This window comes from Etheostoma spectabile, chromosome 11 (assembly GCF_008692095.1).
Source record: "Etheostoma spectabile isolate EspeVRDwgs_2016 chromosome 11, UIUC_Espe_1.0, whole genome shotgun sequence".
In the NCBI taxonomy this organism is placed as follows: Eukaryota; Metazoa; Chordata; class Actinopteri; order Perciformes; family Percidae; genus Etheostoma; species Etheostoma spectabile.
Window position 1 is genome coordinate 6941300 of NC_045743.1, and position 50873 is coordinate 6992172.

The 50873-nt window shown below is 41.1% G+C and overlaps 1 protein-coding gene across 1 annotated transcript; it reads right to left on the reverse strand.

Annotated features, from left to right (window-relative positions):
- Positions 1 to 11495: 11495 nt before the first annotated feature.
- On the reverse strand, positions 11496 to 50626 carry anos1 (anosmin 1). The gene is made up of 14 exons (XM_032529572.1): positions 50351 to 50626; positions 44780 to 44827; positions 30951 to 31013; positions 30439 to 30661; positions 26342 to 26526; positions 25849 to 25978; positions 23341 to 23546; positions 21498 to 21642; positions 20271 to 20417; positions 17672 to 17760; positions 16366 to 16537; positions 14770 to 14989; positions 13955 to 14096; positions 11496 to 12704 (listed from the first exon to the last, which is right to left on the reverse strand). Exons 1-13 carry the CDS (start codon positions 50540 to 50542, stop codon positions 14027 to 14029), a joined length of 1890 nt encoding a protein of 629 aa, XP_032385463.1. The 5' UTR covers positions 50543 to 50626; the 3' UTR covers positions 11496 to 12704; positions 13955 to 14026.
- Positions 50627 to 50873: the final 247 nt, after the last annotated feature.

Genomic DNA, 50873 nt, shown 5'->3' on the forward strand with positions numbered 1-50873 from the left:
CCTTAGCATCAACATCAGGGAGGAATGTCCTGGCTTCATACTACAGAACTCATAAATTAAAACATGTAGACAAATTACACACAATGGCAAAAAAAATAGATGACAGAAATGTGAGCTGTGTGTTTAGCAGCATGCTGTTTGACTCTCTGGCTATATAACACAGCTTTTATTATTCTGCCTCTTCCCGGTACTCCTCAAACAAACCCTCACACTCGCTTAATTAAATCCTCGATTGAAAATGTGTTTGTGGAAAGAAAGGAGATATTCCGTGCTGAATATACTTTTGCAGACAATTCACAGCCCTTTGTTTTCCCAAAGAGGGCTGCACTCACTCCAACCCAGATTGTGTCTGTGTTTGTTGGCGTACAAGTGGGTGAATTTATTTCCAAAAGGCTTTTTTCCCTTGTCAGTGTCTTGCAAGTCCATGTTGAATTTTAAACCTGCTGTAAGCCGACAGTCAAACAGAGACTTAGCAATTAAAATACTCAAGGCATTCAGGATATTATACCTGGCAATGTGGTTGGATTCTATAGTACTAATGAGACATCTTTCTTACTCCGGTCAGGAGGTGTTCCCTTAAAAAAGTTTGCGTTTTGGGTTTGTTGGCAGCTCTCATCACCTCTAATGATGGTGTCTTTGAGAGCTAAGATGAAGCTTGTAATGATAGCTCTGTTCCAAAGCTAGCTTGATAGGGTGTTATTTCATGAACCACCTTGAACTAGCACCTTATTTTGCAGGACACCATAAATATCTAATCTCTTTCAAAACTAGCTATCTCTTCTTTCTAGCATGTTACTTCATCTCTCTTAGTTTACGTTTAGCTTTCAAGCGTCAGTCAGTTGTTTGAAGAAATAATTGTTTAAAGCCACTTTATATGAAGCTTAAAGGCATTCATACAGTGTTAGCATGCTGATCCAAAAGCAAAAAGCCACATAAAGCTGTTTTCTTGCACATGTTTCATGAGGCTGGGATCCTTTGGCACAGCAGACTGGGTCACCCACGGCAGTCTGTCATAATGATGTCATAGTGACAATCCTGTTGGGATTGACACATTTCAAGTGGGATCTAGTGGGATTGAAAGACCATGAGTGTGGCAAATGCAACACCTGTAATATGAGTTGCATGTTTCAAACAAAGTAGCATTACAGTCACTTTTGATGTAAGAAAATGAAGCATAGCGGGCAGATAAATCCAAAGATTTACAAACCTACTAATGCTTTCATATCCCGTGACACTCTGTCATTCATGTTTCTGGTCTTTTTCTTTTACAAAAACAGTGAGATAATGGGACATTTGTGTTTTCATTCCATGCATTTAGGTTTTTCTTCAGATGCCAAATACCCTCAGTTAGGCAGAGTCCTGTGGAGCGGAGAGAAGGAATGCAGCAGGGATGGTAGCGCTGAGAGTGTATTTACTGTAATGGGAAGCAGACTGGAAGAACTCTGAGCTGCTATTGTTGTCCACAGGTTTGCCTTGGATTCCTGTCTCACCCCTGCAGGCTACAGCCCCATGAATATTTAATTAGGAAAGGGACTTCTTCCAAACATCAATCAAAACCTTATCTATTCAATTATTGGCCTCAGATCTGAGATGTTCAACCAAGAGCAGCTTTTGATGACAAAAAATTCTGCCTGTAGCAATGCCCCTGAATACACCAATGATGTGGACAATGGGTCAATTAAAAACAGCCCCTTCTAACAACTGGCAGAACTTCACTAGGGGTAAGTCACTAGATATATATTCAATGACACTGCTCTTGGAAGAAATTCATAATAACTTTTAGTCAATTCAAAGAGGATCAGAATACAGAAGAAGAAAAATTGCAGTAAAGAAAAATGATCCCCTTTTCTTGTAAAAAACAAAAGAAAAAAAGGGTAAAATAAATGCACCCTGTATGAACGTTTAACTCAATTTGATATTTTCTCAAGTCAACTATTTTGAATAGGCTCAAAGGCTTACTCTCTGAAAACATTTCATCCTTGATAAATCCCAGGCCAACACTATTTCTTTTGTATGAAAAGATGAAGAAAAAAAAAAAGGCAATAGAAAGCCAGTGTGTGGGTGTGTGTGAGAGAGCGGGAGGGGTGGACCGAGATGGGATCAGAAACCCAAACAGTGATAAAAAATATATACTGTATATGAAAAAATAGCGATGAGAAAGAAAAACAACAACTTTGGACACCTGTTCAAAGACTCAAAGTCTGTTGTGTGGAACTTTTGCCATGAGAAAAAGATGACTCACACTGGCAGCGGATCAGTTGATTGGAAGTGTGTCATTTAGCAGCCCCGACATCTTTGTCAGTGAGCGATTGCACACAACAGTCCCATGATCGAAGCTGTGCTTGACACAAACCTATCCTTCAGCCAGAGTGCTATTCTTGGCAGTTAGCGGTGGTTGAATATGAAAGACAGATCTCGCAGCAAGGCCAGAGGACTACTAGAGGGGTATTAAAGCAACCACTACAGTGGCTGGTTAACATAATGTTTGCTTTTTGTATTATCTTTACATATTGTGGCTTCCTTTTCTTGATTGGTTGTACTAATTAAGTTAATCAAGGATCAAAATGTTGTGCCCTGCAGCAAATGGTTGATTTACTATTATGAAGAAAACTAAAGAGAAATGTATAAACACAGCAAGTGGATGAATGACCAGTGAGAGGGCTGAAATACTGTGCTTTGATTAAAGGAATAGTTTCACATTTTTGGGAACAACCATCACTTTCTTGCCAAGAGGTAGATGAGAGGATCAATATCCCTCTTATATATGTACGGTAAACATGAAGCTACAGCCAGGAGGATGTTAGCTTAGCTCAGCATAAAGACTAAAAATAAAGGGGTAACAGCTAGCCTGACTCTTTCCAAAGGTAGCAAAACTCTAAAGCTCACAAATTAACAAAACATCTTGTTTGTTTATACCTTGCAAAAAAAGTGTAAAACTGTCAAGATATTGTTTCACAGGGGGTTGTGTGACATCTAGTTTAGCATAAATGTATTATTTCTTTTAAGCAATAGTCCTGCTTCTATTCTTCATGCTAAGCTAATCAGCTTCTGGCAGTAGCCTCAAATGTAGCATGCAGACACAAGAGTGGTATCCAGGCTCTCATCTAATTCACGGCACTCTTGGTGACTCTTCCTTTACTTTGTAAATGTTATTAGTCTGTCTTTGCTAAGGTGGTCACTGGAATTTTTACAGTTCACTGGTGAGTGTTGTTGTGTAAAACCAAGAAATATACTTATTAGGTTGTAAAATGCATTCAAAGTTTTATATTTTGGTGTGTTTAATTGCCTGGACAATGGTATTAAATATATAATGTATTAGCGTAATCAAAGCTTAATCTATCGACACTATTACTTGAAATTCTGCAGTGTCTTTATCAATTAGTATTACAATTATTATGTGGGTATGAGCCATTCATTATCAAACGTTAGGTTGATTTTGTTTGAAACAAAGTTCAAGATTAATTGAAACACATTCCAGAAAGCCTCTATTAAGATGACGGTAAACTATAGAGTTGAAAAGAATCTGCAACGCATTAAACGCCTTGCTTGGAGGAGCAGATGAAAGGCACTGCCTACATTATTAAAAGAACTGCTGGGGAGGTGAAGGATTCTCCTCAGGAGAAATCTGAAACACTCTTCTCCCACTGGCACACTCACAGTAACTCACCAGGCTGTCAATCCGTTTTAATCAAATTACTGTGATCTTTCAAACATTCCATTTGAAAAACTGGAAAGACAGAAGTCTGTTTGAGAGATTGCTACTTTCACATTATGAAGACTGTTTTCAATCAGATCTGCACATATATCATTGCCTTGGAGCTTTGCTTGAAAGGACTGTGAGTATGAGAAGAGATGAGCGCAGAGTTGAGTTGAGTTGAGGGGGATCTTTAGCAACATCATATATCCACAGACGTGGCACATCATACAAGGCAGTAAATTGTTTTCTGAATTGAAAAGAGAAACATGTTTGTTTAGCACATGTGAATCTAAAAGAAACTATGTAGCTTTTCAGGAATCATCTCTTTTGAGGTGCTCTGCTTCGACCAAAGCTAATGTTTCATAAGAGAGAGCCTTTTGCGTTGAGTAATTACCTAACAACAATAATTTTGGGGCAGTGGTGGTCTAAAGGTTAGAGAAGCTTCTGACCGGGAGGTTGTCGGTTCAATCCACAGAGTGACAGGGTAAAGAATCGGGTGTGGAAGGTGAAAAGAGCAGCGCTTATCCCTCCCTCATTACCACTACTGATGTGCCCTTGAGCCAGGTCCTTAACCCCAATGCTCAATTGCCAGCAGATCAGACTGTGGTTGTCTTCCAGGTATAAACGTGTGAATGTGATCAGGGCGTTCCTGTAAAAGAGAGGCTGCCTCTCAGTGGACCTACCCTGAATAAATAAAGGTTTAAAAAAAACAAATATATCTCTGCAGTCATCAGATGTCAGTATGAAGGATTGTAGAGGGAACTGAGCCTGGAAAAATTGCTTTGTTTCTGTCACAAGTGATGAAAAGAAGATTGTCCTCAGATAAGTAGCTGATAATGTCATTTATCCCAAAGGTGGGACGTGGTTAACAGCGACTTACCATCAAAGCATGGAAAAAGAGAGATCATCCCTCGGCTAGCCATGCTGTGCAAACCTTCCTAACATGTAAACCATATGTTTTGTTCTTCTCTTGAGTGTCATAAACGTGTTACAGGCCGTGCGGGCACAGTGGCCTGTCTTGACACTGAATCACAGGATTCCCTCAGCTCACCTAAATCTCAAGACCACTCAGCACCTCAACACAAACGGAACTGTTTATGTTGCAAACAGGCTTGAAAAAGCACACTTGCATTTAGACAAGGGATTTATGAACAAGGTGTTACTGTTTTATTTTTTATTGCTGATCCACTTTTGACACTTTTTCAAGATATCAACACCTGTTATACCCACTGCAGATATCCTTATCGTCCCTTCAATGATCTGTAATGTTTTTTTGAAATAAGACACTGACAAATGCTTTAGTGGTCTGACTGAGATATATCCCATCATACTCTGCTCAACGTGTTGTCCTCACCCTCTGAGACAAACAAGACCAGGTTGTGCTTTCAAGCATGTTGAGCCCAAGGAAATGTTCAGCCATCACCAAGGTCATAAATTGAAGTCCTGAAAGTATTAGTAGTTGCTTATGCTGTGTGTTTTGGGTGATGACAATGCATACTTTTGTAATGGTTTTATGGCTGTGTTCATGGTTTCTAATTTGTTTATTCATTTTGCTTTAATACCATATTCATAAGAATAACATTGAGAGGTCGAAGACTTATCAGAAAGTTTGTAAAAGCTGTCAACCTATATTCTTCATTAATGTCATAGTAATGTAACTGTAGACTTAACAGGTTTTGGTTATGAACTAAGTACTGAAGGGTTATTCCATTATAACAGTCCTGTTTTGGGGCCTTTCAATGCCACCTTTGGATAGATGACAGCAGAAACAGGACAGGAAACAAAGTCCCCAGCTGGATGCGGACCGGGGCATTCCAGTTCGTGGTTGGTACGGTAATCTCTAGGTGACCAGAGGCTTCATGGTCTTGTTGATGAATTAAAAAACTAGTTAAAGAAAAAATAAATTAGGCTGTAGGATGATATACATTAGCCAATGGGTTGTTCCCACAATTTGTTTTTACAAGTGGTTACTCACTCGTCTATGAAGAATTGATTAGTGGGTTGTATGTATATACTGTATGCATAAATATATGGTTCTTCATGACACTTCTGTTTTTTGTATTTTACTTCATTTTTGTTGGCTGTGTTGTTCTTGGTTTTATTTGATGTTTTTCTGGAAAACACTGTGCTAAAAGTGCCATAGAAATAAAGTTTATCATTATATTAATGATAAAAAAGACACAAAAGCATAAATAAATTATGCAATGCTCTAAATGTGTAAATTATTTATTTCACACCTAAAGCCATCATTTACAGTTGTAATTGTATTCTTTGTAGGACATTACTGACCAAAGCCAAAGTATCAAGTCCACCAGCACAGCTGGCGTGCGCCGAGAGACGCCAACGACCAGAGAGGGAGAGCGGTTGACTTTCACCAGCCAGACCCTCTGTTTGACATCATGTTTTGTTAATGAGAGCCAGCTGCCTGCAACATCAGTATTCAACTTCATACCAGCATAAAATACATGAAAGTTAGTGCTTTAAACATGTCCAGATCCCTTTGTACGCCACGGGCAAAACTTGCCTGCTCGTCAGCATTACAATCAATGGTGCCTGTGATCATCAAGGGTGGAAATAAGCTCTTAGCCTTTGAGCACACACACACACACACACACACACACACACAAACACACAAACACACAAACACACACTCTCATAGAGTGCCAGAACAAAATACTCCATATTCATTATATAAACATGCGGTTTGCTGAGCCATGTGCCAGCTTTGTTTTAATGTATTTAGATCAACATCTTCGTACAAAATAAAAACAAAGAATCACATAATCCTGGTGCTAATTTATTTGTGGAGTCTGTTGCTGACTCATGTTTTCGGGGGCCTGTAAAAGCTTTTGTGATTGCACATATAAGCCGTTCCTTTACAGTGTAATCAATTTTATGCTCCCTTTTCAGCTCACGCCCCATTTTGATTTTCTTAGGACAACAAATGGCTTTGACAAAAACTTTTTAAAATTTCCCAGTTTATTGTGAACAGTACTGTAATGACTTCTGATGCCATATTTCTAAATGTAAACGAACAGCAACATTCATAATTTGGGGCATGAACTAGATGTTGATCTATAGCAGTCTTTCCACGTGAAGAGAGAACACAGCAGACAACTGGATTGACTGTTTGAAATACAGTTTTTGTAAGTCTGAAGCAATTAAGATGGAGACAGAGCAGATTTTCCTCAGACAAATCTTGAATGAAAATGTGCAACTGTGTTTGAGCTAAAGCTAGAATCTGATTTTTTTGGTTGATTCTAGAGTGCATTGATTTTAATCTCTAAACAGCCCTCAGAACACATTTTCCACGGCTCCTTTTCCTGTCACGCAAGTTTATTTCAACATTCTGAGGAAGCAGAGGTGCTCAAGCAAAGTGTTTACACATCAAATCATGTCTTTCATAGTTTCCTTGTCTACTGTAAATGCCACTTTGGATGGCAAATGCATCATCTTATTAACACCTTTGAATTAGTGCTTGGAGCTGCAGATGTGTTTACAATCTCTGAAGTTGTGCCTGCCCTGTGGGGTTTTTAGCGGCAGACCAGCAGGAAAAGAGGAGGAAGCTTTGTTTTCCCCTGACAATATTTATTTCAACATCCTCTGTGTGGATTCCATCTGAACTCAACCTTTGACCCTTTCCCTTGTCCCTGAGCCTGGTTCCTGCCCTCACGCAGCCATCCGTCCTCCAGGGTACACGCCGACCTGTGAACTTTGCCTCGCCTCTGAGGCCCGGCTGCCAACCCTGCACACTGACTTCACAGGAGAAAAGAACACAAGACGGAGAGTTGCCCCTCACTGCTAGTCACGCCTGGGGGGGGGGGGGGAGGTGTATTGTATTGTGAAAAAGCTGACACCAGCCAGCGATCCCAATTTAAAAGTGTCAGCTGTTGTATTTAAGGTTATTACATACCGATATACATTGTATCATTAAGAACTACAATACAAGCTAATGCAACACTATCAACCACAGTTAATAGATAATAGCACACCAACCTTCATTTATTAAGAGCGGGTCACTTGGGTCAACATGTGGTTATTCTCAGGAAGGAGCATTAAATGGATTAACACTAATCAGAGGGTATTATAAATAGCTATTACCCAGCTGGATGGCACTTTCCTGCCTGATCTCTCCTCTTTGTTTGCCTGTGGAGAAGGATGTTTGGTTTTGAAAGAGGGATCTTGATAACGACTCCTCTGGTGACATTTTCTTTGTAAACACAAACATACTGGACCTCTAGCTTACCTCTGACCCAAACTCCAAAGGACGGCAAGTCCTTTGAACAAAGTGTGTTTCAGTTTAGGATGAAGAGAAAATGTATGTCAAATGTTTCATACTGGAGGTTAATTGACTGGAAGCATCATCAGAAGACTTGAAGGAAGTATGAACATTTACTCACTGTGATAAAGCACAGTTTTGAGGTACTTGTACTTTACCCTAATATTTAATTCATTTGCCACTTCATGTTTCTACTCCACTACATTTCATTGGGAAGGATTGCGTTTTTTACATTCATCTGACAACTTACAATTACTATTTACTTTGCAAATTGAAATTTGAAATGCAAAACATTTGATCTGTTTTCAAAATACAATGGGCCATGCAACAAAAGACTTTTGCATTTGCAGCTTTTCCAGCTCAACCAACTTCTTCTGCTAATACCATAAAAAATAACACTATGAAATGGCTCTGTCTTCCTTGTTAGTACTTTTACTTCTCATATTTTAAGTACATTTTGCAATTCATGATTCTGCACTTTTTACTTCATTACTAATAACCATTTTAAATGCATGACTTTTAAGGGAGAATTTTCACATTGTGGTATTGATGCTTTTGCTTTAAATAATGACAGTACATCTTCAACCACAGATCATACTGAGGTGTTTAAATATACCTTTATATTCACTACATTTGGCACAAAAAATTTGAATCAAGTGTCAACAAAAATGATTTGGAGAGCTACTAAACTGCCTTTGATTGCACAGGTGTGCATAATAAGCTGGTAACTTTGTTTATCCATAATCATTTTCTCATGGTATTATTGAACCATTGTACCATTGTTATTGTCGCTGACTTACACAACCCAAGAAAGCTTTTCCAGGCACAGAGACCAGGGAATAACGTTGACACAGTGGAGACATAAAGGAAATTTTTAGCAAGAAACACATTATCTGTCTGTCGTTGGATGAGGAGGTGTTTTAACTTCAATGTCCTGGTAGGCTAGTTCTACTTTTTCATTATGGCACACACATACTCATCAAGCTTCTCACGTTGTCAGCCTTGATAAGAAGGAGAGGAATACTGAGCTTTTCAACAGTGTTGTAGCTCTAGTGCTTGTGCAATGTGTAGCATGTTCTCAGGTCTGTCCATGTGATCTGGTCTTCATTAGACTTAGACTGAACATCTTTTGCAGCCTGACAGAAAGATCCTTTCATGTGTCCCCTGACTGGTCCCACTCACCAGGGCTTAACCAGAAACATGCCACTGCCCGGGGCAAGGTCAGATTTCTCACCATACCACAGCATTAAAGCAACATTGCCTTTCCTAATGGAGGGGGGAAAACACTCTGGTTATTTTTCATCAATCTCACAGACAATATATTCCATCTCATCATATTGAAGGAGTACCAGCGCAAATGGATGTAGTCCATGTGGTAGTAATCTGGTGTGCATGCCTGGCCCTCCTCAATAATCTCACTGACCTGAAACTCACATAAGAGCAATGTATGCTCTCAAATCGTTCAGGTTGTGATCAGTGTCATCTGCAAAAAGGAAAGTAAAGTCCATCCATTTTATTTTTTGCATCATATTTCAAAGTAATGCTCGGATCGTACCTATCATCAAAACCTAAATTCCACCCAACCTTCAAGGGGTAATGTTACAGTTGCTCCATCAAACTTGTAGAATGACCCATAAAAGTGGCTTAGATTTGATAAATAGTAATGCATGGCTCATTGCAATGTTAATCTGCAGAATGGGTGCAAAGGGGTGAGAGGTCATGTGTGAGAGAAACACCCTATCTTTGTTGTCTGAATGCACTCACTGTGGTATTCTCAGTTCTAATTAAAAGAGGGCTATTGCCAACCAGGAGACGGGTAAATATTTAATTGACCGGGATTATTCGTTAAGCCAAATGAATAATATTGTTTTCATAAATACGTGTTCAAATTTGAAAGCAATATCCACTTCCTGACTTTCACAATAGGGATGTAATGTCATGCGAAGTGAAAAAGCCCTCGCTGGCCTTGTTCCATAAAGAAACAAAGCTTTTGTACTGACGACTGGCCTATTATTTAGTGGTTGCATTTTTTTTTAACTTTCTTTTGTCCTCGGAGACTTGGACGTCTTGCAACATGTCTCAAAAGAGGCTAGAGGCCCTTTTGTTTTGAGGTTTTCACACTTGAGGGCCATGGTATTTGGTGTGTGTAGAGAGGGATTGTGACAGCCTGAAAAGGAGAGGGCCTGGGCTGGCTCGCACAGAAAGGAGCCTTGGCTAAACACTGGCCTGGCTCCTAGAAAAGAGAGAGAGATTAGCGTGCACAGACCAAGAGGAACTAATCTCCTGTGACATAATAGAACTGTACATAAACAACATCCCTGAGAAGTGAGCGGCGGAGTATTGACTGACTGAAAAGGCTGAGTGTGTGAAAACAAGGGCTCAGAATAATTTGTCGCTTGCTGTGGGAAATGGTGACAAGAACAGACTTCAAACCTAAACATCTGGACAGTAACGTCCCTTCACAAACACACACTTAGAAAAGGAAGCACACCCACACAATTATGCAAACACAGAAACGACACAAGGATTTCTAGTATGTCTTTTAACCTGGAATATTTGCAATACTGAATTGAAACGGATTAATCTCCAACAGCAGAATAGGAAACTGTGCCTTTGCTAGCAACACACTGGAATTAATTTTGTCTCTTTGGTGACACTCATTTTCCTTAAGTGTGTCAAAGGCAAATTAGAATTACACATGGCTCAGGCTCAAAAATCCAAAATCATTTTCAAACTTGAAAGCCTTCTGCTAGGAACAATAACTAAAAATGTCTTTGTTTTTCCTTTCCGTCTGTCCCATCACAAACATTTCTGTTGACTGAAGTATTTTTACAGTTACCTTTCTGGTAACGCCATGGTAACGGAAATGCCATCAAGTATCTAATTGATCTGAAATGTAAAGACAACGACCACATATACAGTATATATGTGGCGTAAATAAACTTCTATCTTATTAACAACAATGTAATGTCAACTTGTCTGGATATACGTAACAAAAAACATATAAACAGTATGCACCATTAAACACTATTCTGCATGCGCTCCTTTCAGTTTTGGATGTGTCCTAAAAAAGGCTTTTATCCAACACATACAAATAACTCAGCTTGCGGTTTTGAATACAAAAATCATGCACTCTATACATATAGGATTAACTATCACCATGTCACTTTTAGCTAGTTTCTTGTAAACATTTCCTCTTCTCATTTCACAAGGGCAAAGGCTGCTGAGCAGAGGAGCGATTTAATGCTTTTCAAGTGCTCCGAGAAGCAGAGCATTATGTTAAGGGGTGCCTGACCTCAGCGATGGTAAATTTGCTTGGGCTGTTAAGCTAGATGACCTGTTTATTTGGACTTGCAGAGCGCATGTCTCAGGCTCCTGGACCGATCAGTGGATATGCTGTACAGAGTTGGCCATGACTGCTTTTACAGCCAAAATAAGCAACATAAACTGCCAAGTTGTTGAGCACTGGGAGGAGAAGCATGTCTATTTACTGCTTCAATTAAACAAACAGCAATGGGAATTGGTTAAGGATTATTTTATTACTTAGCATTTTGTACAGTTTCTACCATGGAAAAATAACATGTAACATAAGACTGTATTTACAATTCCATTTTTACAAAATGTCTTTACAAGATTTTCTTGCCGGTTCAAAAACTTGAGACTAGAACGCACAAAACAATCACATTCACACACATCCAAACCAAACTTTGTAATACACACATAAATAAATATAGACATTCACTGACTGTTCCACGACAAATATTTCTACAGCCAAGAACATGTACAATTCATCATTTCCACACAAGTTATATTTTCATTAATAAACATTACATATGACTCCCAATATAATTCTTTGTTAATCTGTTAATGAAATATTACCTAACTGAAAAGAGGTAACACAGACAATTATTTCATGCCAACAGAATGCTAACGGTTGTCATGCAAAACCATTACAAGCTTTCAATTTGAAGCAAGTAATTCATTTACAGTTCAAAAAATTTAAATGTACTACATGCAACAAACTATGTGAAATATTCTGGGTTAGAAAACAATGACTTTAGTTACACTATCCATCAGTAATTACTTATTCCTAAGCGCCTCTTTAATGGGTAACACAAAATAAATAGATGAATTTCTACTTTTCTTTCTTCATGAATAAACTTCTTTTTTTTTTTTTTTTACAGTTCTGGCATTTCCTACCAACCATGTTCAGCCATCTTCAATCAAGTACTTGTTTGTCTTTAAACCATGACCTAATTGCCGGTCTTTCATCAACTGATTGAAATTTTGCAAATATCATGTGGCAATGACGGCTGGATCTATTTTCGGGGGCTTTAACTTTTAACTGGAATTTCATAACTTCTTGATTTGGGGGATGTGTTTGGGGAGCTGCGTACTAACCAACGCTGAATGTGAGACCTTGCGGTATAAATTTCACTGTACAGACCAACCCGTCCGCTGACATATCTCAGTCAAGGAGAGGGGTTGAAAGGAATAGCTGATGTGTTGTGGAGCCTGGAGAAGATGGACCCATATTTCACTAGCTGGGGGGGTCGGTTCATGGTCTGGTGCGCTGTGTTTCTGTTTGGTTCCACACATTCCTTCCCTGATAGACAGGAGCAGAGAGCCACTGGTGCTTCTCCCTATTGGGTTTGCCTCGACTTGCAGCTCAATGCCTCTCTACTGATGGCTTCTGGTGGTGAGAATGATGCTGCCGGAGTCTGGGTCCTAGAAAGACACATGTTATTTACACATTACTTGGCAGTGTTTAAAGGTAAAGGTACTTTGTTGTCATATACATAGATGTAGCAAAATTCATTCTCCGCATTTAACCCAGTTATAGGGTAGCTATTTACAGGGCCTGGGAACCAACTCCAGATCTAAGTCAGTGCACTGACTGGAGTACCTAGTACATGTTTTTTGATGGTAGGGGAAACCAGAGCAACCCACAGAAACAGAGGGAGGTCCGAAACAACCTGGATTTGAACCCAGAACCTTCTTGCTGTGAGGCCACAGTGCTAACCTTTGGGCCACCATGCTGCATGTTATCATAAATATAATATATACGTATATCATAAATATGTTTTACATTCACTCCTTTTGCTGAGCCAAACAACCAGCATAAATATGTCTTTTTTTTGCAAAAGAATGTGCTGCCTAACCCAAAACCATGTGGAGGAAGCACAGCATCCTTTCTTAAAACTGCTGATCTTTTGGCAGCTTGGGGGCAGCGGAAACAAGCTGTAAACATTGACATATTATCCCCTTAAAAAGCTGATATGGCAAACTTGTTAGAGTCGAGTATTTTAGAAACCTGATGAATGCAAGATCAATATCCAATTTTCTTTTAGCTCTGTTTCACTCTCTACTAATTCATGAGGGAAATATCAGACTCATCAGCTGTTAAATGCTCCACTTGGGTTCTCTGGCTAGGTGTTTGTGATGGGCAGGTAGCGTATAGTAGATTTTTAGAGATTTTTTGCTGAAAACAGGTGGCTGTTGTGCCTGGAAAAACAATGTGGGCCACAAAACCAAAAAGGTGGGCTAAAAAATGCCAAAACACTCTGTGGAGCAGAGGGGAAATATTATTATTCTTTGTGGGTTCAGCACTTCAAGCAACTCCTTTAACATATAGGTGGACATAGGACAGAGCCAGGACAGCTGTTTCCTCCTTTTTTCCAGGAGTCTTTGTGCCAAACTAACAGGCTGCTAGCTGTAGCCTTATATTTGTTGTACAGACGTGAGGGTGGTATCTCCTCATCTAACTCTCACAAGAAAGCAAAACAACAAAACTAAAAATGTCTATAATTATTGCTTTTAGGAAGAAGATTTTTAGAATTTTAGGATTAAATATATAATGCACGCTGTTAGAACCACTGAATGAAACCCAGCACAAACTTTAACAGATAGTCAAGAAAAAAATCACATGGTAACACGATGTGTAGCACCAAAGACAGTGACAGTGACTTAGTACTTACGGTGTTGAATGACTGGTAATATGTTTGGCGTCTGGAAGGTCTTGACAGTGGCAGGACCTTCCCCTCCAGTTGTTATGACCTGCACCTCCAGTCTGTAGTAGGTGGATGGCCGCAGGTTGGACACGACAAGCAAGTTATGATCCTGCCAAGTGAGGGTGGAGAGCAGCAGAAGACATGTAATCAGTTAAAATACAGCAGAATTTGAATTTGACACGACTTGAATTGGAATGGGAAACCAGGGGAGTATCAGCTGCATAGCTGTCTTTACACAAGCCACAGACAAAAACAAAGACTTCATAAGGCTTGCTGTATCTCCTTTTTTTTGCTGCCAGCTTGATAAAGTTTGCGGTGGGTGCTTTTATTTATAGAAGAGTTCCAGAGGCTGGGAGGTGCAGATAGGCAGAACATGTTGTTGATGGAGCAGATTATGTCACAGAGCGGCTTTTTCTGAGCTCTCACAGAGGATGAAAGAGGAAGACGTAAAGGCAGAGGAAAATGTAAAGGAGGATAACTTCCACCAGGACACAAAACTTTCTCAGATCTTTCTGTGCCTGTCTACACACCACCGCTTATCACAAGATTCATGCAAAGAAGCCACAACAGTGCTATCCTCAAATCACCCTCACCTCTGATAGATGAAATGAAATGAAAAGCTGAAAATAGAACATACCGTTCTAATACAAGGGGCAATTTGCTGACTATATATGAGAGCATGGTTTCTGTGGGATATGGAAACATATTCAATCTGCATTTGAAAAAAGAGTTTACTCTATTACTATTATTGGCAAATACTGTTTTAATGAAAACAGACTTACTGGTGCAGGATCTGAGACTGGGAGATGATGCTGTTGGGCAGGCTGTTTTGCCGGCTTTCAGTGGTGATCTCGGCCCAGGTGACTTGGAAGCCTGTGATTTGCTGATGGGGAGCCACCTTGGACACACGCCACAGAAAATTCCCGGTGATGTTTCCCTCAATGATGGAGAAAGAGGCTGTCAGGTTCTCTGGCTTAGCCAAAACCTTTGGAAGCCCTGGAGCTGTTAGAAGAAAGGTGGTCTCATTTAGAGAAACACATGTACCGGTATTTGCTTTCTTGTTGAAAGATAGATGAGAAGATTGATACCACTGTCTTCCTTTATGTGTGTACATATTTTCTCATTAGGGTTCAAACTGCGAAGCAGTAGAACCCTCCTATGTTTGTCTGTTTTAATTATTATTATTATTATTATTATTATTATTATTATTATTATTATTATTATTATTATTTGTTGTCTGCTGCGCCGGCTCAAATTCCTGTGAGCTGGAATGAGCTAGAAACATTCAAAATGCAAACTTTGAAAGGCCACGCCCCTCACACTGTATGTCCGATTGATTTGAATTTTCTCACACAGGTGCAGCTTAATGTGCTCTACAGAAAAGCCTCAAGAAAATGTAGAAAATGTTTACGCCATTTTGAATCTTTTGAAAAACACATTTTTGAGATCTCCTCCTCGTAGCTCTGATTGCCACCACATTTTCAGTGAATCATCAATGGATCGAGAGTATTACAACTTGTCTAAAGCATGTCCACATCTCAATTAATTTATAAGTTGACCAATGAACTTTGAAAGGGGCGTGGCTCTGGACATAAATGAACACAAATCAGCAACCGTTAGGCCAATCATCACAAAACTCACAGGGTATGTTCAAATAAGTGCCGCAGAAATACCCAGACAGTGTTATATGCATACACCACTAGGAGGTGCTACAAGTGCAAGATAGGTGAGCAGCATTACAATCATCACAAATATCTCAGGATATGTCCTCATTAGTATCTGAACCACGCCCTGAAAGTTTCACTCAAATTGAACACCAGGGAGTTCTATAAATGCAAACAAACTGCAGATTATATAGTGCAAATCAGGCTATAAATGACTAAATGTTTGTCCAATCAACACAAAACATCTAGGAAATGTCTACATAATGACCTCACACATACACTGCAAGGCTCATTCAAATTGACCACTAGGGGGTGCGTTAAATGCACAATAACTGGATGTGGAATGACGCAAATCAAGGTTTAAGCTTGGAATCGCAGCTTGCGTCTTTATTAGCAATTGTTTTTGTGTTGGCCATCTGCTTTTCTCAAATTGCCGTAAACTGGACTGAGCTACATATCACACTGAATTGAAAATGTGTTTTGACAAATCAGTTGAAGGCATTTTTTTTAAAAGTGCTGTGTTTGCAGCTTGCAGGATTTGTTTTATAACGACGTTGGACCACATGTGTGAAATTACTTTGAAGTCGCTATTGAGAAATAAGCCGCTTGCAGCTATATTCATTATTTTAGTATGCTACGGTGTCTGATTACTGTGTAATACAATTTCAATCAATTTCAATATGTCCTTTACGCGTCAAACCGCTGAATACTCACCTCCCTCCCCTGGGCAGGGGATGTGTTTGTGAGTCTTGCTACGGATGGTTGCACAGGATGGGGTAAGGAAGGTGGTGCTCTCGTCCTTGGAACGTCTCTTGGACTTCAGCATGTGAACAGTGACTTTGTACTTGCAGGAGAACAGCAGGCCTGGGAGGTTGATGTAGTTATCCTGAGCCAAGAAACAAATTATTCAGCCCTGATGACTTTGACATGTCACCCAGGTCAGGTCCCATGGAGCTTCAGAGATAATTAAATACACAGTGCCGGGGCAGATCACATTCCCACTCAAACCTCAGGAGCATGCCCCACATTACAGGACCACTTTGAACACTCACATGGTAGGGGTTAGACCACTATCCTTCTATTCAACTTTCAATATAAATTATTTTTACAGCTTCCACATGTCGCCTAAACGTGACTTAATTAATAATAAAAAAACGTGAATTAAGAAGCAGCAACCAAAGTAAATTTATGTTTAATTTTTCAAAAGAGAATGGCCTGTAAATCCTGTTAATGAATTATGTGCTGCAGTCTCACGCTTTACACGTATTTCAAACTTTAATCATCTATTGATCTTAACAAAAAAAAAAAAAAACATTTTCATCTCTTTCCAAGAAAAAAAAAATCCCGCTGACTAGTGGATTTAGATCTTGCATTTACACTAAAGAGGTTCTACATTAATAGGCAGTCCCTTGACAGAGGGTGTGTGTGTATATTCTCTCTGATATGAAACAGCTTTGATTAAAAGTGAATGAGGCGCTGTGCTCACATTTAAAGCACAAGCCCTGGAATCCTTCCCAGCGATCTATAGAAAATGGATGTATATTTCCTAGCAACGAGAGCGCTGGTCCCCAAAGAATGTGTTGATTGCCAGGCCTCTGCCATCCTGTATCAGCCAGAGCCCAAGATTCTCCCAACCCCTACACAGACCCTACAAGGAAGCCCCGTGCAAAAATGCATGGCTGGGGCCATTGGAGGTGAATGAGCCCCCATTCCGGGAAACATTGTTTAAGTAAATGCATTTTATTGGCCAACACACCACATGCCTGACCACACGACTGACTCATAATATTCAAAACAACAGCCAATGATTTGCCCAGTGCAAATCCAATGCAAAAAGAGCTTCAGGTTCACTCAGTGAAGTTGTTTTCTTTAGCTGAGCAGTCCTTTCTAAGCATCAGACAAAAGGTTAGCACGTGCTTTGCATATCACAGAGCTGCTAATCAAGTTGTAGCTCTGCGCTTTGCACTCTGTGATTAGACCTGCAGTTGGAAGGTGTGTGAAAATGCTGCTGGAGACTAACCTGCGTGACAGATTTCTCCGGTCCTCGAGTCTCGTTGTGGCTGCAGTACTCCGGCATCCACTGGACATGATAGCGACTCACAGTGGGGTCTGAAACAAAGGCAGGATGAAAAGAGAGAATGTCACATCACATGACAAAGACCCAACTCAGTGATCAGATCTTTAGCTGAGTAATAAAGAGCAATCAATGAATTGATGAGCAAAATGTCTAAACAGAAAATGCATTGACAACTATTTTTTATATCCAATAAACATTCATTTGATTCATTCAATGTAATGATCTGCTGTTTTTCTCTTTATATCTGCAAAAATTGTGTTTTGTAATGACTGGCAAAAACAAGCCATCTCTAAGGGCATTTTTGACTTTGTTCTTACTTTTTAACAGATTAAACTACCAATCTAGTAATTGATAATCAAAACAATCCTAATCAAGACACTTAAGTCCAAACTGCTCTTAACGTGCATGAAACTTGCTTTGGACATACAGTAGGCATCAAATGAATATATCCCGGTCAAATAAAGGTAGTTGAGTAAAAAGCACTTCATAACACTTCTGCCCCTCTAAATATGGAGAACCCTTAGATATCTTAAAGTGCACCTTTATACAGTACTTGAGTAAATGTACTTAGTTATGTAACACCACTGCACATGAATTGGATATGCAAAGACGATCCGACTGGCTAAAATGATTAACTGATGGGTCTCTCGCAAATTACAATGGTCCCTATCTGAGATCTGATATCACTATTTCCATAATTGATGATCCTGATAACTAATGTCTCTGGGGAAAAAAGAACCATGAAAGCGCTTTTTTTTATCCTTGTATTAGTTAGTTTCCTGTTTCCTAACCCTTTCCTTTTGTTCGCTGAAGGCTCAATTCCAAAGCCAAACTTTTCTACTTAAACTTTCAGAATTTGCATTCTCATCAGTGGTGTAGCAGCCTTCATCACAGTATAATAGCTCCTCCTGAGCTCATCAGTGGCGTTTATCTGCCCATCACCCTCATCATTTGTTGCTAGATTTATTATTCATTCAACTCTGTCGCATGAATATGTGAAATACTTCTCCGATTAATAATTGAGTTATGCTATGTTCGCCCCTCGGCGGGGGCCTGGGTTGTGGTGGGGAGATAAAAGGGGTCCTTTGAAGGCTTAGACACAGATCTGGCACTTGGTGCCCCTGAGCTCATTGGAAGCAGAAAAGAGGAATTACAGGGAACCGGGGAAAAATAAACAAGATATGCTTAGCTGGGACTGACAGAGAGGGGAAGTGGTATGTAAAACAAGAAATGGGAAATGTAAATCAGGTAGAGAACAGAACCTCAACAGTGCTGGATAAATCGTGGCTGGAAGCGAGCCTCAGAAGTGCCGCCACCGCCGGACTGCTGTCTGTTGTCTGTGTATTGGGCAGACAGCGATATATTATCTAAGCTGGTATACAGTTAGACTCTCTATCGTCTGCTGGAGCTAACCCAGAAGCTGCTCTGGATCACAGAGACAATGAGTGAGAGTTTAATCACGGTTCAGTTAACCTGTCCCTTCTCCCTGTCACACAAACCAGATGTCCAGAGACTACAACTCTCCAGACCATCTGTATGTCTGTATGTTTACAGTAGTGTGGAACCCAGGTTGTCAGAGTCAAAGCAAGGGTCATCCCTCAGACTAATGAGTGGCAGTGGCACACACACACACACACACACACACACACACACACACACACACCACAGACACACACACACACACACACACACACACACACACACACACAACACAGAAAGAGAAGCTGGACCAGGATTAACTCTGCACTGCAACACTGTGATTCCCAAGCCACGCTTGATCCCCGTCAGCATCACTCAGCTCTCTGAGTCCAGGCCAACCTCACTCACAGCTCTGGGCCAACTCTCTCTTCCCCTCTCTCTCTCACTCTGATTCAGCAGTTGGTGTCTCACCAGCCCTTTCCTTCAGCCAGGGCTTGCATTCTTGACTCTAAGATGTAGAGTTTGGCTTAGGTGATGACATATATTAGTAACATAACATAGACCAGTGAATGGGACTTGACAGGTTACCCTGAGAGCATGGCTTTCAAGGTTTCCATATTTCCACTCTGGTCTTAACAGAAGGTTTGGGGAATGGACGCTGCTGGGACAGGCATTCCTATAGGCTTTAGCCCCTTGCTGTGCCACAGCCCACAACAGTTTCTGTTCCCCATGACATCAGGTCTTGTAAAACAAAATGGACCACTTCAACATTAATGCAAGGGCGAGGATCTATTAAATACAGCTGTCAATAAATCCCATTGCACGGCTCAGGCTCTGTGTGTTTATTATTCTTTACTGAACGGTGGCTCTGCTCTACATGCAGGTTTACACAAATTTGCCCAGCGCTCACATTACTCAGCTTTCACAATGACACATTGTCTCATTTATTTCATTTACACCATCTGATGTCACATTATAAAAAAGAATCTTCCTTTGCTTGAGTAACTGAGGATCAGTCATATCACATTTATTATGGTATACATGAGTCATAGTGATTGATGTGCATAACTGGGTGCAAATTAGATTCTAACAAAGCTGTAAATCAATACAGTGGAGTGCATACCTCCCCGGTTCTTCCAGTAGACACGGACCTGCAGCTGGCCATCCTGGTAGAAGGGCGTGCCTACCTCCAGTGGGCCGGAGGGGCGTTTGGCCAAGGTTGAACCAAGAGGGGACATCTCCTCCTTCTTTGACTTGAGCACTGATCTTACTGGGAAGAGAGAGGAGAAATGTTTGTTGCCGTAGCTAAGACAGTGACTGTCTTGTGGCAAACTCTTCAGCATTGTATCAGAAACACACAATTATATCTTCTATCGTAATATATTGTATTGTAATGTCGTATTATCACAGCAGTTACAACATGTTCTTTGTGCATAAGTGTGGTGTGACTTGATGGGTATGCACAGTACTGCGTAATACAGCCAAGATTAGGGGTTCACTTCCAGATGTGCTGTCAGCGCACCTTAGCCATTGCTTTTTTTTGCAATTCTACTGCTGATGGTTTGCCCGAAAACTCTCAATAATTTAAGAGAATTCTATTCTCAAAGAAAACAATCTGGAAAATTGGATTCTGATTGTTCAGCCAACCCCATAGGTATCCGCAATCACAAAACTGCATCTCCATCCAGATTTGTTTTCTTCTTTTTTTATTTCAGGAAGTCCATGACTCTGCATGTGACTCGTAATTGCACCCACCTATGATTTTGCTGCAGTGGACTGTTAACCAAAACTAAGGTGTTTTGGGTAAAAGTATTCAAAAGAATCTCAAATATATAGTAAAACAAGACCAAACGTCTACAGCGATGCTAATGTTTACCATGTTCACCATCTTAGTTTAGTGTGTTAGCATTTGCAAATAACCACTAAACACAAAACACAGCTAAGAATGATGGCAATGTCATTAGTTTGGCAGGGATATGGTCATAAAGTGGACAAAGTAAAATGTCGACCTGATGATGGTGCAAGAATGAAAAGCCAGTGATTACCGAAGTGATCACAATTCATCTTGAGAGGGATTCGAATGTTTGAACTTCATTTCTATCTATTTCAACAATCCATCCAGTAACTGTCCCTTAAAAGCCACATATGTCAACCTGAAAAAGTCACAAGTATTGGACTGTGAATGTCTACACTAAATTAAATTGCTATCATCAATACAATAGTTGACGTGATATTTCAGTCTTGACCAAAGTGGTGGACTGACCACCTGACAATGCCATCCTTAGCAACTAAAAACACATAAAAAGTCTAACAACCGGATGAGCGAAGGTAAGTTAGCACCAATTTTTACCTGACTCATTATTTTGGGTAGTGTAGAAGTGGAGAGAAGCCTTGGAGCTCTTCAGCCGCACCTGTCCCCAGTATGTGACGGCCTGCAGTTCCACAGTGTAACTGCTGTTTTGTTGCAGTCCCTCCAGATCAACCCAGCTCTGAGCCTGCAATCAGAAAAAACACTTGCATGTTGGAATTTGTATATACTGTAACTACAGTGTCACTTGAGGCTTCTTTTAAAGCCCTTTCATTGTCCCAGTCATAGTTCCAGTTCTGCTTAGCTGGGGCCAACACTGGCTTGTGGGAAAGCCCTGCTTATAAAGAACACATGTGGAGCTGGGGAAGGTATCGTGGCGAGAAGATAGCCTTCAGGGTCTTGTGAGGGAGCCGTATTATCAGAGCCTCCCAGGGCTTCCTCACTGTGTTTGACTAGCAGCATTCCACCATCAGCATGAGCTGGATGAATTCTTGTTATTGACTGTGCGTGTTTTGACATTCTTCTACCAGCAGGTTGCTTTCAAAGCCCCGAGGTGCCAAAGTGGAAACCAGTAGTACTTGTGTCTATGAGTGTCTGGTGTCTCCCACCTCTATCTCCTCTGTGCCACATCTGCTATGCATTTCACACACTAATTCAGGAGAAGACTCTGTAGAGGTGTCTGTGAACAATACAATCTATGTATTTGCTCAAGTAATGAAAAGCTCTTCACAGATACTGAGCCACAGGTATTGTATGTGCCATCAGGTCACATGTTGCTGGATGTATCGTGCAAATGGATCATAAAACGTTTGAATAGCAAATGTATTCAGATATGCGCAGGAGAGTATGTTATTTATGAGGCTAGTTAAGGATTTATCTATAAGGTCATTGATATGCTTTTAGACCCATTACTTCAATCAGTGACTATCAATGCTTTCATACACACTTGTGTAATTTCTATGTAGAAGCAAAAAACAAAACACATTTTGAATACTATCAAAATATTATTCTGTGGCTTTTGAAACCTTTGTAAAAGCTTTTATATCCAAATAGTATTAATCTATTCTTTGTGATCGCAAGTGGGGCGTCTATGATGTGACATCCCAGACAAACTCTTTTTTCTGACTGGACCAAATAGTTGAGAATGTTCCAGTATGAAAACTAAACTATTCCAAGGCATTACCAGCTGGAATCAATGGTATGTTTCCTTTGAAAGAGATATTTATGTCATTATTAGAGAATGTTTTTAGCTGTTCTTTTTACTGAGTCTCCCCTTAGTTTAAATATACTGTAGGCATTAATGTAGAAGATAATAATAGGAAAGGAATTGGTATTAGGAAAGTATAGTTATATAACCACTTGACTTTGAAACTGCTTGAAAAATAGGACAAATAAAAACTCATGTAACCACTTCAGAAACAGCTGCTTGAACTGCTCATACAAAAACCAAGTAGGAGAAAATGAAAGCTCCAAAATACAAACTGCAAAAAACAACAATAATACAAAATTGAGATATTTAAGAAACACAGCTCTTAAAATCACAATGTATAACTATAAATAAGACTATTTACCACTCTTAATGTGTTTTCTTTCAAAGCTTAACAGCGCGTTTAAGGGTTCTTTCATAAGGAATTAAAACAATGAAGACCACATTGTATCAATCTGTGTGTGATTGATTTAGTGCCTTGCGAGTATATACAAGTCCTATTCCATGTTTATCCTTTCTTCCACTGCAGGCCTGCATGGGTAATATTAACAGGGATGTGTGAAGGCCAGAGAGGAGAAGATGCTGGGATAATCCTGGACAAGAGCCTGGCGTCTTAGAAAAAGGAAAAGGGAGAGAAAGAAAAAAAAAAACATCACCGAGACAGGGTGAGAAGATTACCCCGTTGGTGGTCTTTCTCCTTTTCTTCTTGGATGGTACCATTGACTTGGTAGGTACAGTCCAGCTCCAGAACACTTTGTAGTGATGAATGGGGATATCAGGCTCCTCTGGCAGGGTCCAGTTGAGACGGGCTGTCACCAGGCCTTCGTCACCCAGCGTCACGTTGCTGACACGCAAACTGGTTGGTCTGGGAGGGGCGGATGGATCTGAAGACATAGCAACAACAAGACACAACAGAGTCAGCTCAGCGGTAACAGTTTTCAGTACATCTGTAGGCATTTAGGGCCTCTAGGTCTTGTATGTGACAAATTTTGAGCCAAGGCTTTTTTTTTCGCAAGTACAATTTCAGGTTGAATGCATTACAGGCCAAGACACCTTTCACCACTTGCGGGTAAGCATTGCAGTTAAGGAGGGGGACCAGTATGACACTGTGTTAAGTAATTAGTCCTCCACTGACAATCTGCCATGAGATGTTATGACAGGTGTCATGTCACGTCTATGATGGCGTTCGGCAGGACCAAGAGCACAGGTCAGGGGTTAACAAACACATGCTGCTCACTTTGGCTCCACACTCAACATTCCTATATTCTAAGTAATGTGTGTGTGTGTGTGTGTGTGTGTGTGTGTGTGTGTGTGTGTGTGTGTGTGTTTGTGTGTGTAAAGCTGGTTCTGAACCCATCCGTATGAGCTGTGACCCATCTGATGTCAGCCTGGTGCAGGAGGAGGGGCAGGGCCACATGCCAGACGGCAAACCAGAGGGAATAGCCCCCTTAATGAGAAAATGATTCACGCCAGAGCCATGTTGGCTCTCTTCTTCTAATTAATCTCTCCCACCTGAAACACATTTATTCTAATCCAACAACACAACTGGACACATTGGTTCTCCATACCAGCTGATGTTGGCTGTGCAAGATAAATAAGCAGTCAGTTTGTACAAATTGCCCTAACAAAGTATGGTAGTGCAAAATTGCAATCAGATGATATGGCTGTACTATATATAACAATGGCATGACAGAATGGCCAGGAGTTCATCAAATCCATGACAGCTCCCATCAATCTATCAACGTTCTGGCACTGATTGGCCTGACTGGAGATTGGTTTCCATCCCTACAGCAGAATCCTTTTCCCACCTGGTGCTTGGCTCTATCTGACAGCCATCCAAAATGCTCTGGGGAGTAAATGTATGACGAAGGGTTGACAGGGCAAGTCAATACGCAAACACATACACCATCAAACATGCTAATACTTTTTACATTTGGCACAAGTTTTCAGTATTTGGCAGAACATGGAAGTAATTAGGATGGACTTTATATATAATAAAGAATAAATAACACAAGCTTGGTAAAGTATGTTGATGTGCACTGTGCATCACATAGATGAAAAAAATGTAAGTGATCCACACAATGCAGACACTATTTTACATGATATACATTTACAGACTCTGGGCTGCATTAGGCTGAACTGGCGGGCACATGTCTCTACCTCTACATGTCAAACACACACTGTATCTGATCTGGATCAGATTCAATCTCTACACATTATATTCACAAAACTGCAGTCCCTGGGAACCACACAACAATTGGCCGTTGCTTTAACAAATCCCATCTGCAGCACAACACTGTGATTTAGTGTCATTCAACACTAAAAGTGCAGGTTACAGGAGCAAAGCAGCAACACTGAATGCCATCAGACCTTGTTCACTAATCTGTGGCAAAGATCTGAAGCGCGTCTAGGTTACATCACTCCCTCTGGAGGCAAGACAACACTTGCATTCATTTGAAACCTGCAATATCCTGACTAATATAGACATATTACATTGTATATGACTATAAAGAGGGGGGAACCCCTCCTTTGAAGAGATAAAGGAAGATCTGGTTGCAACACAGAAAAAAAAATGTTCAGCACACCCAGTCCCTCCTCATTACTCGCATTTTACATAGCATGGGCATGAATTACCCTTTCCACTTAGCTCACTGGGTAAATGTGTGGAAGCTGTGGAGGGGAAGCACTTATTTACAATTCAGGTTAACATTGTTAAGAAAAGAATCCAAAGGTTTAAGACCTGAATACAGTTTTAAATTAACACACTGAAGCAGTGTGAATGTCATCAGTAAATAGTAATAAATGTATGTTTGGCTTTACCAATCCTATTTCAGTCATAATCCATTTTCTGCTGCTGTATGAGTCATGGGGTTGAACAGCTCAGCACTTAAGTTCTCACTAAAAATACTGTTTAGTCCTCAAAAGAGTTGCAAGGTGCAAAGCCAGGGTGAATAATAAGTGATTATTTAGTTTAAACAACAAGCAAAATACATCCTTTCTTTGAGTCATGATGAAGAAAGCTTCACCACATTCACTTGGTTTGTAAGGTCAGATAAAAAGTCAAATCAGGTTTTGCAACCCTTTCCTCCAGCTGTTCCAAGGTCTTAACCAGAACAAATGGAGGGAAGTGGGTGTCAAACAGGAACTTAAGGCCACACACATGCATATGTACATACACACACAGACCTCTGGAGGAGCGGAAGTGTTTGCTGGGTGCAGTGAAGCCGCGGGTCCCATGAACATTGACTGCAGCAACTCTGAACTGGTACCATCTGCTGGCTCTGATGTCAGCCAGTTGGATGCGCTCCTCTGCAGTCTGAGGGACAGATGGGGAGAGAGAAAACCACAGGGGTCAGGGTTCACGCAGGGTCACAGCCTCATGTGAGTTTGCTGCCACATCAGTCATCTGTGTGTTTCTCTTTGCCAGACTTTCAAAGACACTGTGACTGTGAGGAATGTGCAACCGTGTGCAACAGTCTGTCAGCGCACTGCAGCACTTTCACAGCTGTAGCATGTGGCAAGCTGGGACATGTAAAGCTGACATTTGTTAGTAACACAAATCCAAAATGTCTGATCAACGGAATCACTCACATTACATCATTTGATGGGATCTAAAAGAGAAAAACTTTTCATCTTACTGACATAAATCAGTATTTTTGCACATTTGGTGCATTCCTACCTGTGCCACAGTCTGCCACTCAGAGGCATCATCTTCGCTGGGATGGATGCCATAATTCCAGCGGCGCTGCACCACATAGAGGACAGGCTCCACAGAAATGTTGAACTTGGAGGACCAGCGGATCTCCAGCTGACCCGACGGCTGCTCCAAAAACACCAGCTCTTTCCTTGGCTTCAGAGGGACTCCTAAAAGTACAAGCAAGATAGACGATACCGTGACAGGAGTTAATATCACCACTGTGTGGAACATTGTAGGTGAACTTTAACATTAAATTGTAGTTTTCCAATCTTGGGTGGAAAGATAAATGACACCATCAGAGTTGGACAGATACAGATTTGAAAATGAGACATGACCTCACCGCAATAGATTTAATACATGCTGAGGGTCAACAGCATCATCTTTCTACTGTGAAGGATTGTGATATTTCCTGGCCAGAGTGATGTGTTTTAGTAGCTGCGATTCTTAGTAATGACACACACAGTTTGCATATAGGTATGTGAGATGGTGCATGCAAGGTCTCCATCTATTGCAGACATGAGATACCCCAGTGCAAACATACACACATGCATGTAAAGTGTTTTGCATCATTGCACTTCACATTCAGCCTTTCAGAAGAAGTCAATGTGGCCATGTGCAATAAATTAGAGCTTTATTAAGTTTGGGACTGGGCCAAATGCTTGGCCAAGTCAGACTCTCTCAAGTAAATTTATTACACTGGATACATAGTGAGTTGTTGATTGAGCGTTGGGCACAGTGATAATGAGATGGAGATTGGAAAAGCAAGTTTGAAAGTACAGGAGAAGGCTGAATACATCTCACAGTTCTCAATAAATCACCTAGTACTTCAGACCATTATGTTGGACCTCTGTTGCTGCTGAGCGGCCCACCCCTGCTTGGCAGTTATAAACAGCATCAACACACGCTGAAGGCTACTGCGCACCATGTCGGTAAACAACATAATCAAGACTGTGTTTTGTATGCAGAGTGCTTGATCTACTTATATCTCTATTCAGTCTTCATACAGGGCTTGTTAAGTGATTGATTGGTGCATATAAAATCCTGGACGATGGAGGAGGGTCTTTGAGCCACATGCATATGGAGTCAGTACTTTGTTTTGTCCCGCTGATAACAGCGTTCTGCACACTAACACCTGGGGGTCATTGTGCTGTGGTTTCACAGCTCCACAGTTCCGTGTGTGTGTGTGTCTGTGTGTGTGTGTGTGTGTGTGTGTGTGTGTGTGCCTGTGCATGTGTGTGTGTGTCTGTGTGTGTCTGCATGTGCGCAAATAAACGTGTCACATTTTCTGCGCAATACTGAAAACCACTGCATTCCTCTTCTCCCTCTGTCTTAGCTCATCTTCCCACAAAGTCACACAAGTACTCCTGCAACACACACACAAACACAAAAACACAACCTCTCTCTTCCGCAATATGTGGGAGGGCAACGAATACACTTTGTCTCAGCTAGCTCTTTCCAAAGATAACTTGTGGGTCAGGTTTGGTCCAAGAATCATACAGCGTTCATTTTTCAATGGCTGCACGCTTCCTCCAAATTGTGATGTAACTGCTGCTGAAGCAAGAGTACGGCGTCCATTCATGTCTTAATCGTGCCAACAATTACACTCCAGGAATATAATTCTCAATACTCACGCACATACTGTCATAATGATTGCTTTAATTATAGGGGTTGAGGAAAACACTACAAATACTGCTTGTAACACAAGGACGTACCGTAAGCTGAATATTGCTGATGGACTGATTAACTGACTGGCTTGTTGACAATGAGGTGATAACTCCATCATGTATCTTTAATTTCATTACGACATCTACATTTTTCACTTTTTACATTTTTTTAAATTTTAAACACACCTTCAGCTCCTTTAAAAGTTGCTTTCACTGTATAGTGTAGAACTGTGCACTGCTTTTATTTAGAATACTGACAAATTGGGTAGCATCACATGTGGTGCTATTTCTTCTGAGTAGAAAATGAGAGACCTAGAGAGAAATATATGACAACAAAAGAAATAGAGAAGCCTATTAAACCACCTATCTCCATACATGCACTAAATATGTTATCAGAGGCACACCCCCACGACTACATCTTTGATACGACAATACAAAGCAGTGGATGATGTCTAACAGCATCGGCCCCATCAAGCTTTATTACTCATCAAAAGCTCAGTGGGGGTCTCTTTATCAAGGACATACAGTACACATGGGCTGGGGACCCTAACCTGAACACACACACACACACACACACACACACACATCTGAGAGTGATCTCAGTGGGGGAAACGCTCCATTTCTTCCCGCTTGTGTTTGCTAATGGCTTCCAGCATCATGGCTCATCATGGCAAAGACTACACACACACTTGTGCACACATAGAAACAATTACGCTCTTCAAACCATGAGCACCTAATTAGACCTTTAACACTGAGGAGGACCAGGACAGGAATTCTATCCAGACTTTCACTAAAACGCTCAGTGTAATTCAATGTAAATGCAGTGCTGACGGCAACCCATCATGAGCTCAGTGTTTGGACTGAAAATCAGTGTGTAGGCTGCTTGATTTGAAGGTTTCACAGCGTGGTGAATGGTTTTCATTGACTGGGTCACTGTATTGAAATTTTCAAGGTTACGCCTGCTTTCATCTTTCCAAGATTAACATGCAGTTCACCTTTAGAGCACAACATCCACCGTGAAGTCCCTCAGGATTCTTCCCAAATCAAATGTAAATACTAGCATTCTCTTCTCTGTGCAAAGGCTCAACATCACATGCTCTGGCCTTTATCAGCTACAGGCAGTAAAACATGCTTACACTAGCTGCAGTGTGATTCAACGCATACACAGTCGATCACATCAAAGCTTGATTTAGACTCATCTTCCACTGCTTTCACTTCAACATCTCATCAACTTTGTTATGGCCTCAGGCTGCCAGCAATTGTGCGCTGATAGTGTATATAATGTAGTTCCAGCTCCCATCTCCAAGTTCAGAGGCTCCTGGTTCTCTCACATAACAATTCAGCACCCTCAGAACATCAGGCGGCCTTGGGCACCGCTATTAAACGGTTTTACTGGAGCAAAGATTCCTGGGTACATCTGTGTCCGTGAAACCATCAAGCTTATCCAGCAAATTCAAGGCTTAAGATATATTCTATATGCTATTACAGCAGGAACAGCATGACGGATGTGTGGGTGAAGTGCAATACAAACAGATGAAATAAAGATTTACGATTCCGAGCAAGTTGTTCAAGATAATCTGCAATTTGCATCATTGAGATTTAAAACTAATGTTTGACAGAGAGGGATTAATTGGCCCAACACTGTTTATGAAAATGATACAAACTGCAACAGTTAATCCCATTAAAAACATGACGTTTGCATTGGACCATTACCAGATATGAAACGTCATTTATTGAGTAGGATAAATAGACTGGGAGGGAGTATCCATGATTCAGCTGATGAACCGGTCTCTGGAAAAAGTAATGAGTAAATTAATGGATGAGTTGCTGAGTGCACAGACAATTAAACAATAGTATCGGTGCAGTCAGTCTAACAATTAGACACACTCTAGTCTGTCAACCTGGCTTACTGTCGAACTCCCTTCTTCCTGTAATTAATAAATTAGGTTTGCTTCTAATATGTGTTTTGCATGATAATATCACATTGCAATTTCATTTAAAGCTGCAATAGCTGATTTCTTGGCCACTTTGGAGCATCAGATACAAGTTGTGAACATAACATTGCCATATCATCAGCGTGTAAGGTAATATGCAGTTCTTGTTAGCAAGCAGTTGCTTATTTACACATCCAACAGTTATAGTGCAACATAATTTTTCATTTGGAGTTGGGTTTTTGGCCTCCTGATGAATGCAAGTCTATTATTCACTCTCTTATTATTCAACTTTTTTGAGGCTGCTAAAGGCACCAATTCAACATTGTTTTTAAATTGTCATTGGATACATTTTTAATATTATTATAAGGAAATTGATTTTAGCCCAGCACTAAAATCTTAATGACTATAACTTTAAAGATTAATTTGTTGTGGCAAAATCATTGTATTGTAAATGAGATGCAGTTTTAACCTTTCGATTTACCTTTGAAGAGGTTCTTAGGCAGCTGGCAGGTGTGGCCACAGCCGTTGGAGCAGCACTTTTTCATGGCTGAACACTCTCCATCCTCTTCACAGCTCTCGACGCAGGCTGCTGCAAAGCCGCTGGCCTTCTCTGGTGCAGGACAGTCACCTTGCTTCACTCCCTCTACTGACTTTAGGAACTCACAGCTCGTAAGACACTCATAGTGTTTCTTGGGAAAGAGGGGCTGAGGAGTAGGCGGAGAATGAGATGGAAGAGAGGGAAAATACATGTTAGATTACTTTTTAAGACCAACCTGCCCGGCTGCAAACAGGCAGCTCTGTGAGTTAACAGGGATTGTCCTGTTTATATTTCCGCTTATGACTCACCCGAGCGGTGGGTACATTTAAACAGCTTTGATTCATCCTCACAGACAGAGTTACTTCACACTACTCTCAAACTTTCCTCTTATTGAATTTTCCCACTAAGTAACACTTGAGTCTGAGGCGACCACGGTATTTGTGGTAGTGACATACCTCGCATAAATCCTGGCACTGGTTTTCCTTCAGGTCCCAGGATTCCTTGCAGGGCTCCAGGCACTGTGAAAAGGAGAGAAGGGTGTCAGTTCTTCAAAGAGCCAGCCACATCAAAGAACCAATGCTGCGGAGATGTTGCTTTCTGCTGCTCAAGCACTGGCTGCCTGACGGGCACCTCGCTCAGCCACTTCCCCTGCAACAACCTGTCACCAGTCACACCTCTATTTGTTACAGATCTCTGGCATACCTTCAAAACACATAAACAATCTTCTTCAAAAGTAGATATGGGGCAAAGGGGTTGTCCAAGTAAACAGGCACATCCTTACTGTGTCTAGAAATCTCCGGGTTCTTGGATTTGGTGTGCTTGGTATGCAGTCTACGCCTCATTCTCATCCAACCACTTCTCTTGCTCATGTTTGGGCCTGATACACTCTGGCACCAGCACCAAACTCCATTCTCTTTACCATGCTGAACAGAAAGCGCTTAATAAATGATACACTTGGGTTAATGTACTTGGGATTCCCTTTTTTTAACACGTGGAACAAATTTACTGAATGTTTGGCAGAGGCATGGGATAAAGAAAACCCTCAGCATGAGTGCAGCCCAAGAAGTCAAACATAACGGGATGATAAAATGTCACATGAAAGTTTACCAATCTAGTCATACTCCTCTTACATTAAATACTACAACTTGCCCTGGATGGATCAGATTCAATAAAAGCAAATGTAATTTAACACAAAAGTCCATGCATGTCCAATGAAATCAGGCAGATGCTGCCACAGGAGAGGGAATATGTTTAGATGGGACTGAGAGAAGTGAGGGTTTTACATGCTCCCGTTGCTGGCCACAGAGAGCTGGTGTGAAAGAGAAGAGCAGGCTCCGTCAAACCACTGCCAGGCTGCTTTTATGCTGCGCTGGGAGCAGCCCAAACCACACCAACCAGAAACCTGCCAAAGTCACTCATTCAACTCCATTTAATTTAGATTCCTGCACCAGTTACAGAACTAAGACAAGGCACACCAGTACATTTTCAACATATTAGCCTACATTCTTAATGTGGGACAGTTTGTTTGTCAGTGGGTGGCAATGTCAGGGATGACAATGAGAAAGTAGATATGGATATCCGCCATCAGCGGAGGTCCACTTTTGGCTCAATCTCCAAGGAAAAAAAGATAATCAAATCAATATGTAATGCTATGCAAGGTAGAGTACAGAAGTGTGGTTAAATGAAGGCACCTACTGTAGATAGTGTATTTTAAGCTGATGTAAGAAATTTCACATCTCAGTTTGGAGGCAGAGTTGTATTTACGACTCTTTAATTCGCTCATTAGCCAACTCTGTCATTATTATGCCATTGCCAGTGAAAAGTTTATTTGCTTTTTATAGAGTGTGGTGGACGAGCGCATGATGAAACATAAACCTTGCTTCTGGAGAAATATGCTGCAATCACAGACCATGCACACGTCTGCCAGCACTCAATTACACCCAGTTTGGACTTTTGGCTTTACCCAGCCTTGTCTCGGGCAAACGAGGAGCCCTGTGTGGACAGTGTGTTGAGTGTTTAGCAGCCGGACCCAGAGGGTGGAGGAGGCTGGAAGGGAAACTATTTTCTTAATTACTTCATAGCAATATAGACATCTGTCTCATGATGATATAAAATATAAAGTGCCAGAGAATTATTGGACACCTTGGAGGGGAACCACGTAGTTATGACAGCCGAGAGCTCAAAAGAAACTAATGTGGTTTCTACAGAGCTGATCAGTTGAAACCACAGCAACACCTCAGAGACTTCATATGACATATGAGCTCAATTGCGCTTTGCAAGTGCCTCATCGGCCACAGTGTCTTAGCAGTTTCTGCTATTATTAATATGGTGACCTTAAATATTGTCATTAAATATATTCTCAATTGTGTCCTCTGAGAGAAGGCCCTGCGGTGAAGACGGGCAGAAGGCGCAACCTCAGCATCCCAGACTTGCACAAGCACTGGGCAGGAACAATGAGGTGTTGAAGCAATAACTTTGAGCTGCACCAGTGTCTCATGGACATTCTGTCAGTAAACGCACATGTTAAAGCCCCCAAATCCCTTCTACAAATCACTGAACATATGCACATAAGCCAGGGGATCAAGCTCATTTTACTCATTGAAAGATCTTGTGTGCACAGACTGAATGCATTCCATTGGCTTTTCATGAGGATGAATCTTTTTCTGGTTCACCACAATCGCAACTATATAAGTGAAAATAGACTCATCGTTACCTCGAGATGCTCGGGCTTGCGTGCCAAGCAGCATGAATTAACACAGCAGAGTACCAAGGGTATTGCAACACAGATCAGAATGCTGGCTGTGTGTTTGGAGTCCCAGTTTTTATTTTTTATTGTTTTTTTACTCTTCAGAGTTAAAGTTCCCAACTAACCAACACTGCTGAATTCTAACAGGAAGTTGTATTTACGATAAAAATGTTACCATCAGGACAGTAATTTCTTGCTGCGTCTACATCGTGAACGGCACTTTTTAGTGTCGAGGCAGTGAGAGCTCCCTGCAGGTGTGCTAAAAACTGACAATCTGTCAGCGTTTCTCCCCAACCACACCCACAACCTGACATTTAAGTAGGGAAGAGGAAGACGGACGACAGATGCCTTGCCAAAGCAAATAGGACGGCTGTATATAATTACAAAGGCACTCTCATCAATCAAGTGCCTGATTCTTATTTACACAATTTGGTGCTCAATCTAAAACCATAGTAGTGATGCCGCCAAAAACATGCTTGGGAGAGTGCCTTAACAGATTTTCTATAAACTCTTGAGCAATTTCTCCACCTTTCCCTAATCCCATGCAGAAACATGCCCTCATCCTCCTGAAACATGTACTTCGGCTTTTATATGTTGACATAAAAAATAAAACTACCACTAAATTGCTAATTACAACAAACCAGAAATTATATATCACTTCCAAACCATAATTAAAACGTCCCGCAATATATGTGAATGGCACCTAAGATATCTGTGGTCTAACAGTTAGTATTCGTGGGTCCCCTAGAGGCTTGGAGCCCTCAAACATCTGCACATCTAGCACTGTCGATAGCTATACTAGTGTTTGACTTCTGAGACCTAATTTGGGAAAACACGCCATGGAGCTGGAGTAGAGAACATAATTGAGCTGGACATAGTGTATCTGCTGGGTTTGGGTGCCAACGTCTGTGTCTCCCTAAAGCAAATCTCTCCAGCTGGCAACACGACTACCATCTGTTTGAATAGTGGAAGGAATGCATGAAATCATCCAATGTGATGTTAACATATTTCTGGACAAATTTCACCTAAAAAGACATAAATGGTTTTACTCAGAGATGTAAACAAGAGCATGGGGTTGTTTCTATGGACTTGAGTTTAGTCTTAACAAAAGCATTTGCGCGTCTGATTTCCCCTTTGTCCTCTTATCTTCCTCTCCAATAGTGACACATTCTGCATGGTTAAGTAGGAACATCCATAGCACTCTTTCACTCCACATTTCACGCTGTAATAAAACACAGCAGTTGTTACTCTGGGGGACCCTGAAAGGCATTATGTGGGGCCGATGAGAGAGTCAGGCTGAATGGCAGCCAATGCCACAGCCCATCCTTACTTTGTCATGGTTGGGACGAGGCAGAGGGAGTGAAGAGGGGGAATATGGGGGAGGTGAGGGAAGGGAGAGAGATTGGGGTGGGGGGGGATTGTTCTGCATAGCACTGCCTTTCTCCATCAATGGAGCATGGTTATATCCACCCATCATAAAAAATTCTCATTGCCCCAAGTGAGTGACTGCAATAACATAAACTATGAAAAAAATGTATACAAAATGTCACGCAAGTGTTTTTGTTCTTGAAGCATGAACTGCTACCAGTCAAGATTGCCCTCAGGCTTAACAATACACAGTGTATACAAAATAAAAGGGGATAATAATTCATCCGGATGCAGATGACATTTTCTCATTTTGCCAGAACATATTTGTGCAGTTATAGGGAGATGAGTGAGACAGCTATGATTCGTCCTGTAATTTTGTAAATGAAATTTAGCAGAAAGAAAACCATGCACCTATTCATGTGAATACCTGTGCTTTCCCTGCATCTTAAATATGGACTACTCCAATATGTTTTCTCTCCGTTATCCGAGCCAAGCATATCGATCCCAGCCCTGACGGTCAGTGTGAAGCTCGAGTGGTGCCAACAGATATTTACAAGGTGCCTTTGCAGCGCCTTGGGACAAAGCAGCAGCTGTCCGCTTCTCTGGGAGACTCATATGGAGGAATCTCTGTTGTTGATCATACACATTGTAAATCTCACCTCCAATCTCATTGGTTTATGGCTACTTTCTGCTACCCTGGTGCTTTTTACACTCCCAATGACTGGACTCAATTATTCCAGCAGCTCTCAGCCCTCTTCTTATATTTATCGACCCATCCAGGAGTAAGTCGCTGGCTTGCTTAGCTGTTGTATCCCCTCAACTTCCCCAGATTCATCTCAGTTTTTATCTGCTTTTCATTCTCTCAAGCCATGTCTGCTCTAATCCAAAAAAATTTAAAACTAATCTTTTCTCTCTGTTTTGGCCTTCCATCTGCACTAAGCCAACGAGATCATGCTCAGAAAATGGATGTTTTTCAAAAGGTCACTCCAAAGTAGATACATTTGGGAACACCAGGCTCACATTGCAGCACAGACAAAGAATGAGCTTATTATCATGTGATATATCTTTCACAAACATGGCCAATGCACTTTCACTTGCCAGCAAAGTTATGGAACCATGTTTCTGTAGCCCCTAACATTTTTCTGTTTTCACTGTGTGTGTGTGTGTGTGTGTGTGTGTGTGTGTGTGTGTGTGTGTGTGTGTGTGTGTGTGTGTGTGTGGTGTGTGTGTGTGTGTGTGTTTTCCAAGCCTAATGCCAACCCCGCAATACAGGTGATGTCACTGACACATGTTTAGTGTCCGTTGATAGACAACTGCACAAGTACAAAAATCCCATCACAGATAACAAACAGACATTTTGGAGCCTGAATTTGAGATTGACATTTTATGTAATCCAAATTTGGTCAAAGGGTTGGGATGCGCAGAGGGAGGATGCAAGTAACAATCCCACCATGGCTCACTGCAAGCAAGGAGACCCACTGCATGTACGTTTGACATTTCATCAAATAACACATTACTGTTGATGGCTGGGAGACATTGTGTAGAAAGCACTGCATGCCCAAAAATGCCATTACTAAAATTACTATTACAGCTAGCCTGGATTACAAATTCCCTTTTTATACTGCACCTTTTTATTTATGTATATTTAACCAACACAAAAAAACATGTCAATGACCACAGCTGTGTTTAGTGTTTGGACACACCGAGACACAAACATGGAACCACTGAGAGAGTCAGTCGTGACCGAACTAAAGTTTAAAGTAGGGCTGCAACTGACAGCCAACTAATTAATTCATCATTTTGCAATAAAAAATTCTAACGTATTTGAAAAATGCCCATTATAATTTCCCAGAGCCCAATGGTACTATTTGAAATCTGCTTCCTTTATCTGACCAACCACCAATAAGTCAAAGATATTTAGTTGACATCAAAGCCCATACAGTACATCCAACCCCATTACTTTCCAAATGTTGATGCTGGTGCACCATTTCATTGTTTAAAAACCACCATTAAACATACAATAGGAAGAAAAAGAAAATATTTTCAACTCGTTGGGCATTTAGAACATCTAGAAAATAATCTGAAAACACTAAGATGAATGTAAAACCTTAGACATGTAACAGTTCCGTTTCTCACTCACTGTTCTTTAAAGAAACAATGAGGACCAATACTCTTGGTGATTTTCCTGTTTTGTCCCCCATTTCCATTCATGGCACAGGCCCTTCTTCAAGCTGCCTTTTAGAATTCAAAGTCAGCTTGATTCTATTCAAAATTGAACTCTATTTTTGTGGTCAAAACCAGGAGTAGCATGCCTAAAATCTGTGTAGTTGCTTTATAGATGATGCCCACTGAGACTATGATTACAGGTTAAACAGACTGGAACATATTTCATCAAGCCCCGGAGCTGAGATTTGAATAAGTGTAAAATCATACGCTGGCAAGGGTTTCCAATCCGTCTCTGACGTGCCATAAAGTTCCATAAAGGACTGTAAAAATATGGCGATAAAATCAGGAAGAAGATATCCCCGTCCTGAGCTGTTAGAAAGTCTAGACACCCCATTTCCTCAACCTTCTAGTTTTTTAAGTCCATGAGATATCACATATTTAATTTCAGCGCTGCTGTAAATCTGCACATGTGTGTTGAGCAGACAGTGGGGTGGATCAGATGGATCAAAAACAGCTTGCTGACTTTAACTAAGAGACTTTACCCATACACACAACAAGCTTACGTGGGCCCTGATATATATGAAATGAGATTTCCCAATGAGAAGAAGGTTGCTTATCTGAATGCCACAATCAGATTCTGGAATTATAGCAGAGTTGTTGGAATTATTCCCAGTCAATGTAAATGTTACATAATGCAACTTAAACTAACAGAAAAAACTGTGTGTGACGAAGAACATGCATCCTAAATATTCATACACAGTTTTGGTCTGATAATTTAAGGGGGACACAGATACGATTATACTGCAGTGGTTGCTGGGGGATTTTCTATCTGCAATTACATAAGCCACTGCAAACTGACAGGAACCTCACATGGCTCAGTGTCAGTGCTGCATTCAGAGTAAGAGAACAATTACAGCATGTTGGGGCTTCTGCGCTACATTTGCTACCACTGCTAAAGTGTTGAAGGTACATTCCGGCCTATATGTGTGTGGAGCAAATTGGTAGATCTCTCCTCTTTTTCCCTAAAGGTGCAGGTGTCCAAACTGTATGGAAATTTGGCATTAGGTGCAGTAGATGCCTATCATCCCTGTATAGGTTTATCACTTCTGTCCTAGCTGGTCTGAGGAAAGACAAGCTGTCTGCTAGCAATGTCCCTGCAGCCCGCCGAGAAATAGAAGAATAAATATCAATGTGGTTTTGACGTGTCTCCTAGAAATAATCATCTAAAAATGGAGTAAGATACAGAACTGCCAGCACCAGCAACCCACCTTCAGCATGTCTCAATTATAAATAATACAAGATACAGTTATGATAACTATGCCAATTAATTCAGACCCAGATTGAAACAGACTTTTACACGAGTAATGGCACATTTTCCAAATCTCCAAGTGTTTTACAGCCCTGAGAGGTATGTATGCTGCAAACATTTCCAGTGTCATAATTCCTTCATATTTAACACCAACTAAAACACTGTAGTATTCCAGCACTAGCGGGGGTGAACTGAAACGTATACAGTTCAATACTTTTTTTATTTTCTAAAAACCAGGCTCGGAGACGGTGAGTAACCTAGCAGGTGGTGTTACAGACATTCTTTAAGCATCACTTTAATTATTAATTTAAATGCAGTTGAGGGTGCAGACAACAAAGAGCTTAAAAGGAATAGCTTGGCAGAAAGTGAGAAAAAAAGAGGAGGAGCAGGAGGGGCAGTGCATGAATTATACATTTACCCCACGATCAGAGGTGCCTGCCTTATTTATGAGCAAAAAAAGCCCACACAGCCAGAAAAGCATGCTTGGGAGAGAATTGTGCTTTGTCTGCTGTGGAATGCAATAGCAGGTCACTTAATAGTTAATGACTCTGAAGTTTCACCCAGACACCCCTGACACCTGACACACACACCCCTCCTCTGGGCTCCTTCTCTTCCAGGTCCTCTGCCATCTCATGTTGTTATGTTCTGCAGTGACAAGAGTCAAACTTACAGTGGCTGTAACTTGAGCCTCAGCTATCACCTACCTCTCAGCTCAGTTTACATTTCATGACAATTAGACTCAACTGGATGTATCCATCATGTGAGGTCACATTGGTGATTAAAGAGGCCTTTCTCTGTGACACAGCATGGGAAAGCCAAACCCTTGTCGCTGTTCTCCACAACCCACGTCAGATCTGCCCCCGCACATGATTTACTGTATTTACTCCCACACCATCATACTAAATAATGTTATGATGAAAGACGCATAGGAGCGGAGTTGGAAATGCGATCACATGATAAAACACTTCCTCTGCGCCAAAGCCAATTATTCAAACTGTCTATACAGTTGATTTACAACGACTCACAGACGTTGAAAAATAAATTTCTGTCCTCGCAAATTGAGGAGATAGTAAACAAAGTGAATGGATGTCAGCCCCTGCTGGCTTGTTCTTACAGTGACCGATAAAGCCGTCTCAATCCCCTCCTCATCTCAAATGAAATGAGACCAAGAGATTCTGTCTCAATGTAGGCCAACAACAAGTAAAACACAACACGTCGTTAAGGGGAAGTAAAGCCTCCCTAATCCCATGCCGCAGTCACATTCCAGCACTATCTCCGCTTGTTTATTTGAGTTTCAAAACACTTGAAATGTACTAATCCTACTAGCCCTCTCCAGACTCCACTAACAGCTCCTCACACCAGGATGGCACGTAGGGATTGGGAAATAATTTGCAGCCCAATAATAGTGATACAATGCTTTTTATGTGTCTGATGTGATGATTGATTTCTCTTTCATATGCATTTCAAAAGATGAGATCAAAGAGTGTGCAAAGAGAGGGCAAATCTAGACAAGCTGAGTGGGAAGACTTTTGGATTTATACTGAAAACAAACAAAAGAATGAAAAGACGAGGGACTTTTTCTTATCGCTGATACTTGCACAGCCTGGAACTCTGAAGTAAAAATGACTCTGCTGAAGTACCCAACTCCATGGCAAAGGTTAAGAGAGCTGTCGATCACCGAGTCTTTGACACACTTTCTGGTTTCTATCGTCCTGAAACTGTCACACACAATCTATGGGATTTATCTGCGGGATGCAGCAGCTTTAAGTGGAACTGGAATAAATTCATGAACCCACATCTACTTAGTACATCAGCTTTAAGATTCTTACAGTCTAATCTTCCCTTCGTCAATGTGACAGTTGGCACGATTAGTTCTGTAACGATTTAAAATAATATATTTATATTGTGAATACAATTTATAAAAAAGTTCTATAACGATTTATTTATAAACCAAAAATAAATCAGTGGGAATAATTTCATGCTTTAGCACCTTTCAACACGTTAGTTTGTGAGGAAAAAGACAGCAAAGTCAACATGAAAGGTGTACTGTAATCTATGATGTTCAGCCAATCCATCCTCAGAAAAAGAATAAACATTTGGATGACAGCAGATTGTCTCAGTGTGACTGGTCATTATTGCTCAAAAGAGGATTTCACAGCAGCTTTGATTACATTAATCCTTCAAGGGAATGAATTCCCTTCTGACAGAGAGAACATGTGAAATCTGTGAAAAGTTGATTATCTCAGAAAATAAATGGCAACAAAAAAAAGCCCCCTCTGCTCTGTGGAAATCAATAAAAACACAGTTTGGTATGACACACTGAGTGTATTTCTTCATGGACAATTTCCTGGAGTGCTCATCACTCAGATATTCACCAGACAGCCTTGCAGAGAAAAGCTTTAGATGTGAGCTTTAACTGCTGAAAATGTCTAAACTGCAGTTCCACTGCCTCTTCGCCTCCTCTCCTGTGGCCACGTCTTTAGTTTTCAGCTGTGGGGGTTTTCATTCTCTGCCACCCACCATGTGAATAATGAGCTCCACAGATAGCAGCCAATGAAGCGACCCCCCCTTTAGCCAATGAAACTTAACAACCATGTCCAGATCAGGTCCTTCCTGCTGGGACTGACCAGCCCTGCTTCACACTCCTCCGCCACCCACACACACAAACACTCACACTGCCTCAAACTAGATAAAGTTCAAGAAGAAAGGCTTCAGAGAAAAGACAGTGATGGCTTGTCACATAATCTCCACCACCTTGTATATATATATATATATATATTTATTTTAGAAAAATCAGTTAAGTCAAACTAGCAGACTGTATCTCAAGTTTTACACCATCCAGTGATTTGCAGCTCCACTGACAGACACACTGCCCACTTGACAGATTGATTTCTAGTCCAGCTTGGTTTGAGGTGTTGGTGCTGGTAATGTGGCTAACACAGGCAGGTGAGACGAACGTCTGGCCTCAGCATGACCAAAAGGAGCTTTGAAGTCTTTCTAAGCACCTAACAATCCCAGCCATGTCTAGCTGTAAACCTACCCACCAGCACCCACTTTATCACATTTTTTCAAAATATACTACCGCCAAAGAAAAGATGACTACACAAATGCATCTAGTGAAAGTGACCATTATTTTTGTTTTTAATTAAGATTCATGTAAACTGAAGCATGAGGCGGGAACTCCAAGTTCATTTTATAGGTTCAACTGACCCAGAAAAACAGAACAACTGATGGGAAGTTTGACCACTTTATTTTGGCGTGAGAAAATGTGGGGTTTGGCTGAGGGGGGGGGGGTGACAAGAAAGACACTTTTGAATGAGACATAGCAGCATTCCAGTGATTGTTCTTCAGGAAAACGGCTACAAAGCTTCCGACATGTGAAGACGAAGGCGCATGTAATCCAAAAGAGTAAACACTTCTTATTCTTGCGCTGGTATGTGCCGCTCAGGGTGTGATTGGTAGCAAAAAGAGCGTTGAAAGAGCCACCTGGGATATGTTAGTCATCTATGAAAGACATGCACGACTCATTGCTGTCAAATGGCAACCAGACATTGTTGCTGTCGAAGCGTTCCCTCTGGAAAGCCTTGATAAATAAAAGAGCCAGGATGTGGCACGTTTAGAGAAATACAAGGCACAGTCAAGATCTCCCTGCTGCTAAAAGATGTTTTATTACAGATTGGTTTCATTCTCCTCAATTCAGTAATCACCACTCAATTTAATTCATTGAGAGATCACTCTCAGCAGAGGAAAAAATATACCGGATTTTAAAAAGATGTAGGATATTTGGTGTGTTTGATGGCCACGTTCCAATGACTCACCACAGGCCAACATATCCAGGCATAATGCATATGCCCTTTCTTCTCTTCATTCCCTGAGAGAAGTTTGAGTAATGCAGTGCACCGCTTTGTTGTAGACTGGTATTTAGCTGCCTTAAGTCAATCCTAGCGTTTGATATGGAGCCTAGATCACTCACGTGGGGGAAAAGCAAGCCCTGTTAATATCAGCCATTCTCTGAATGTGGAATGCTTCTTGGCTGCTTCTGCACAGTCTCCCACGCACACGCACAAAATCTATTTTCTTTGCACCAGCAGAAAACGCGAACACCCTGGAGTTTTGAAAACTTTCAGTGAACACATCCAAAGTTCTTAAGAGGGGACCTCTAACAGTATGGAGACTTAATGACATTAGCAAAAAAAATGCCTGTTGTCGGATCTCCCGGCGTCTCCCCAGTGAATAGAGTTTGTCTGCTGGTCCAGTGTTATGGCATGATAATTACTCCCCAGCTCTTCAAAATGCCACCTAACTCTGCTCTGGAGAGAGGGCAAGCAGGTTAATTAACATGACAATGGGGACACTGAGAGGGGGGCTGGCTCTGGACACTGCATATGAGATGACCATGATGACTTTGTCTTCACAAATGGAAACAGGAGGCTTTGATTTCCTTAAACGAAGACAGATGGACGAGGTCACAGCATCTTTGTCTAAATTAATAGGCAGCCCTTTCCTCACAGGCAGGGAGCTCTCTAAGGCTCTTTAACGGAGTTCTGGGTGGACAGGCCCTTCTGCCCTAACGCACTCCCTGGGAGCCACTGCCTTTGTCTATCTGTATGACTGTGTGCTGTTCATGAAGTGAAGAGGCTAATCAGCGGCTGTAGAGCTATTCACAGGGAACCACTGTACAGAATGGGCCCATTTGGTGCAATTGTTAAAGTGGCCACAATAGCTCTGGGTTTTGACACACTACACACCGGCCCTGAGTGTGCACTGGAGTCATTGATGTGGAAGTGAAGTGTGGTGGTGTTTGCTACCAAAATATTGACTTCTGGCTGCAAATTAAACTTCAGCACTATGCCCTGGCCCGCATCCTGAATGGCTGAACCTAAAACGTTGGATACAATTAAATTAATTAAATTCAGAGAGCCCTTGAAACGATTTTGAATGGCAGAGCAGCAGAACACCATATTTGTGCAGCAGTAACACAAGTATATCATTATTTTTACGGGGCTTACATCAAATCCAGCCTCATTTATTTACAACCTACCAGTAGGATAAAGAAGTGCTAATGGACATGCTTGTTATGACGAGGAAAAACAAGGAGTCTATTAAAGAGTTTTGGGACAGTTGTAAGGTTTCAGCAAATTTTAGCTAGTTGATTATGAAAACAGTATGCTGTGCTGGACTCACAGCCAGCAAAAGCCTTTTTCAAACATAAAACTCTGCCGAAAGACTGGGGAATGACTAATGCCAAGAGCCAATGTTGGCAATCACTGTGGAAAGGAGAGAAACAAGTTTCACAGCATTATGTTGAATACAAAAGACGTTTGAATCAAATGCCTATACATTAACTTTAAAAACATGTCACAGAAGGTTTAAGATAATATAAATTAAATTTTCTTTACCACAGATTCTGTTTAAGGGACAGGTTATTGTGTTGCTTCCCTCGAGACACTTAATTTACGGCATAGAGTTTAATAATAGGACTTAATCATAGAAATAAGACAATCAGTTTACAATTTACACAAAATAATACACATTCAGTACAGATTAAATATAATAATTATAATTATTATATAATAATAATTGTAAACATATGCAAGGTTGGGTCAGGGAAGTAAGTACCCTATACATTTGCAGCTGTAAACACAAAGAACAATGGTTTTGCTGTATCCCAGGCTATATGCAAATTGCCAAGGAAACAATTTGAAATTCAAAAAAAGAATTTAGAAATCAAACACAAAGGGTCATTTTGTGAGGCAGTTAATACTAGACACTGATTGTGATTAATATGTACACCAAATGTGAGGCCGTGTTAAGTAAGCATACGCAGGGAAAAAAATCTGCATTTTCCTGAATTTTCAATTAATCACCATCACTGTGATTTGCCCAAATTCTCAGCATGCATTCTTCTATGTACACCGAGGTCTGTGGACTTTTGAGAAAAAACATTCAACACATACTAGCACTATCTAACTTGTCATCATGACAATACCATACTTCCTGTATTTTATTCAGACAATGTATACTGTATGTATTGTCTATGCCCTACTTTGAGTCCATATGGTCAAACAGTATTAAATCCTGGTTTGACGGTCTGTGAGTGAGGAGGTTAGAGCCTCTGACAGCTACGGAGAGCATTGTTCAGATTTCTACTTGGCTAGCGTATCATCATCCTTGTTTCAGCTCTGTAGTGTTCTTTGTCTACAGTCTATACGGCACATCTCTGAGGACCATGTCAACAGCTCCGGGAGAGTCTGATAGAACATGTCAGCGCCATCTTTTCAGAGGAGCTGTCGACACCGGCTTTGTATCAACCTTCTTTGGGACAGGGCACAAAACACAAACAAGCCCTGCGCGAGGCGTAGTGTGATACATCCTACTAAAATTCCAAATGACACAAGTAGGAAAAACATAAATCGGCGTTTATAAATCTACTTTCAGTCAAATGCACTAAACTTAAAAAATTGTATGTAGTTGTGTTTAATTGTATCCCAATAAGCACCAATGGAAGCAGAAGTAAGGACTAGCTGAAAAGAGTTTTGTCATGATATATATGTCAACAGCTCTCGATGTGATTCCTGCAGGCATGACAAAACTAGCCCTGTCGTGATTCACACACTTTATGTTGTATTATCCTCTGATAATGAAGCATGTATGTGGCTTGTGTTTCATTCAGGGAAGATGGAAAACCACACTACCTTGGAGCACTGCTTGTGATTCTGGCACCAAACCAAGGATCCATTATTCTGTAAAAGAGAAGGGAAAATATAATTATACATCAGAAAAAATACATTTAGTTATCAATTCATCAAATGTGGCTTTGAGCTTCTCCTCTTCTATTCTTACTTCTTAATACAACTTTCCCTTAAGTAAAGGCCTTTTGGAGTAACAATAATGTGAACGCTAGACACATTTCAAAAGAGTCAGCTTTGCATGCTGAGTGCATGTAACCTAAGCAGGAAAGTGGGGTCACTGGCACCAGGGCCAAGGGCCTGTAGACTCAGCAGCATGGTGACCTCAACTTTTCTGGAGACCCGTTTGATCTCTCAACAGACGTCCCCAAGGTAACTGAGGCGAGAACTGATGTCAGCAAACCTGTGTAGACTGCAGATAGTGCGAATTTCCTCTAATTGCCATGGAAGTGCCACCTTGTGTGCTTCAGCAAGGCAAACATTTGGTCCTAATAGTGCATAGATGTCATCTACGTGTAAATATGGGGAGTTGTCAGGCGAAAGACCAGTGGGGGGTAAATGGCTTGTGCAAGTGGTCATTTCCTGAATTCCATTAGGGCGAGGAATTATGCTGTCATCCTCTGAAAACATAATTGTGCTTGAATGGCAAGGGCAAGGCTAGTGCTTCAGAATAAAATGACCAGTTGGTCAACATGAAAGAGATTAAATGTTTGGATTTGATCATGTGGATGTGTATTAGAAAATATGACATTTAGGTTGATGTCATAAAAACATTGAAATAGCAGATATTTTGTCCACCTGTTTTCTACACCTTTGATTAAGTGATACAAAATCAAATGCAAATATTCTCAACAAAGGCTCTGAGTTTTGAGTTTCATAGATAAAAATTTCATTCTAGCCAATGGCTTGAATCTGAGCTTCACTTTTGGATGTTTCCTGCACTTCTGCATGAAATCAACGTAGCCGTAGGATCCAGCCAAACTTTAGGGGTCTGCAGGCAAAAAGTCTGCTTAAGTTCAATGTCAAGTTCAAAGCCTTTTCCAACAATGTAATCCAAAAGAAATTTCCCATGAGACCTTAGGAGAAAACTTATCATTAAAGGGTTTAATTTGACATCCAGTACCAGTAAGTGCTGTGCTTTTAGTGTCAAGGATAATGGTCAAATGGCTTCAAAGGAATCCATGATTGTATAGTCATGTATTAGGAGAATCTCTACAACAAAAAACTGCAGATACAGATGAAAAGAAAAATGAACCTCAGCGCCAAGGAGACTGGGAATAGTTGTTTTCTTTTGTTAACAAATGAAGTAGAAATGAGTGATAATTTGGCTGAAGAGCTGAGAGTGCGTTAGCAAGTTTTCTGCCCTTTTCTGTAGTGCTCCTTCAAGATGCTGACTGAATGCTGATTAAAATATGAATTATTCGTAGTACATCTTTGTGTACTGTATCCCATAATTAAATCCTTGTGGACTTTGCTAATTTATAAAAAAAATGATCAATCCAACCTAGCAAAATCCACCATTGTTGACTTGCCGTAAATAAAACCTTGACATTTACGCTGGCAGCCAGTGCCTCTGGATAATTTATACAGTTTGTCACTACTCTAAACCATGTTCTAATTTCTCAATCCTGTTTTGACACCTTTCTTCACCCATCCATCATTGGCGATAGGGCCAGATCCACAGAGGAGCTAATTTTGCTGTGTGACAGCATCACTGTAGAAGAGAAGCTCAGCAGGATGTTGCCCCAGCTGTCCAGGCCTGACCCCACCATGTCAAGGACCAATGGGGGAATAATTATAGGTCAGAACTTCATCCCTCTGACTCACTATGACATTCCTCTGCCGTCTGAACATTATGCAGTGCTGAGGACTGTCAAGGACTCCAGTGAATGAATGCTTTCCAGATATCCTCCTGTGTGATGGGGTCGAGGAGAGGATACCAGACAGCGGTATATGAATGTGTGGCTAAGGTGTGCTCTCTGCTTTGTTAGTGACACCGGTGGAGTCATGTAAACAGGGGATTTATCACAGAGATACATTATGGCTCTTGTCAGCTGAGAAGACGGAGCAGGTGGTCAGGGCTGTGTTGTATTGTCTAGACAACTGAGGGGAACATGGACAAAAAACACCTTTTATCTTTGAGGATAGCATTCCACCTTTTGAAAATGGAAATCTTTTTCTGTCCTATGAGCTGCTCATTTAGATTAACTGGATCTCAGATTACACAGGTGACTTGTGTTTGAATTCTTTTTTATCTTGCAAATATGTTTTCCAGCTTTACACTACTAGGACAATACTGCTGGTCTATGAGACCTTCATTTCTGGCTAAGTTAACAGGAGACAGAACTTCAAAGCGTGTCCTTTGAAAGTCCAGGGGTCCACAGGCAACACCAAAATAACTGATCCTTAAGGGCACATATGCAGCACTAAAATAAAAGGCCTCAAGATTTGGGCTTTGACTTGAGTGGGTGTGAGGGTTGTGGTCATTATGCTCATCAATTATTCACTTTAACTGAATTATTTAACAGGGGCTCTGAAAGTGAACTAATGTGTCCAGTGCACATCCAATGTTAACATGAAAGGGTTTTTCAGAAATCTCAAACAACACTGGTGTAAAGCTGTCCTCACTTAGGAATGAAGGCTATTTGCCAAATGAGGTAGCTCAGGGTGTAACAGCACTGGAGGCTGAGATTTAAAGACAGGACTGTCATGGTTTAAAAGCACTTACAGAGAGGTGAGGTCAAGCTACATAGACCTCTATTCATCCGCTGTCTTTGCTAATGAAAAGCTCCACACATGAGACGAGCACTGGCTGTGGTTTGATTCCACCGCAAGTTACTTAATATCAAAGGCGAAAACAAGGGGACACAGAAAAACTACTTTCCAATGTTATTTCTTCCCTACGCCTAAAACACAAATCTCTCAAGCTTGATGCTTAAGCTTTACTGTGCAGCACATTGGAAATGAATGACTGAATGTAATAACAAGACCTCATGGACACACCTTGTTTTGGCTTCACAGGTCTCCACATAAATAATCCACTACAAGGTTGATGTTTTCGGAATACATTATTGCACAGGACTCCCAGCTCACTCTTAATATTTTAAAGTGTCCGAGGCTAATATTTATGGTTGGGTGTTACCGTCTGTCTGTTGTACAGGGGTGACAAGTTCCCCAAATGTGGAGTAAAATGTCAATAAATCTCAATTTGGAAACACTATTACATCAATAGATCTGCAGTAGCTATAAATCTGCAAACCAATGGGCAACCCATGGGTTTTCTTAACTCTGCAACTCCAATGCTTGTTTCCATTTCACACTAATTCACAATTGCTAAAATTAAAACAAAGTCTCTCATTTGTCCTCCGTTTACAGCCACATAAAAAAGGAAAGACGAGTGGGTGTTCGGAACATCTGAAAGTGCTAAATTCTCCAAGTATTGTTCCAGTATTCACAGAATGATCATCTTAAAATTGATATGAAAAACAGGAGTTTTAAATTCCAGCTGCAAAATGTGTTAAGAGGACAAATTCTCTGTTGTACCATGACCAAAATAAGTAGTGGCCCATATAGATTACTAGATATTGAGTAGACACAGTAAAATATTAAGAAACAGTAGGCAAATGTCAGTGCTTTGACATACAGCCCAGGCATTTAATTTCCATTAAAATGTAAAGTGTTGTATGTCTTGGTTTTCCTATCGTGTATAAAATCACCCCTGAAGGATGTCCGAGTTGAATTAAGAGGTCTGTCGTCTCAATCACTGGAGTGGAGCTCCGAGCTGCTGCCTGTCGGCACGTTGCTGTAATAAGATCTGGCAGAGGAAGGCGATCCACCTGTAGGTTGTGCTGACTGAGCATGCTCCAGTGTTGTGGCAACAGTACATTAAAGCTTATCACATTTAGCACAATTGGGCGCCAGCATTTAGCAGGAAGGTGACCTCGGAGTGAGCGGCATCAGTAGCACAGTGAGTGTATTCTCTACATGCCTATGAGGTGTGATGCTGGCATTTATTGGCAGGGCCAGGGGGTAGAGGGCAGGGGGGAGGAGAGCCATATGTTTTTGCAGCTGAGCAGACCCCCCATTTTCACATGAAAGGACGGTTGAGAACACAGTGCATAAGACAGTCCGTGCAGATTATCAACAACTGCCTCCTATTCTTAGACCAACAAGCTTGCTCAAGCAACCTTGCTTATCACGGACCACAAAAAGGCTCCTCTCTTTGGACAAACACCTCCCTCTCATTTCCCCATCAGTGAAAGAGGCTGCCTCCGACTTCGAGGCTCTGCAGTCAATTATATAGACTATTAGCTGTTCATTAGAGGTGAGACTTCATTTATTTGACTTCTCTGTCAGCTGGTGACTAATTTCCCCCAATTTTGTAACCCAGAGCAGCAACATACCCTTGGATTGTTCTCAAAACAAATACCCAACGCTGTTTGCCAAGTTGTGAATTAAGAAACACTGTTTTCAATCTGTGTCTTTGGATACACAGCACTGCTATTTTCTGTTTGCAGTTAACCACATTCTTCCCTCACCCCAGGTGTATTCCCCTTTAATACAATTGCCAGGATTCTGGCAGTAGGTCTCTCTGTCCCACAGACATGCATTAAGAACTACCAGATCAATAAGGGCTTTCAAAGGAAGGTTAATTGGTGACAGAGAAACAAGCAACGCACCATGTTGATTTATTAGACCTAATTACTCCACAATGTTTTCTAAAAATTAGGGATTGATTAATGCACCTTGAGAAAGACATGTCATGCATATGCAAATTAAGTCAACATAAAGGCAGTCACTAGATAGATAGCTGGTGAAAAGGCACAAGAGAGTAGAAGGATCAGTGACCAGTCCTTTTCTCTAGGAGTCTTGGGAGAGAACAGTGTGTCCAGTGGAGGGTGAAAAACTACCTCTGACACCACATGCCAAATCATACCAAGAATACAGCTAATTTATAGTAACTTCAAGCAAGGTCTGCATCACATGATTTGTGGGCACACTAGTGTGCAATTCTCAGTATGAATATAGGCTGTGTTGTGTGCATGAGATTCCTTATAAACAAGTGGGCAACAGAAAAGTAACACTATAGAGTCACAACAGGAGTCCGTCACATTGCACCACAGAAACGGGTGTCTCATTTTCCAGGGATTAATGGAAGCTGACTCCACTGAAAGGCGTCCATCACCCTTCAGTCTTAAAAATACTGAATTGGGTTAATTAGATACATTTCCAAGTGTCCCTCTCTACACAATCAGTAATATAAGCTACAACATAAGTGGCAACTCAAACCAGCATATTTAATGCTTCAGCAACTGGTGTGTTTATTTTGGTGACACTTTCCGTTTAAAAGGGTCTAATATCCTTGTCAGTGACAGAAAACACAAGTAAGTAGCAGCCTATCTCAGCAGCACCATTAGTGACCTGCTCCTGTCTCTCTTCACGATGGGCTCAAGAGAAACAGGTTTGACTTATGTTGGAAGGATTCCACTAGCACATATTCATCAAATAATGCAACACGGTGTTTATTCCTCATTTTCAACGCCAGAAGTTTGAGTGTCTGTGACCACATGCTTGTACCTGAGAGTGCTTGAAAAAAGCCGAGATGCGAGTGATGTGCAGGCTGAGGCATCTCGAGGCGCATCTTGCTCGGTAAATACTGGCAGTGAAGAAAGAGTCGTCCTGCTTCCTCGCGGACACACTTCCCGGGCTCATTAACGTTGTAATCCACAAACACAGGGTCACACACACGTTCAGGCTCCTAGAAAACATGGTCCCGAGGTTGTGTATTTAATCCCTCCACGGATCGGACAATACTGCGTGCAGGCTCCGCCGGAGAAACTAAAGAAACTTCAATTATACACTGGGGAGGAGCCACGGGCTCATGTGCCCTGCGATTGGAGGATCGCGTGGTGACTGACAGACACCAGGAGCGTTAAAGCAGGTAGACTGCTGCATAGTCCTACACCCTAATCAAAGCATGGGCAGGTTGTTCAGTGAGCAGACCACAAGGAGGAAGAAAAGGGTTTATGGTTGAAAATCATGATCTATAATCAACTTGATCTATAATGAGCTGCAGTATAAATAGAAATAAGTGATTATA

Coding starts and splice junctions, on each gene's coding strand:
- anos1 (XM_032529572.1), bottom strand. CDS start 50,542: ATGTTTTCTAGGAGCCTGAACGTGTGTGTGACCCTGTGTTTGTGGATT. Junction 21,643..23,340: donor GGAGAAAGACCACCAACGGG/GTAATCTTCTCA, acceptor TTCTGATTGCAG/GCTCAGAGCTGGGTTGATCT. Junction 20,418..21,497: donor TACCCAAAATAATGAGTCAG/GTAAAAATTGGT, acceptor CTCTCTTCCCAG/TAAGATCAGTGCTCAAGTCA.